At 42.6% G+C, this 67,676-nt stretch overlaps 3 protein-coding genes across 8 annotated transcripts; 1 reads left to right on the top strand and 2 right to left on the bottom strand.

Annotated features, from left to right (window-relative positions):
- Nucleotides 1-2,748: 2,748 nt before the first annotated feature.
- paqr7b (progestin and adipoQ receptor family member VII, b) lies at nt 2,749-9,027 on the bottom strand. Of its 2 annotated transcripts, XM_029738237.1 has the most exons (3): nt 8,788-9,027; nt 6,377-6,406; nt 2,749-4,736 (listed from the first exon to the last, which is right to left on the bottom strand). In XM_029738237.1, exon 3 carries the CDS (start codon nt 4,728-4,730, stop codon nt 3,666-3,668), a length of 1,065 nt encoding a protein of 354 aa, XP_029594097.1. In that variant the 5' UTR covers nt 4,731-4,736; nt 6,377-6,406; nt 8,788-9,027; the 3' UTR covers nt 2,749-3,665. The 2 variants fall into 2 exon arrangements, with proteins under 2 accessions (XP_029594097.1, XP_029594096.1); XM_029738236.1 differs by lacking the exon at nt 6,377-6,406.
- Nucleotides 9,028-12,073: 3,046 nt separating this feature from the next.
- Nucleotides 12,074-15,220, bottom strand: stmn1b (stathmin 1b). 4 transcript variants are annotated; one of them, XM_029738242.1, is made up of 6 exons: nt 14,842-15,220; nt 14,363-14,411; nt 13,426-13,469; nt 13,015-13,181; nt 12,664-12,855; nt 12,074-12,462 (listed from the first exon to the last, which is right to left on the bottom strand). In XM_029738242.1, exons 3-6 carry the CDS (start codon nt 13,439-13,441, stop codon nt 12,403-12,405), a joined length of 435 nt encoding a protein of 144 aa, XP_029594102.1. In that variant the 5' UTR covers nt 13,442-13,469; nt 14,363-14,411; nt 14,842-15,220; the 3' UTR covers nt 12,074-12,402. The 4 variants fall into 4 exon arrangements, with proteins under 4 accessions (XP_029594102.1, XP_029594101.1, XP_029594100.1 ...); XM_029738241.1 differs by having other exon boundaries at nt 14,363-14,416; XM_029738240.1 differs by having other exon boundaries at nt 14,363-14,425.
- Nucleotides 15,221-32,988: 17,768 nt separating this feature from the next.
- On the top strand, nt 32,989-58,745 carry serinc2l (serine incorporator 2, like). 2 transcript variants are annotated; one of them, XM_029738243.1, is made up of 10 exons: nt 32,989-33,084; nt 42,364-42,525; nt 48,196-48,383; nt 50,138-50,217; nt 53,281-53,418; nt 53,817-53,986; nt 54,199-54,289; nt 54,760-54,910; nt 55,221-55,430; nt 55,760-58,745. In XM_029738243.1, the coding sequence occupies exons 1-10, from the start codon at nt 33,046-33,048 to the stop codon at nt 55,896-55,898; spliced, it is 1,368 nt and encodes a 455-aa protein (XP_029594103.1). In that variant the 5' UTR covers nt 32,989-33,045; the 3' UTR covers nt 55,899-58,745. The 2 variants fall into 2 exon arrangements, with proteins under 2 accessions (XP_029594103.1, XP_029594104.1); XM_029738244.1 differs by having other exon boundaries at nt 48,329-48,383.
- Nucleotides 58,746-67,676: the final 8,931 nt, after the last annotated feature.

The following is a 67,676-nucleotide window of genomic DNA, read 5'->3' on the forward strand; positions in this document are numbered from 1 at the left end:
TACATAGTAAATTTCTGCATGAGTGCTTTGTAGATAAACACAAGAAAATGCTGCTCTCTCCTTACATACTGTCATGACTTCTGCCGAAGTTGGTTCTTCTCATTGTTCGGGCGGCGTTCGGCGGTCGACGTCACCGGTCTTCTAGCCATCGCCGATCCACATTTCATTTTCCATTTGTTTTGTCTTGTTTTCCCGCACACCTGGTTTACATTCCCTCATCACTTGACGTGTATATAACCCTCTGTTCCCCCCATGTCTGTGTGTGGAATTGTTTGTTGTAAGTGTTTTGTGTATTTACACTGGTTTGCGACGGGTTATTTCAACCCGTATTTTGCTGTTCTGGGTGCAGTTTGGTTTTTACATCATTAAAGTGCTCCGGCTAACTAATTTCTGCTCTCCTGCGCCTGACTTCCCTGCAGCCAGTTACACACCGCTTACACATACAAAGAGGCCCAACACAGTTCTTGATAAAAAAACAAAATGGTGAGTTCTATAACCATCACCAGTAATAAACCTAAGGGCACAATGGAAAACGGCATCTAGTGGTTTATGTGGAACAACTTACAGAGCTCTCTGAAATGAGATGTTCTGGTCCTCTTGCTCAATTCAGAGTAATGTGTCTGTTTTTCTTAATATGTTTTGTAATTTTGTACATTGGATTTGTTTGATGTATTTATGCAGGGCTTATTAATCAATAAACACAATTGCTGACATAGACTGTGAGTAAATGTTTAATTAGTCCTACAGTTGCATAGGGCAGGACTAAACATTGCAAACCTGCATAAAGCAAGCTCAGTCCTGTGAGTTTTATTGTCCAATAACGTTGCTTTCTTTGTGTATGTATATAGGAAACCCCCCTAGTCCTAGTAATATGAACAACTATAAGGTTGCTGCAGTTTGACATGGTTTTCAACTCTGGTCCCATCATAACCCATATTCAGCCTTTTTACAACAGATTAATCACGTCATACTGTATAAAGTAATGAGTTTTATCTGGTTAGGTTATCAGATCAGGAAAGACTACGGGCCCCAGAATTGTTTTTCCGTCACACCACTCTGGTACCTGTGGTGCCACCTCTGGGGTTAGCAGTGTGGTTAAGGTTAAAATCAAATTGAATGACTTTGTGGCTGTGCCATCTAGTGACCACCCTGCAAAGCTGCCTCCAGAACAAGATTCCTGACAAAAAAAGAGTAACCTGCAATGCTGGGTAGAACTGGATACAGTGGTTAGAATTAGGTTCCGTGCAGGACAGTGAGAGTCAGTAGTATCAAGGTTAACAGTTATATGACTCAGAGTTAGTTTGTGTTAGGAATGGCACGTACAGTGGTAGTTTGGATACTAGGGGTCACAATCATTGTATTGTTGTCATTGCAATCAATCAATCAATCAATCAAATGTATTTATAAAGCCCTTCGTACATCAGCTGATGTCACAAAGTGCTGTACAGAAACCCAGCCTAAAACCCCAAACAGCAAGCAATGCAGGTGTAGAAGGTGTAGAAGCATTGCAACCCCTTTATCAGTGAGGTAACTGCCAAAATAAAGGTCTGCCAACATAAAGTGTCTTAATAGGACGTTGGGCCAGCACAAGCCACCAGAACAGCGTCAATGCTCCTTGGCTTAAATTCTACAAGTATCTGGAACTCTATATGAGGGCTTCTTCTAGCCATGGTAGCCAAAATAATGGGCAACTGGGCATTTTTATACATGACCCTAAGTATGATGGGATGTTAATTGCTTAATTAACTCAGGAACCACATCTGTGTGGAAGCACCTGCTTTCAATATACTATGTATCCCTCATTTCCTTAAGTGTTTCCTTTATTTTGGCAGTTACCTGTAAGTCAGTCATGATTTAACCTTTTCGTCACCTGTTAGATATTAGTCTAAGCTTTGTAGGTGACATTATCAGTGACTGGCTGAACCCAAACCCAGATCTGTAAAGTTCAATGCCAACTCAAACCTCCATCTGATCAGCACATATAAAATGACATGCATTTTAGGAGGCATCTCACAACAGAACACTAGGGCAATATTATCTTATTCATCTAAAATGAACATTTTAAATGGCATTTCATTCAAAATGAGTATTGGAATTATTGTCTCCAGGTCCTGATTTGAATACCTGTGTAATAAATGCATTGTTTACTTTAGCTCTAAATATATTATTGCCACAGTTTCATGGACATCATAAAAATAGTTTTTAAAATAAATTCAGCTCTCTTGTGAGTCATTTTTTCACCTTTCACTGCTGTGTGACAGACTTAAAATGTCACCCTAAGGGACTTGAGAGGACGTTAAAGGACTACAATGTTCTTGAGGAGGGTCTCAAATATAAGAAAACAGTGCAAAGACAGGCTTTCAAACACATTCACATCTGAATCACACACAAACATATATACACGCAAAGAGAAATGCTTCAAGGCACATACATACCCGACCATACATATACAAATATATAAACAGTAAGTCACCATACTCAGTACTCAGACAGCCCTTTTGTGAATAAAGTCAAGTCCATGAAAAGACTGAACAATACACACAAAGGCATTGACATCATCGGGTGTGAAAAAGCAAAAGCTGGAGTTCCAGCCCTTTGAATACAAAAGGAATATTATCACAACGACAAAGAGACATCATTGTAATCTTGGGAACATAATTCCATCCATTTCTTACGCCAACTATCCTAAGAGTGCCAGCTTTGTTCTTTGTCATGATCAATCCGCATGTTAGTAAAATGGCCAATTTATGTATCTTAGAGGAGAAATGTTCAGTTTGGTTTGCAAATTGTGGGCTCTATGCCTTTAGCCAAGTCTAACTGCCAGTCTATTATATCTGACAGCCCGTAAAGGCATCTCAATTACTTAGAAAACATAGCTTTGGAGAAAATAGGCAGAGAAAATGGTAGATAAAACACAGAGAATGAGTAGGGGAGACATCATTTGGCAGTGTTGACTGCAGCTCGCTGGAATATCATGGGATAACCAGTGAATAAAAAAAAATAATACTGATCTTTGTTAAGCACTAACATTTGGCTTGGGAGTCAAATCGCTATGAAACTCACATTGTTTTTTTAAGAAATAAAAGCTGGTGAGAAATTATTATTATTAAATTATTATTTATTTGATTATCCACTTAAGGGCAACGTGGGTATACTTTCCATTCTTTCCTGCATTGAGGTTTGTGTCATGCTTGGAGTTGGTCAGTCAATACTGTATATAGTCAAAAAGTCATTCTGACTATTTAGTAGATAGCTAGGCCATGACATGTGATCTCACAGTAGAGAGTGTAAAATGAAGAGGAAAATCAACACAATAAAAAAGTCTCAATTCCAACCTTCATTTTACCCTCTCTGTGAAGTGAAACTATGTTATGTGAAGTGTTACAGGTACTGCTTGTGCTGTGACAGACAGACAGAAACTACCAGGTTTTTCTGTCTTCCTGGAAGGTCAACATCGCAAGACAAAGTCTATGTTGCCAGTTTAAAATGTAATTTGGCAGGCCACAAAACAATAACAGAAAAAAACAGCAGGTCATTGTTTTTATCATCTTTTTACAAAATTAACAGTCTGATTTGTTTAATCTCTTGTCTTTTTAGCTTTCCAGTGTAAATCAGATTAAAGTCTTTCTCCCTTATCCTAATTTATCCCTCTGTCCTGACAGCTCCTACTCCACTTTCTCAAGCATTTGCGCCTGCACACGTTTCCGCACGTAGAAGGCAGTGAGCGCGCTGCAACATGCTGTAAAGATGAAGAGCGCCACTGTGTCGTGGGCCAGGTTGCCGTGGAGACGCTCGTAGAGGGGCCTCCGCTCAATGTAGTCTATGCGTGTCGCCTCAATCTGCACCAGGGTGCACAGCACCAGGAACACGTGGAAGATCTGGTGGCCCTGGCCAATGAAGTCACATCGCCCGGGCAGCCAGCACTCTGGGTGGGGATAGGCAAAGAAGTAGGCGCTCACCAGGAAAAAGAATACCTGGTAGCGGTGGTAAGCCACGGCCTGGTTGGAGCAGCCCCCCTCCTGCTGGTGGCAGCTGTAGATGCGGTGCAGCACGGGGCTGATGTCCAGGCAGTAGGCCAGGCCCGAGGGAACCACCTGGAACAGCTTGTGGGCAAACTTGGGCAGCCTCGGGCTGGCATACTTGCCGTAGCAGCAGCCGAAGCACGAGAACCAGGCCAGGAACGCTGCGGTGGGCAGGAAGATCCCTCGCACCCGGGCGTGCCAGCCCTCCTCGATGGCATAGTAAAAGTGGGCCAGGGCGCTGCCATACTGGTAGATGGCCACACCCACATAGTCCAGGAAGTAGAAGGTGTAATGGGAAAGCTCGGATTTGGCGTTGAGCAGGTGGGCCAGGGCACTGCACGACAAGTAGGTGAAGGCTGAGAGGAGTACGATAAACAGGGGCTGGGCGTGGGGGTCATGGAGGAAATCCACTGTCTCGGACAGCTCCTGGCACTTGACCAGGATGATGAAGGCGGCCAGCAGGTGGGTCCAAACGTTGAGTGCCTCGTTGTGCCTCTGGAAGAGGGTGAGGAAGTAGTAGCGCCAGCTGTGGTCCGGCTGCCTGTAGCCTCCAATGATGTGAGGCTCACGGAATACCCAGGGCACGTCATGGGCCTTCACGGTGCAGGGCAGAGTAGGGAAGGCCGACTCGAGCAGCTGAGGAATCTGACGCAACTGTTGAGCATTGATGAACAGGCGACCAATCTGCTCCATCACCACAGTCGCCATGGCAAACTAGATACGGGAGATGAGAGCAGAGAATGAGTTCACAGTCAGTCAATAATATCTATCTGGCCATGAGCTGTCATTTCTGATGAGGATTTAGACCCTAATCCATATGCATTAGGTCTATGTGTGCATGATATTACAATGCTTAGATTTTTTGGCTTTGGTTTAGTAATGGGGGTGGGTGGAGGGGGTAGATTAGCTTGTTAGATTATTTCATTTAACAGATATCTTTATAATGTCTACATTGGAAATAAAGCAGTGTACTTTTTTTCACGAATATATGCAATTTAACAGTTTTATATGACGAACTTTCGATCTGAAATATTTTGGACATCAAAGCAATGTTGAGGATATCCTATTTGAGTCAGAAAAGGATACTCGTATGATAGGTAAGATATAGCCTACAAAACCTTGCAGAGAGCCTATCCAACTGACAATCTCTTTGAAAAAATATATAAAATATTGGAACCAAGACATAAAAACAACTGATATTGGCACAAGATGGAAGTGTTGGAACATAAATAACAAAATTACAGCTACCAAAAATGTATGCTTAATCAAGTATAAACTAATGTATAGAATGTATTATACAAGAGACAAAATACACAAATTCTACAGCACAATGGTAGAGTCATGTCTTAAATGTAAAACAAACAATTACTCAATAATTAATGCATTCTGGGAGTGCTATGAAGTCCAAAATTTATGGGCGGAGTTAGAAAGTTGGCTATCATAAGTTTTACAATGTAAGTTTACTTTTAATCCATCTATCTGCATATTTCAAGACACGGCATATGAGGGTGAAGTGAGATATCCGATGGGTTGGATCATTATTTTCTCGTCAATAATTTTGAGGGGGAAAAAATACTTAAAAACTGGAAATCAAATGATCTTCCATCAATAGATGAATCAAATGCATTATTATTAAAATATTGAAAAAATGTGGCCTAATGATAGAATAAAATAGAACGATTTGAAGCCATATGGCATAAAGTATTACAAGCCCTAGAAATATCAAAATTATGAAAAATAAGAAAGTATGTTATTATGAGAACAAACAAGATGGGTATGGATACTGTAGGAACATGAAGGTTTGAGCAAGTATGATGTCATTAATGTTTGTTAAAATCTAAGTACAGTACCAAGCAAAAGTTTGGACATACCTACTCATTCAAGGGTTTTACTTTATTTTTACAATTTTCTAGATTGTAGAACAATAGTGAAGACATCAAAACTATGAAATAACACATATGGAATCATGTAGTAAACAAAAACTGTTTAACAAATCAAAACATATGTATCACGTTTCAGGTAAGACCCAGATGCAGACAGTGTCAAAGTAACACAAGTTTATTACTAGTACAGGGGCAGGCAAAACGACAGGCAGGCAGAGGTCAGTAATCCAGATAGGGTACAAAAGGTCCAGAACGGCAGGCAGTCTCAGGGTCAGAGCAAGCAGGGGTCAATATTCCAGTGTGGTGTGGCAAGGTACAGAACGGCAGGCAGTGTCAGGGTCAGGCCAGGCAGAATGGTCAAAACCGGGGAAAACTAGAAAACTAGAACAGACAGGAGAAAGGGGGAAAAACACTGGTAGGTTTCACAAAACAAACTGGCAACAGACAAACCTAGAACACAGGTATAAATACCCTGGGGATAATGGGGAAGATTGTAGACACCTGGATGGGGGTGGAGACAAGCACAAAGACAGGTGAAACAGATCAGGGTGTGACAATATTTTATATTTGAGATTCTTCAAAGTAGCCACCTTTTGCCTTAATGACAGCTTTGCACACTCTTGGCATTCTCTCAACAAGCTTTATAAGGTAGTCGCCTGGAATGCATTTCAATTAAAAGGTGTGCCTTGTTAATTTCTTGAATTTCTTTCCTTCTTAATGTGTTTGAGCCAATCAGTTGTGTTGTGACAAGGTAGGGTTGGTATACAGAAGATAGACCTATTTGGTAAAAGACCAAGTCCATATTATGGCAGTTCAAATAAGAAAAGAGAAACGACAGTCCATTATTACTTTAAGAAACGAAGGTTAGTCAATACGGAACATTTCAAAAACTTTTTCTTCAAGTGCAGTCGCAAAAACCGATATGATGAAATTGGCTCTCATGAGGACCTCCACAGGAAAGGAAGACCCAGAGTTACCTATGCTGCAGAGGATAAGTTCATTAGAGTTACCAGCCTCAGAAATCGGCAATTACCTGCACCTCAGATTGCAGCCTGTAAAAATGCTTCACAGAGTTCAAGTAACAGACACATCTCAACATCAACTGTTCAGAGGGGACTGCGTGAATCAGGCCTTCATGGTCAAATTGCTGCAAAGAAACCACTGCTAAAATGACACCAATAAGAAAAAGAGAATTGCTTAGGCCAAGAAACACGAGCAATGGACATTAGATAGGTGGAAATCTGTCATTTCGTCTGATGAGTCCAAATTTGAGATTTCTGGTTCCAACCGCCGTATCTTTGTGAGACCCCAGTAGGTGAACGGATGATCTCCGCATGTGTGGTTCCCACCGTGAAGCATGGAGGAGGAGGTGTGATGGTGTGGGGATTCTTTGCTGGTGACACTGTCTGTGATTTATTTAGAATTCAAGGCACACTTAACCAGCATGGCTACCACAGCATTCTGCAGCGATACGCCATCCCATCTGGTTTGCACTTATTGGGACTATCATTTATTTTTCAACAAGACAATGGCCCAAAACACACCTCCAGGCTATGTAAGGGCTATTTTACCAATATGGAGAGTGATGGAGTGCTGTATCAGATAACCTGGCCTCCACAATCACCTGACCCCAACCCAATTGAGATGGTTTGGGATGCGTTGGACTGCAGAGTGAAGGAAAAGCGGCCAACAAGTGCTCAGCATATGTTGGAACTCCTTCAAGGCTGTTGGAAAAGCATTCCAGGTGACTACCTCATGAAGCTGGTTGAGAGAATACCAAGAGTGTGCAAAGCTTTCATCAAGGCAAAGGGTGGCTACTTAGATTTGTTTAACACTTTTTGGTTACTACATGATTCCATATGTGTTATTTCATAGTTTTGATGTCTTCACTATTATTCTACAATGTAGAAAATAGTCAAAATAAAGAAAAACCCTTCAATGAGTAGGTCCAAACTTTTGATTGGTACTGTATGTCTGAGTTGGTGTTTTTTGTATTTTTTCTTTATGTTGAAGGTTGGGCATTACGTCCCAGCCAATGTAATGTCTAGTTTAGTGGATCTATGTCTGAAATGTTAAGTTGTCTATTGTCTATGTCTACTGTCTAAAATCCTAAATAAAATCTTACAAAAAATATAAGAAATAAAGCAGTGTACTTTAGGCTACTTATGTATATTTGCCTTGTCAGCAGCGCAAAGGTGTAAATTCTGTAGTCTAGGCCTACACACGGAGTGCATATAATAATATTAAGTAAGGGGACAAGAAGAGGAGGCCACGTAAATGATTGAGTGCTAAGCAAAAATGGTATCATAGAGCGATCGTTGAATGGGAAGAGAATCATGTAACATATTCCCCATCCTGCCGGTCTCCACCCTCAGATTTTAACATTGGTTGCATGTGTAGCTGTCTTTAAAATATTCATAGGTGAAGAATTGCTCGAGTATAAACGAATCCAGAAGCTTTGAGACTGTGGAACGATATTCTAATGTAAATTATTTAGTCAAGGCATCCAACAGTGAGGCCTATTTTAGCCTACTAGCTAACAATCGATAATTGCATGGAAACGGCTGATCAATATGTTATCCTAATTATCGACATAGCCAAATATGAACACAAATTTGGTATTTCTGTAAAAAGACATTCGAATTAAGCAGACACGTGATCAGGGATGGGTAAACTGCATGCAGAATAGGTTTACATTTCCCATTCTAACAGCTGCTCTATTACATGTTATACGAGATTTACTAAAACAGAGCCTTCTATACAAATGCACATGATTAAAATGGTGTATCGGCATGCACATTGACATTTTATGCGACCATGTTCTGGCGTGGCCATCAGTGCTGAAAACCATTAAAAAATTAAGAAATAAGAAATAAACCTACCTGACGAAGGCAAACGCAGTATCAGTGCAAAACCTTAAATAGTGAAACCTTTGAATTATTCATTAATACATCAAATATGAATAACATTGTTTCATCAATAACATTAGTAAAGTTTGATTATTCTTGTGCGGGTGGAGCGCCTGTCGGCTTTTTATATATATTTTTAACAAGACGCTATCCCGTAGTCAAAGAGCCACGAGCCTTTGACAAGCAGATGTTCTAACCAATCAGCGGTCAGATATGGTGTACGTTCCTGTCTTTTCACTAGATTGTCACCAATAGCGTAGATCTTATTTGACTGCACACTGTCAGGGAATGAAATGCAGTGTCTGCTCTGAAAATGAGGAAACACCCACTCCCCATAAATTATGTACTTGTTTTACTGATTTGAAAGTCTACTGCCTGCCTGCCTGCCTGCCTGCCTGCCTGCCTGCCTGCCTGCCTGCCTGCCTGCCTGCCTGCCTGCCTGCCTGCCTGCCTGCCTGCCTGCCTGCCTGCCTGCCTGCCTGCCTGCCTGCCTGCCTGCCTGCCTGCGGGGCGGCAGGTATCCTAGTGGTTAGAGTCTTGGGCCAGTAACCAAAAGGTTGCTAGATCAAATCCCCGAGCTGGTAAGGTAAAAATCTGTAATTCTGCCCCTGAACAAGGCAGTTAACCCACTGTTCCTTGGCCGTCATTGTAAATAGGAATTTGTTCTTAACTGACTTGCCTAGTTAAATAAAGGTATAAAGGCTCACATTCTCCCTCCTCCCATGCTGGGGGTAGCATTGACAATGTGTCTTTGTATGAAACACTGTGGATGTGTCTGTGAAAGGCTTGCATTGTATATACTCAGTCAGACCCAGCCCAGACTTTCAAAACAATTCACAGAGGTGTCTCAGCTATCTCCCCCTGACAGTACCACCTGCTGAGACCTCTTTATGTGGATGGTATTGTACACTACAAAAACGTTATTGTACAATTACATAAAGTGCACATAAAACAATATAGGCAAGAGCCCAACCAGAAATGTCACACAAGATTAACACATTCTGTTTGCAATTTCAACATGTTCCATGCCTGGTATGTGACTTGGTAACCTGTTTCCAATACATGTATTTAGCACTCCAAAACTAGCTCCAAAATGCACTCCAAACTAGCTTTTCAGGTGTTTGTTTAAGCAAAGACAGGGTAGAATGCATATTTAGCATATTAAAAATCTATGTGTTACAATTATGTAATTATTGTATTTCCACACATTTGTATCATGTACATTTCCCGTGGGAGGGGGCCCTTGTTGATGAATGGTTCAGTACCTCGTTGCTTTTTATATTACTCTAGAAATGTATGGCTTATTTTAGAACTTGCTCAAAGTGCAGGTCGTTTCATATTTGTCGAAGCACAGATGACATGGGAGAAATATTAAAATATGTTTTGTTGCTTGGAAGGACTTATACCGTAATATCTGTTGTTTATCACATTTGCCGATACCTCCTTAGTATAACATTAATGATTAACATGGCATGAATGATTGTAAACATAGCTTATATAGAGGTGCTATAGAGGTGAGGTAGGTGAACTATAAAGGGACCAGAACATGATGTCCAAGAATGGAGGCTGACCACAGAGACTTCTCTAAATAAAATGTATTCAGCCTCCTGAGGTTGAAGAGGAGCTGTTCGTCACCATGCTGGCATTGTGGAGGAACCATCTGTGGCCACATCAGCAGTAGGCTACATACCAGCACTCGGTCTTTAACCGTTAGCACTAATTCAACCAAATTTTAGGCCTGATCGGCAAGCCTCCCAGTTCTAATAGAATATGGCATTTGTAGGTCCACTTGATCAGTGAAACAATTCAACAAAACACATTATGTTCATTTAATTGTTTATAATGATAAAACAATATTACTCATATGCCCAAAAGACACTGTCTATACACTGCCAAAATGTGTGAAAGAGAAATCTTAATTTCATTTTCCAGGTACTGTTGCTCTACATTATAGCTTTGCGCTATTACCACTAGGTGTCAGTAGAGTCAAAGGAATGACTTGCCTTTTTTTAATGTAGCAATTCATTATATTTACCAGTACCACTATCAAGGCCTTATATCACAAAATATATGCATTGAATAAAAGGAACATCTAGATAAAAACTACGATAACAAGTTAACAAACATGGCAATTAGCTCTATCCAATCTTTAGGTAAAAGATGAAGATAACATCATTGAAATACTGAGGGTGATACAATTACACTATTCATTCACAATGCTACATCTACTGTTGTGGGATCCATTTGAAAATGACTATCAAATTTGCATGACGAAATGTGAATTACCAAAATGGAAATGCTAGAGTGTAGTCTAGGTGTGCACCAATACAGAAGGTGTGTAGGTAACTGAGTCTGCAACCCAAAAGCCACAAATAAATTAACACCATTAATAATCCTTACGGAGTCTGTTGACGCACCCGTGGGTCAATCTAAGTAACATAATACAAAAATCCCCATCAAAATCCGTCAATTTAAGATAGAGATCAGTTGGTTTTTTTGCATCCTCCTGTGGGCCTTCCGCATCTGCGGTGGAAGGTGGCGGAGCTAGTTGTGTTCGTCAGACCATGAGACATCCCGAAAATCTTCTCACAAAAACGTATGTAGCGTCCAAACGTATGTAGCGCCTGCAAACTATTATGACCACTCTATGGAAATGGTAGACTCTCACGTACACGATAGTGTTCTCCATTTTGCTCTACGCCTCCCACGGGACTCGTCTGTCACAGGAATCTTCTGAATGTAACCCATACAAACGAAGTATGGAGGCCGTTTTATGCCAACAGAAATAATGGATTAAATGTGTTCAAATATATATATATTTCCTGAGCTTTCATATATCTCCTAGATATAGGACACTTCAAAACCTTATTCCTTATGATTCATTTGTTTTGCCATTTATGAATGTTATTGGCCTTCCCTGTAGCTCAGTTGGTAGAGCATGGTGTTTGCAACGCCAGGGTTGTGGGTTCGATTCCCACGGGGGGCCAGTACGGAAAAAATATATATAAAAAATATAAAAAATGTATGCATTCACTACTGTAAGTCGCTCTGGATAAGAGTGTCTGCTAAATGACTAAAATGTAAAATGTTATTCAAAGTGTTTCTATAGGCTATAGTAGTAAAGGACAAATTAAATATTATAGCAAATAATTATAACATATTTTTTCAAAATCAAATAGCTAAATGAACCATGGTACGACCATCTTTAAAACAATTTAATATGTTAGCTTAGTACCCTACACCCCACAACGGCTAAGACTTTTAGAGGTTTTGAAGAACAATTGCAACTTTATTAAGCTCAGATAACCGCAGTTTTACAAGGTACAAGGATTTACTTACATATGCAATTCACAATGTTAAGGACCAATGTGTAACAGTGGCATGCTTCCTTATAGGTAAAAACACTGCTTATTTCAAAGGTCATAAGCTACAATACACAAATCTACTGGAGGTGGGGGAAGAAATACTTACACATCCACAACGAAAGCAACAATGGACAGCCTAACTAATCCTAACAAAGTGAACAAAACTATAATAATGAACAGAACAAAAAGATATAGGTTTTTTAAAAAGTATTACAAAAGGAAATCAGTTCTCCCCCTCTGGTTTTGTTTCCTTGGCCTTTCGTACCTCCTCAAGCTTCTTATCCTAGAATGAATTAAAAACATGAAAATCACATCAGTTAAACTGATTAGTTAAGTATAACTTTGAACAGTGTGCATGGCATTTCAACCAACATCCCATTTCCATAACCTGGGCCTTTCAATTTGAAATTCTCTCAAGTTCAGAATTGCAGAAAATTACGTCAAGATGTCTGAGAAAAATGGCAGGCTGAGCAGTGAGACCAACCTTCTCTTTGAATTTCTCATTGAGAGCTGCCATTCGTGCTGTGCGATTCTCTTTGTTGGCTTCCATCTTCTGATTGAGCTTCTCCTCTGCTGTCTTGCTGAAGTTGTTGTTCTCCTCCATGGCTTTCTTCAGAACTTCCTTCTCGTGCTCTCTCTTCTCAGCTAAGTGCTTCAGCACCTCTGCTTCATGACTCTGATCAAATTAGAAAATCAAAGTCACACAGGAAGTTAGTGGTAGGCTAGTGGGACCAAACCTGAGCTAGAAAATAATAAAATATAAATTAACTAAACCTGTAAGGTGGATGCAGCTCCATTTCCTGATACTTATTTGTGTATATCTGACTGTAGGTACCTTTCGTCTCTCCTCTGCAGCCTCCAGTTTCTTCTGGATTTCCTCCAGGGACATCTCCTTCTTCTCCTTTGGGGGAGGTAGGGGGATTTCACCCTTGGCATCGGGGGCCAAGATTACCTCAAATGCTTGACCTGAAGCACGCTTGTCCAACTCCTTGACCAGGATCTCTGTGAAAATAGGGAATCCATCAATGTTGATACAAGTAGGTATCAAACTGATAATAGCATAGAGTTATAACACCTAAACAATACGATAGTGAAGCTAATTGCATAAAAGTGACTCCAAAATGACACAATACATTATTTACCATTCATTTCTATTGGGCACTAAACAACAAAAAATGTGTAACTGTCCCAATATGTTTGGGCTCATTGTAATAGTGTAATAAAGGCCTGTCATGTTAACACTTACCTCCAGAGGACGCCATTTCAGCAGAGTACTGAGGGTTGCTTTGCCTGGGAGGAAAAATACAGACAAAGCCATAGGTTGTGCATCCATGCACTAATCAGGAATGAACAGAAACACAGATTGATACAAGCAATGACAACTATTGATTCTGAAGGTGGCAAGCCATGATATGTGCCTAGTAAGAATTCAATTGGGGGTATTGCTGTCTATAAGATGACCGTTGGAGATGGATCACTTGTATTCATGTTAGACATGTAGCATGAATATTAGCGATACAGCAAATGATTGAGAATAGATTTCACAGTACCCCTACTGCACCTGTTCAAAACAACAGCTGACAAATGTTAAAAAAAATAGTTTATTTCAATGGAGACAAAATGGGTGTGGACATGAAGTCCTTCCCATCCTTGTTTATCAGGAACAAATACCAGAGCATAAATTAAGTTACTAAAATATAATTTATTCTACCTTGCCATTGTCATGGTAATATTATGTCAGCAGAGAACGTTTTCTTTCCCGGAGTTGGATTTGATTATTACACGAAGACAATAAAGGGAGCACCATTGTAAATACAGGTCAGAGAACAATATGAACTTAGTTGGCTGGCTAGGTGTGGTCTGATTTGACAGTCAGATTGGAGAGCATTCAAATTCAATCATTACAATTATTGAGTTAAAGCCAATTCCTAGCTAAAGGCAGAGGCGTTCCTACGCTAAGACCAGCTTCAAAACAAGACACCAACACTAACAAAGACTGAATACAAACGACCAACAGTAATCTATTCATGTCGATGACAGCATGACAGATTTCAATCTCATAAAACTAAAAACAAATAATACACGATTATGAATCAGTACATTATTTAAGATTATACAATATCACACATTAACTTGACATAGCTAGACAAATACCACCGACACTGATATCCATCTCAACCCACCTGCAAATGCACGACTAGCAAACTGGTGCTGAGGAGACAATGGACTCGGCTACACTGTCAGCTCAGCAGGGGCAGAGACACAGGCAGACAACATGAATATATTAGCTAGCTAGCTACTGCAGACTGAAACCCCTCTTCACATGTAAGTTAAAGCACAGCAATTTGTCCATAGTGGTGTCGAAATTCAATGTTTAATCGTCGATTGACGACATAAGAATTGAGAAAAAGCGCAGACCGAGGCACAGTGTGATCACTCCCACCTAGTCTCCATCCCCAGAGTAATGCGCTGCGTAGCTGGCTAACGTTAACTATCTGAACAGCTATTAACTATGTACAAGGCATTATAGGATGCTCAAGTGCTATACATTTGTAATGACAACTAAGTTACTTACCCCAAAAAGGACAAACATCACTGAAAGCGTAATGACTGCCATCAATATATCTCCAATGATTACCGTTAAAAGCATTTTTAAACCTACCTTTAAATGGTGAAAAAGCGGTGTGGTCGCGCCTTCACTGCCTGCCTCAGCACCGTTCGCGCAACAACAAAAAGGATCGAAGCACTAAAGTCAACTCGTCACATCTCGTTCTCTACTCCCATTGGTCCTAATCGTCCAATCAATAATGTCGATTTAGCGTGCATTCGTATATTACCTTTGTCTATACTCCGATTTCCAAAACGCTCTCTTTTGAGTGTGCCAGAGCACAGAATAACTGATGAATTTACGAACGTGCAACACCGTTGAATATGACAGGTGTCAGTAAAGGTTGGCAGAAAATGGAATGTAATTGTTGCTAGCAGCACAGTTAGTCACCAACGCTCTAGATAGCATGAAAACAGCCTAACTAGCTCTGCTAGGGTGAGTAAAATGGTCAGAGTGAGGTGTTATCTAATTTGTGTCTGGAGGTAGCTAGCAAGCTAGTCAACTTTAGCCAGTTAGCTTGGGGGGGGGTTGGCTCGTAGTGGTGACATCAGACCGTCTAGTTAAGTAGGCAACAGAAAAAAGTATGTCTATCGTGTTCATTGATTGGGTTAAGACGAACCGTCACTCCAAAACTAGAGGACCAATGGAGACTCATTGTCTGCGCCTCCCCCTAAACCCCGCCCTTCTCGGAAAAATAATGCCAAAACTCGCAATTGAAAAGACTGGCAGTGAAAGCAAAGCAAAGAAAAGAACCAAATGGTAGTACATGCAGGCACGAGCGTAGGCAAAATGTATTCAATAGGATTGGTTGCTGGGAAAGTTTAACCGAAAAGGATTTTTGCATTCGTTTTCAAGTATGTTTTTTAATCATTTAATCAGAGTTTTGCTCTCGCTTTAAAATTATTTGCTTACAACTTTTTGGGTTTTTCTTTTGATGTCTTATTTTTGTTTACAATTGTATACATTTTGCTTTCAGTTGTTTGGTTTTTGATTTCAACATCCATTATTTCACCCTTCCTCGTAAATATAATCTTTACATTCTCCACTTTATATTTCATGTTCACAATTTATTTTATTTTGAATTCAATACATATGGCGTGAAATTGACCCCATAGAAATGCATTTAGGAACGGACCATAATGAATCGATGTTCTCAGCTGGAATGAAAACAAAAGCATGAGACAGGGTTCCCAGGATGGATACAGTAGCCTACCATCATCAACATAAATAGTTACTCTAGTTGCCTTTCTAAACCTATCCCTCAGTCTTCTAACGTTAACTAGAACCCACTGGCGCAAACATTGCTAGACTTCCTGGAAAGCTTGTGAGACAGACCAGGCAGACACAAGGGGCTAGGGTTCCGGTCAAGAAGCACAGTTTTGACTGCTCCTGCAATTTTGCTTCGGTACTGCAGTATAACGGACGCCTGGCCCAGAAAGACAATTTCCATACATAGCCACATAGACATAGAAGATGTTGTGTAAAGTACTTAAGTATACATTCTTTAAAGTACTACTTAAGTAGTTTTTTTGTGTATCTGTACTTTACTTTACTATTTACATGTTTGACAACTTTTACTTTTACTCCACTACATTCCTAAAGGAGTGAATGTAATTTCTGGTCCATACATTTTCTCTGACACCCAAAAGTAAAAGCATCATTGAATGGGTGAGTTAATCCAATCCTAACATGTGTTTGTTGTACTTCTCTACATGCATGCAATGAAGGATGTCACAGACTTGTATCTTTGAACTTCCTATGCTATTTAGACATCAGTTAGCATCCACCCAAGTAAGGATTCCTGCGCAAATGTATTTGTGCAAAAACAGCTGTAACTTGGTAATAGTGTATATTTTTATATTATATTTTGGATATAATATTTTATATTATTTTGAGTATATATTTTTATCCAGGTTGTGTCTCATTGAGATAAAATCTCTCTTCTAAGATACCTGGTTCGAGACCAAGATGGCGCACAGGGGAGGGGGGTGTCATGAATGTCCTGTGAGGATTGGAATGGGTCAGATCAGCTTGGCAATCGATGACAGTAACCAGACCTTCTCTCACCCTCAGAAGAGGGGAGAAGGGAACTGGTCCGGTTGGACGGTTCACACCCTGTTGTAAATTACAGGAGAAGAGGACTCTCTTGTCCACTCTAGTATGAACCAACGGAATGTCTTTGTTACAGGATTTTCCTGCAGAAACTCTAACAACATTCACAAAAGTGAATACTGGAACAATATTTCTAACATAAGAATGTGGGGAATGGTAGCAGGTGATCTAAAGAATAATAATTTCATATGGGTTTTATTTTGTGATGTCATTCAAAATGGTATAAAGTAAATACTATAACTTGGAAAGTATATCCCCTTTATCTGTCAAGTTTCCATCCAATACGTTGTGCATATAATATAAAAAATTATGAAAGTATTTTTGTTACAATAATAACGTGATTTTAGGAACCATAAGAGAATCTATCTCCTATAAACTGTGCATAGTAAGTAGCCACACCCCGAGTGAGGTCAGAGAACGTGTCGGACTGATGGAACTGTCCCCTTCAGCCAAAGTGCATAAAAGGATTGGTAGAGAGATTAACATTAGACCAGAAAAGCGTGGAGCGGTCTCTACATGTTGGAAATGGTTGGAACTTTGAACCTCAACATGAGGTGGTGAAAATAAACTCACCTCCCAGACTAGACCAGAACATCACCGTGCTGCAGCTGCGCGTGTAAAGTGGTTCAAACTCTGGCTATCAACACGTGGAGGAGAGAGCAGAAAACTAGTGATGCACCGACATTACATTTTTGGCCGATACCAATATCCAATATTGTCCTTGCCAAAAAAAAGTATATCGATAACCGTTATTTAAAATTTTAGCTGCTTTTTAGGCATTCTAGTAGAGTTAAATAGTTAACACACACGCACATGGACGCAGCCGTCTAAGGCACTGCATCTCAGTGCAAGAGGCATCACTACAGTCCCTGGTTTGAATCCAGGCTGTATCACATCCGGCCGTGATTGGGAGTCCCATAGGACAGTGCACAATTGGCCCAGCATCGTTCGGGTTTGGCCGGGGTAGGCCGTCATTGTAAATAAGAATTTGTTCTTAACTGACTTGCTTAGTTAAATAAAAGTTACACACACACACACCACACTTACCCAAAAATTATTTGGTTGGCATTTACGTATGTCCCCATTACCAGTAAAACATAATCAAAAACTATTTCACATACTTACTGTGCTGTTTCGTTGTTAATTTCTTCAGTCGTTTCATTCTCAACCAGGATTTTTATGGCAAAAGCCTTTGAGTGTCAAAAAAGATACGTGTCAAAAAAACACTATTGGATGTGTCAAATAAGCTTGTTGACCAATCCGGATCTGAATATGACTGCATGTCACATAATAATTTAACGGTTAGTTAATTATTTACAGAGTTAATTACACACACTATCACTCGTATTTCATATGTCACAACGATTCATCGATACGTATGCTATGATGCGAAATCTCTCAATTTTAACAAAACTAGCACCATTGTAAATCCTAGCACTAGCGGTAGCTCTATAGGTTCAGTGTTATCAATTTTTTTCCTGTTTTCAACACCTGGAATAATGGGTGCAGTAGCTAGCGGTGGCACAAAAAGGGCCGGGTTTGATGAATTAAGAAGTTGTAGGTGCAATCAAACAACAAAGGCTCTTGTTATTTTTTATTTGCAGGAGTGAGGGTGACACACTACATGACCAAAAGTATGTGGACACCTACTTGTCAAACACCTCATTCCAAAATCATGGGTATTAATATGGAGTTGCCCCCCCCTTCCTGCTATAACAGCTTCCACTCTTCTGGGAAGGCTTTCCACTATATGTTTCTAACATTGCTGCGGGGACTTGCTTCCATTCAGCCACGAGCATTCGTGAGGTCAGGCACTGATGTTGGCCAATTAGGCCTAGCTCACAGTCGGCGTTTCAATTCATCCCAAAGGTGTTCGATGGGGTTGAGGTCAGGTCTCTGTGCAGGCCAGTCAAGTTCTTCCACACTGATCTCGACAAACCATTTCTGTATGAACCTCCCTTTGTGCACGGGGGTATTGTCATGCTGAAACAGGAAAGGGCTTCCCCAAACTGTTACCACAAAGTTGGAAGCACAGAACCATCTAGAATGTCATTGTATGCTGTAGCGTTAAGATTTCCTTTCACTAGCCTAGCCTGAAACCATTATTCCTCCTCCACCAAAGTTTACAGTTGGCACTGTGCACTGGGGCAGGTAGCGTTTGCCTTTCACAGTAACTTATTGGCAGGTTAGTTGCCTGGAAGTTGCAGTGAATTTTGCATTACCTAACTGGCAACCAGCTGTCAGACTTATTGTAAAATTCACAGTAACTAACGTGCTACTAGGTGCCTTTGACTGTACTTTCACTGAACTTTTCTGATTACAAGGTAGCTTAACATTAGTTGACACCTAAGCATTCATTGTGGTGAGCACACTTGGGACTCAGCCTCACCTGGCCTCAACCTCTTGGTTGACAGCAAAATGACATTTCTCCCACACCTTCAGGCCAGTGAGCGTGACAGAGATCAGCCACAGTAAATTACTGGGAATTTTACAGTAACTACTTCCGGTAAATTATTGAAAAAATAAACATGAACTGGTGACCAACTGCCATTAAGTTACTGGAAAATGCACAGTAACCTCTTCACAGTGCCGCTCTTGATTGTCACAAGCTCTTACAAAGATTCTAGAACTGGGAGTGGACAAATGAGGTGCTCAATCTTCATTAACGTTTGTATTTTATTTATTATGGATCCCCATTAGCTGCTGCCAAGACAGCAGCTACTCTTCCTGGAGTCCAGCAAAATTAAGGCAGTTATACAATTTTTAAAACATTACAAAATATTCACAACACATTAAGTGTATGCCCTCAGGCCCCTACTCTACTACTACATAATCCATGTGTGTGTATAGTGCGTATGTTATTATTATTTAATTTAACCTTTATTTAACTAGGCAAGTCAGTTAAAAACAAATTCTTATTTACAATGGCAGCCTACACCAGCCAAACCCAGGCCAATTGTGCACCGCCCTATGGGACTCCCAATCACAGCCAGTTGTGATATAGCCTGGAATCAAACCAGGGTGCCTGTAGTGACGCCTCTAGCACTGAGATGCAGTGCCTTAGACCACTGCACCACTCGGGAGGAGTGAAGAGACTCTACCTGAATATGTGAAGCTTGGATATGTGAGGTTAGGTTAGGTTAGGTTTGTGTCCAAACCACTACAATGTGGAAATTGTAAAGGATATGGTCACGCGTCAAATGTTTGCTGATGAGAGAAGTATGATATTGAAGAATCTGTGAATGTAAAATGTTGCAACTATGGTGGGAATTATACTCCGAACTTCCTTGCGTGCCCTATTAGGGTGAAGGAGGTTGAGGTGTCAAGGATCAGGGCTGCACAGCGGATCTCGTATGTGGAGGCAGGGAAGACAGTTGAAGGGGCAAGAAGCAACTGTGTTGAAGATATGGCGGTGGATGCATTGCAACCAGTTGCTAGTTTTTTAAGTCAATCGGGTGATCTGGATACACTCTTTGCGAAGAAGGTAGATTTTGTGGCATTTATAGCCACAGTGATTAATTGTACAGCACAAGTGTCCAAGAAGTCCAAGAAGCTGGATATCATTGTATCTGCAGCCGAGAAGTTTTTGCGGCTCCAAGACTTCACGGTACGAACACTACAAGGATTTTAGTGAACCTCCTCTTGATGAAATTAACGTTTTAAAGTACCTCTCCTGCAATTCTACACATTTTGCCATGGGCGTAGAGAAAATGTTGCAGTTTTAAAGACAGGTTTTCTGCAATTCTACTCATTTTGCCACGATGCGAAGAGACAACATTGCAATTTTATAACAAATTTCATGCAATTCTACTCATTTTGCCATGGGGCAGAGTGAAAACATTTGCAGTTTTACAGTTAATTTCCTGCAATTCTACACATTTTGTAATGACTTATGCCATGTTAATATGATATCTGAGTGAGAATAACTAACAACATCAATGGAGGCCCTCTGGAGGTCAGGGCCCCTGGCTCGACCAATTATAAAATTGTTAGCTGGCATGGCTAATTGAGTGACTTTCAGAGACTGACAGAACAACAGAAAAACTGCTGATGCACAATCAAATGTTGCACCTTGTGTATTCTACTATTCTTACTCTCAATAGTAATTTGAAACCCCGACTAAGGCCATGCATCAACAGCCAGACTAGCTACCGCGACTCATGTGCCGTGCATACTGAATGTGGGAGCGGACTTGTTGTCCAGAGGGAATCCCTGTTACGTAGACTGGAGACTCCTTCCCCAAGTGGTTTTACAGAGCGCGCAACAGGACACTGTACTGTCTACACTCAGTTTGTTGTTTACATTAAAACATTTTCACTAAATCGATTTTAATCCAAACTAAAGTTTTGTTACTAAAGATTCCACAAAGCGGTTAGCCTTTACGGCTGGGACTGCAACTTTGGTTCCTTTTTTTGCCGTGGATTCCGCGAGTGCTAGCTGGCTGTACTACAGACACCTGTCGTCGTCGTGGGAAAGACTCATTGTTATCTTTTCGTAAAACAACTGGTTGCAGTATAGAGCCAATCTGGATACCAAGGAGATCCTGAGGGAAATCAACAAGTACCAACAGCTTTACGCTATGGAGGAACAACATACTCCTTCGTTGAAAGATCCGACCACCTCACAAAATAACTTTAACCCGACAAAAAAAAAGAAAAACAGATTAATCTACAGACACGGACGATTTACTTACCATTGAGGTAGAGGCTAGTGCTCTGGCTGAAATCCATGCAACAATGGAAAAGTTGTGTGAGGAGGTAGCAGGGCTGAGGGGGAGTTTGGAGTTCAGCCAGAGTGAAATTCTCATGCTCCAAAGAGAAAACAAGACACTCACAGCCAAGGTAAATATCCACGATTCCAACATGGATTGTCTACTCAGGGAAAACAGGGTGATGAAGGAGACACTACTAGACATACAAAGTCGTAGCATGCTGAAAATCTATTTTTTTCTGGTATTCCTGAGGACGCATCCAATAATCCAGAGGGCGCGATCAGAGAATTCATGCAATCCGCCTTGAAACTTCCTATAGAGATTGTAAACAAGGTGGCTTTCCACCGAGTACACAGACTTGGAGTTCGGAGCGACAAGACCAAGGGTCCCCGACCGATCATCGCAAAATTTGAACACTACCAACAAAAGCAGAGGAAGGGAAATTTAAAGGGACCAAATTCGGTCTCGATGACCAATTTCCAAAGGAGATAAACGAACGTTGTAAGAGACTGTATCCGGTACAAAGACAACAAAGGAAGGATGGTAGGCTTGCCTTTATCATTGTGGACAAACTCTTTATATCTGAACATTATGAAGTGGATATGAACACACACATACTCAACTACATGCTTGCTTACACATATGGACTTATACATACACACACACACACACACACACCTGATCTCGCTCTCTTCTCTCACTCTGTCACGACTTCCGCCGAAGTCGGGTCCTCTCCTTGTTTGGGCGGCGCTTGGCGGTCGGCGTAGCCGGTCTTCTAGCCATCATCGATCCACTTTTCATTTTCCATTTGTTTTGTCTTGTTTTCCTCACACTTGGTTTCAATCCCCTCAATTACTTGTTGTGTATTTAACCCTCTGTTCCCCCCCATGTCTTTGTGTGGGATTGTTTATTGTTTCATGTATGCGCACGTTAGACTGGTTGTGCATGTTTATGTCAACTACTTTTTGTATTTAATGTTCGTTGTGCCGTGTGTTTTTGGTTCGCCTAAATAAAAGGCTCCGTTTGCTACCCAAAATCTGCTCTCCTGCGTCTGACTCCCTTCCAGCCATTTACGAATACCTAACAGAATCCCACACCACCAAATGTAGTCAGCAGGAGCAGGTACCTATGGTAGCGGAGTTGAGGAGCGCGTCCAGGAGCACACGGCGTTGATTCACCATCTCGGCGCCGCCATGGACCGCTGGGAAAGACAGGGAGTTCCTCCAGCACCTCCACCAGCATAACAGGGTTTCCCACTACTCGTCCCTCCTGTACCCGGTCCCAGTGGGATGCGTCTCGCCCTTCCCGGGTAGTATGATGGGACGGTGGCACGGTGCCAGGGTTTCCTGCTACAGCTGGACCTATACCTGGGCACCATTTACCCGGCTCCCTCGGGAAGCAAGAGGGTGTCCGCCCTCGTCTCGTGACTCTCAGGGAGAGCTCTGGATGACTTCACGGAGTTCACCTGCCGCTTCCGGGCAGTCTTCGACCACCCACCCGAGGGTAGAGTGGCGGGTGAACGTCTTTTCCACCTGAGGCAGGGGACGAGGAGCGCCCAGGAGTTCACCCTGGAATTTTGGACCCTGGCCACCAGAGCGGGATGGAACGACAGGGCCCTTATCGACCACTACCGTTGCAGCCTGAGCGAGGATGTCCGTCGGGAGTTGGCTTACAGGGATACCACCCTCAACTTCGACCAGCTGGTGGACCTGTCCATTCGGTTGGATAACCTGCTGGTCACCCGCGGACGTCCAGAGAGGGCTCTATCGATTCCCTCTCCCAGCACAACCGCTCCGGTGCCTACGGAGCTGGGAGGTGCTGCGCTCAGGGAGGCCGAAGGAGGGGCTTACACGTGTACCATCTGCGGCCGCAGAGGTCACACTGCTGGTTGGTGCCGTGTTGGTTCCTCTAGGGGTCGAGGCAGCAGGCAGGGCACTCTGGCGTCACCCCAGGTGAGCATGCACCACTCTCATCCAGAGCCCTCTGTTGTACACCTGTTTTTGCATGTTTATTTTCCTGAGTTTTCCCCGCATTCCCAGCATAAGGCGCTCATCGTTTCAGGCGCGGCTGGGAATTTTATCGACAGAGCATTCGCCCATAGATTAGGGATCCCTATTGTTCCAGTGGTTAGGCCTTTCCCAGTTCACGCTCTGGACAGTCAACCATTAGGGTTCGAGTTAATTAGGGAAGCTACCATTCCCCACGAGTCACGAGGAGAGAATCAGTCTCTTCCTCATTGACACTCCTGCGTTTCCCGTGGTACTAGGCCTTCCCTGGTTAGCTCGTCATGACCCCACCATTTCATGGCAACAGAGGGCTCTCACGGGGTGGTCGCAAGAGTGCTCAGGGAGGTGTTTAGGGGTTTCCGTTGGTGCTACTATGGTGGAAAGTCCAGACCAGGTCTCCACCATGCGCATTCCCCCCCGAATATGCCGATTTTGGCTCTCGCCTTCTCCAAAAAGAAGGCGACTCAATTACCACTCCGTCGACGGGGGATTGTGCGATAAATCTCCTGGTAGACGCTGCACTTCCCAGGAGTCACATGTATCCCCTGTCACAGGCGGAGACGGTGGCTATGGAAACATATGTCTCCGAATCCCTGCGGAGGGAGGTCTGCGCCCGTGTATTAACTATCGAGGTCTAAACCAGATCACAGTGAGGTACAGTTACCCGCTACCGCTCATCGCCACAGCGATTGAATCAATGCACGGGGCGCGCTTCTTCACCAAATTAGATCTCAGGAGCGCTTATAACCTGGTGCGTATCGGGGAGGGAGACGAGTGGAAGACGGCGTTCAGTACCACCTCAGGGCATTATGAGTACCTCGTCATGCCGTACGGGTTGATGAGTGCTCCATCGGTCTTCCAGGCCTTTGTAGACAAGATTTTCAGGGACCTGCACGGCCAGGGTGTAGTGGTGTATATTGATGACATTCTGATATACTCTACATTGGCCGAGCATGTGTCCCTGGTGCGCAGGGTGCTTGGTCAACTGTTGGAGCATGACCTGTACGTCAAGGCTGAGAAATGTCTGTTTTTCCAGCAGTCTGTCTCCTTCCTTGGGTACCGCATTTTCACCCTGGGGGGTGGAGATGGAGAGTGACCGCATTTCAGCCGTGCGTAATTGGCCGACTCCCACCACGGTAAAGGAACACTCACCACGCTTGCCCTTTGGTCCCCTCCTTTCGTTATTTACAAAAATACAACCCGCCACCCCTTGTCTTAACAGACGCCGCTGTTCTATCCTACCGGTACAGCGTATAACCAGCCAGCTGTATGTTGATAGTGTTGCCGTTTAGCCACGACTCCGTGAAGCATAAGATATTACAGTTTTGAATGTCCCTTTGTTAGTTTAATCTTCTGTGTAGGTCATCGATTTTATCCAAAGATTGCACGTTTGCTAGCAGAATGGAAGGAAGTGGGGGTTTATTTTATCGCCTACGAATTCTCAGAAGGCCTTCTGGCCCCTTTTTCTCCGCCTCCTCTTCACGCAAATCACAGGGATCTGGGCCTGTTCCCGAGAAAACAGTATATTATACGTGTCAGGCTCATCAGACTCGTTAAAGAAAAAATAGTATTCTGCCAGTCCGTGGTGAGTAATCGCAGTCCTGATGTCCAGAAGTTATTTTAGGTCATAAGAGACGGTAGCGGCAACATTATGTACAAAAAAGTTACTAACAACGCAAATAAAGATTAAAAAAAACACAATCAGTTGGGGACACGTAGAACGTCAGCCTTCTTTTCCGGCGCCATTTTACATTACCTACCTCTTCTGATATGTTGGAGTCCGTTTCCCTGTGCTTGACATAGCAGTTCAGCCAAGATAGCATGACATAAAAAGCATCTCCATCCTGAATCTCCCCATTGCCCCCCAACAAAATGTGCCTACATTTAGGCTATTGTTATTATGTGTATTTCACCCTATGTGGAGGTAAACATCGGAGTCAACTCCAATACATGTTCAAGTCATCGTCATTAATCATCATCAACATTACAGCTAAAAACATACTTTGAGAACAACCATCAATTTCTGTATGCTAGCTATGCTACCAGGTTATACATTTACATTTAAGTCATTTAGCAGACGCTCTTATCCAGAGCGACTTACAAATTGGTGCATTCACCTATAATATCCAGTAGAACAAACACTTTACAATAGTGCATCTAAATCCTTTAAAGGGGGGGGGGGGGGTTAGAAGGATTACTTTATCCTATCCCAGGTATTCCTTAAAGAGGTGGGGTTTCAGGTGTCTCCGGAAGGTGGTGATTGACTCCGCTGTCCTGGCATCGTGAGGGAGATTGTTCCACCATTGGGGTGCCAGAGCGGCGAACAGTTTTGACTGGGCTGAGCGGGAACTGTGCTTCCTCAGAGGTAGGGAGGCGAGCAGGCCAGAGGTGGATGAACGCAGTGCCCTTGTTTGGGTGTAGAGCCTGATCAGAGCCTGAAGGTACGGAGGTGCCGTTCCCCTCACAGCCCCGTAGGCAAGCACCATGGTCTTGTAGCGGATGCGAGCTTCAACTGGAAGCCAGTGGAGAGAGCGGAGGAGCGGGGTGACGTGAGAGAACTTGGGAAGGTTGAACACCAGACTGGCTGCGGCGTTCTGGATGAGTTGTAGGGGTTTGATGGCACAGGCAGGGAGCCCAGCCAACAGCGAGTTGCAGTAATCCAGACGGGAGATGACAAGTGCCTGGATTAGGACCTGCGCCGCTTCCTGTGTGAGGCAGGGTCGTACTCTGCGAATGTTGTAGAGCATGAACCTACAGGATCGGGTCACCGCCTTGATGTTAGTGGAGAACGACAGGGTGTTGTCCAGGATCACGCCAAGGTTCTTAGCACTCTGGGAGGAGGACACAAGGGAGTTGTCAACCGTGATGGCGAGATCATGGAACGGGCAGTCCTTCCCCGGGAGGAAGAGCAGCTCCGTCTTGCCGAGGTTCAGCTTGAGGTGGTGATCCGTCATACACTGATATGTCTGCCAGACATGCAGAGATGCGATTCGCCACCTGGTTGTCAGAAGGGGGAAAGGAGAAGATGAATTGTGTGTCGTCTGCATAGCAATGATAGGAGAGACCGTGTGAGGATATGACAGAGCCAAGTGACTTGGTGTATAGCGAGAATAGGAGAGGGCCTAGAACAGAGCCCTGGGGGACACCAGTGGTGAGAGCACGTGGTGCGGAGACAGCTTCTCGCCACGCCACCTGGTAGGAGCGACCTGTCAGGTAGGACGCAATCCAAGCGTGGGCCGCGCCGGAGATGCCCAGCTCGGAGAGGGTGGAGAGGAGGATCTGATGGTTCACAGTATCAAAGGCAGCAGATAGGTCTAGAAGGATGAGAGCAGAGGAGAGAGAGTTAGCTTTAGCAGTGCGGAGAGCCTCCGTGACACAGAGAAGAGCAGTCTCAGTTGAATGCCCAGTCTTGAAACCTGACTGATTAGGATCAAGAAGGTCGTTCTGAGAGAGATAGCAGGAGAGCTGGCCAAGGACGGCACGTTCAAGATTTTTGGAGAGAAAAGAAAGAAGGGATACAGGTCTGTAGTTGTTGACATCGGAGGGATCGAGTGTAGGTTTTTTCAGAAGGGGTGCAACTCTCGCTCTCTTGAAGACGGAAGGGACGTAGCCAGCGGTCAAGGATGAGTTGATGAGCGAGGTGAGGTAGGGGAGAAGGTCTCCAGAAATGGTCTGGAGAAGAGAGGAGGGGATAGGGTCAAGTGGGCAGGTTGTTGGGCGGCCGGCCGTCACAAGACGCGAGATTTCATCTGGAGAGAGAGGGGAGAAAGAGGTCAAAGCACAGGGTAGGGCAGTGTGAGCAGGACCAGCGGTGTCGCTTGACTTAGCAAACGAGGATCGGATGTCGTCAACCTTCTTTTCAAAATGGTTGACGAAGTCATCCGCAGTGAGGGAGGAGGGGGGGGAGGGGGAGGAGGATTCAGGAGGGAGGAGAAGGTAGCAAAAAGCTTCCTAGGGTTAGAGGCAGATGCTTGGAATTTAGAGTGGTAGAAAGTGGCTTTAGCAGCAGAGACAGAAGAGGAAAATGTAGAGAGGAGGGAGTGAAAGGATGCGAGGTCCGCAGGGAGGCGAGTTTTCCTCCATTTCCGCTCGGCTGCCCGGAGCCCTGTTCTGTGAGCTCGCAGTGAGTCGTCGAGCCACGGAGCAGGAGGGGAGGACCGAGCCGGCCTGGAGGATAGGGGACAGAGAAAATCAAAGGATGCAGAGAGGGAGGAGAGGAGGGTTGAGGAGGCAGAATCAGGAGATACGTTGGAGAAGGTTTGAGCAGAGGGAAGAGATGATAGGATGGAAGAGGAGAGAGTAGCAGGAGAGAGAGAGCGAAGGTTGGGACGGCGCAATACCATCCGAGTAGGGGCAGAGTGAGAAGTTTTTGATGAGAGCGAGAGGGAAAAGGATACAAGGTAGTGGTTGGAGACTTGGAGAGGAGTTGCAATGAGATTAGTGGAAGAACAGCATCTAGTAAAGATGAGGTCAAGCGTATTGCCTGCCTTGTGAGTAGGGGGGGAAGGTGAGAGGGTGAGGTCAAAAGAGGAGAGGAGTGGAAAGAAGGAGGCAGAGAGGAATGAGTCGAAGGTAGACGTGGGGAGGTTAAAGTCACCCAGAACTGTGAGAGGTGAGCCATCCTCAGGGAAGGAACTTATCAAGGCGTCAAGCTCATTGATGAACTCTCCAAGGGAACCTGGAGGGCGATAAATGATGAGGATGTTAAGCTTGAAAGGGCTGGTAACTGTGACAGCATGGAATTCAAATGAGGAGATAGACAGATGGGTCAGGGGAGAAAGAGAGAATGTCCACTTGGGAGAGATGAGGATTCCAGTGCCACCACCCCGCTGGCTCGATGCTCTAGGGGTATGCGAGAACACGTGGCCAGACGAGGAGAGAGCAGTAGGAGTAGCAGTGTTATCTGTGGTGATCCATGTTTCCGTCAGCGCCAGGAAGTCTAGGGACTGGAGGGTAGCATAGGCTGAGATGAACTCAGCCTTGTCGGCCGCAGACCGGCAGTTCCAGAGGCTGCCGGAGACCTGGAACTCCACGTGGGTCGTGCGCGCTGGGACCACCAGGTTAGAGTGGCAGCGGCCACGCGGTGTGAAGCGTTTGTATGGCCTGTGCAGAGTGGAGAGAACCGGGATCGACAGACACATAGTTGACAAGCTACAGAAGAGGCTACGCTAATGCAAAGGAGATTGGAATGACAAGTGGACTACACGTCTCGAATGTTCAGAAAGTTAAGCTTACGTTGCAGAAAATCTATTGACTAAAATGACGAAAATGATACAGTACTGCTGGCTGGTGGAGTAGGCTAGCTAGCAGTGGCTGCGTTGTTGACTTTGTTTGACCGTGTAGCTGGCTAGGTGTAGCTGGCTAGGTGACCTCGATAGTTTCAGTACTACACCTTGTCATGATACAAAAGCAACTTTGTAGCTAGCTAACATAACACTAATCAAGACGTTCCTTTGTAATGTATTTTAGTTTCTACAGTGTTACTAGTTGGCTGGGTTAGGAAAAATGGCGTCGCGGGGGACGGCAATAGCTGGCTAGCTAACCTCGGTAATTACTAAACTACACAATTATCAAGCTATGACAAAGACAACTATGTAGCTAGCTAGCCAACACTGCACTAGTCAAATCGTTCCGTTGTAAAGTATTGGTATCTACAGCGCTGCTAGTCGGTAACGGTTGGCTAGCTGTTGGCTAGCTAGCTAGCAGTGGATTAATGATGACTAGGTGTGTTGACTACGTCTGGCGTCGCGGCTGGCTACTTACTAATAATTACTCTAAACTACACAATTATCTTAGATGCAAAGACAACTAAGTAGCTGGCTCACTAACACTACACTAGTCAAGTCGTTCCGTTGTAATGTAATAGATAGTGCAGCTAGTCGGTGGAAGTTGGCTGGTTGGCTAGCTAGCAGTGTTGACTAGCTAGCTAGCAGTGATGACTACGTTAGGAGGACGAAGATAGCTAACTTCGATAATTACTCTAAGCTACACGATTATCTTTGATACAAAGACGGCTATGTAGCTAGCTAAGAAAAGAAAAGAATTGCTCGGATCAAACAAATCAAACCGTTGTAATGTAGTGAAGTGTAATATTACCTGTGGAGTGAAGCGTAGTTCGACTGCTCGCTCCAAACCGGAAGTCCCCAAAAAAATGGGAGTTAGCATTTATGTACCTCGTGTAGAGATTTCAAAGACGCAAAATGTGTTTGAACTCCTGGAAAGAGATCTGGGTGGTAATGGTGATAGATGCGGTAGAGGTCAATAGAATGCAGACCGTGGGTGATAGAAGGACGATGGATTGGCACACATTCTGTCACGTCTGCTCCCGCTCTCCCCCCCCCCCCCCTGGTGCTTGAGGGCGCCAGGTTGCCCTGCATCACGCTCTCCTGCCATCCATCACGCACACCTGCCTTCCATTGTCACACGCATCAGCGTTATTGGACTCACCTGGACTCACTTATCACCTGTTCATTTCCGCCCCTATATTTGTCAGTTCCCCAGCTCTGTTCCCCGCAGCTGCATTATGTTGTTTTTGTCTTTAGTATTAGTTTGCTGACACTGTTCCTGTCTCGTTCCATGTCTGTCTTTATTAAATGTTTTATTTCCCCATTCCTCTCCAGCGTCCTCTCATGTGACACATTCAACAAATCTGATCTAACAAAGTGGATATTTGTCAAATCCTTAATGATTGATGTAACAGGTCCACAATGTGGTTACTAAAATCCAATTTAGATACACCACCGGTCAAAAGTTTTAGAACACCTACTCATTCAAGGGTTTTTCTATTTTTTTTTACTATTTTCTACATTGTAGAATAATAATGAAGACATCAAAACTTTGAAATAACATATATGGAATCATGTAGTAACCAAAAAAGTGTTAAACAAGTCAAAATATATTCTATATTTGAGATTATTCAAATAGCCACCCTTTGCCTTGATGGCTTGGGATGAGTCGGATCGCAGAGTGAAGGAAAAGAAGCCTCAGCATATGTGGGAACTCCTTCAAGACTGTTGGAAAAGCATTCCAGGTGAAGCTGGTTGAGAGAATGCCAAGAGTGTGCAAAGCTGTCATCAAGGCAAAGAGTGGCTATTTGAAGAATCTCAAATATTAAATATATTTTGATTTGTTTTAACACTTTTTTGGTTACTACATGATTCCATATGTGTTATTTCATAGTTATGTCTTCATTATTATTATTATTATTATTCTACAATGTAGAAAATAGTACAAATAAAGAAAATGTCTTGAATGAGTAGGTGTTCTAAAACATTTGACCGGTAAAACTAGTTCGCTGCATAAAATGCCCCCTTTCAGGTTAAGAAAAAATGCCTGCTAAATGCTAACTCCTGTTCGTATAAGCTGGTAGCATAGCTAGCATACAAAAATCAGTGGTGGTAGTCAAAGTAGTTTTTAACTATAACACACACATGCACGGACATACACACATGTAAATAAGTGCCATACTTGCACACACATACATGGCCTTGCTGTTATGAATTTTGTTTTCCTTGGTGCCTTTTGTTTATTGCATTGTTGTTTTCGGGGGGGGGGGGGGGGGTTGATTCAGGTCCCAGTTTTTGACCTCGTGGGTGATCTGTCAACGTGCCCTTGAGCAGGGCGTTGACCCTGGTTTCTTCTGTGGGTCGCTCTGGATGGGAGTCTGTTAGATGACTGAATAATGTACATGTTGAGTGGCTTCACTGCAAGTAGATTGAATGTTTTAATATTCAATTAAAACATACATTATATTTTTTTACTGTAATGCAGGTGATTGATGATGACATGAACATCAATCAATCAATCTAATGTATTTATAAAGCCCTTTTTACATCAGCCGATGTCACAAAGTGCTGTACAGAAACCCAGCCTAAAACCCCAAACAGCAAGCAATGCAGAGGTAGAAGCACGTGCATGTATTGGGGTTTACATCCAGACAAGCATTATGCTCAGATTTTTACCTCAACATAGTGTGAAATACACATATAAACAATAGGCTAAATGTAGGCACATTTTGTTGGGGGGCAATGGGGAGATTTGGGATGGAGATTTTTTACTTCATGCTATCTTGGCTGAGCTCCTATGTCAAGCACTGGGAAACGGACTCCAACATCTCAGAAGAGGTAGGTGTTGTCTTTTCATTTAGCCAGCTGCTTGTAATTAGCTGGATGGCTATAGGGATTAGCCCTGAATCACTTTGAGTGGTGCAGTGCAGACCAATTTAATTGGATGCATATGACAGCTCCCAGAAGCGCAAGAAGTATGAATGATCTCACTTCTGCAAGGCCGCATCACAGTAAATGCTGTACGCCAACTGCAGATGTCGGATTTACCATGTAGAGCCCTTTACAAAATTTTGGAGGCGCTGCGGTATAGAACTTGATTTGGCCTCTGCAAGCCTCCAGAGGCTCCGCAATTTTGTCACACCCTCCTTACGGAGGAGGGTGTGAAGAAGGGAGTAACGTTAAAGAAATCATGGTAGTTGGATTAGAGACACCGGTAAATGTTACTCGCCAACAGGGTCCTGACTACGCCATTCATAGACGCTAATTACTATAGCACCTATTGTCATAGGATCTTCTGACTGGGGGAGTTTCGTTAAGAGCCCCAAAACTTGCTCTAAACAGTAGCATGCATTGCTTGCGGTACTGTTTTGGAAACACAAGGAAAGTATCTTTCATATCAGCGAGAAGTAATTTAAAAAAAACTAAAGGTAAATTACTACACACCTTTATTGGTTTAGGGTTAGTGTTACCACACTGCCATTATCTCCATGTTGCAGCGCTGGTTTATGGAAGACATAGGCCACCACCTATGCTAATTAGCTATCTAGTGTGCTCCGAACACCTGTGTGTAAATCAATTGGGGATGAACTGTAGTTCGTCAACTGGGGTCACCTAGAACACCCAGTGTATGGATCTGTGCAAAACTCCTACAGTAAGTGTATTTTTCTATTTATTTAAGCTTATTTCTCGCTGACATGAAAGATAAGGCCCTTACACACAAAACAAATGCAGTCAGAGGGCAGTATAACTGTAGTTAGAGTGCAGTATGCTGCAATTACTGCATCTAAAATACCACAGTGGACTGCAGTTACTGCACTTTTACTGCAGTTTCAAAACTGCAATGTTTTTTAAGGGGAGCATATTAGCATGTTTAGAAAACCGTTTAGAAAGCAATGATTGACGTTTCTAAACGTTAATACAGCGTCGGAATTGTAGTTTACATGGAGCCAAATGTGGTGAATGTAATGGCTGAAACCCCTGCTGATGTATTACATCTTTGTATTGAATTATGAATATTTTTTCCCCTTTCCCAGCAATGGATTTTCTTTCGTTCACTACCCGTACAGTAGGTGGCGGCATGCACCTTTAACGTTTGTTTGTGGACCGCCATAATACCAGAGAAGAAGAGGACATCGCTTAGAAAATGGGGGCTTGCATGGCCTTGTGCTCCCTTGCTAGCTGTGTAAGTAGCACAACAAAATCCTTTCATGCTGCCGTTTCTGTGTTTGAGACATCGGGGTTAGCTAGCTAGCAATTGGTCAATGGTGTTAGCAAGCTAGAACGTCGTATCGCTAGCGAAAGCAGAATCTGGATTTACAGAAGACGTTGAATATGGCGCTTCTCCTTTATCGCCATATTCAACGTCTCCTGTAAACCCATATTCTGGTCCTATAGCTAGCTAGACATGTTTGCTTGCTGGCATAAATACGAAGATAACTAGTATTTTGCTTCAGTTACCATTACCCAGTAATGTTTTGATTATTCGCCTTCAGTTTGATCCATAGGCTCCATAGTTTCTCTGTCTCATAATGTGTTAATTTATTTATTTTATTTCACCTTTATTTAACCAGGTAGACCAGTTGAGAACAACTTCTCATTTACAGCTGCGACCTGGCCAAGATAACGCAAAGCAGTGCGACAAAAAAATAGAGTTGTTTTTGGGATAGACAAACGTGCAGTCAATAACACAATAACAAAATCTATATACAGTGTGCAAATGTAGTAAGATTAGGGAGGTAAGGCAATAAATAGGCCATAGTAGCGAAATAATTACAATTTAGCATTAACACTGGAGTGATAGATGTACAGATGATGATGTGCAAGTAGAGATACTGGGGTGTGAAAGAGCAAAAATACTACGGGGATGAGGTAGTTGGGTTGGCTGTTTATAGATGGGCTGTGTACAGGTGCAGTGATCGGTAAGCTGCTCTGACAGCTGACGCTTATAGTTAGTGAGGGAGATCTAAGTCTCCAGCTTCAGTGACTTGCAATTCGTTCCAGTCATTGGCAGCAGAGAACTGGAAGGAAAGGTGGCCAAATGAGGTGTTGGCTTTGGGGATGACCAGTGAAATATACCTGCTGGAGCGCTTGCTATGGGTGGGTGTTGCTATGGTGACCAGTGAGCTAAGGCGGGGCTTTACCTAGCAAAGACTTATAGATGACCTGGAGCTAGTAGATTTGGCGACGGATATGCAGTGAGGGCCAGCCAGCGAGAGCATACAGGTTGCAGTGGTGAGTAGTATATGAGGCTTTAGTAACAAAACAGATGGCACTGTGGTAGACTTCATCCAATTTGCTGAGTGGAGTGTAGAGGTCGACCGATTATTGTAGGCCCCCCCCCCCAAAAAAAAGCCACTACCGATTTATTTATTTATATATATATATATATATATATAATAATGACAATTACAACAATACTGAATGAACAATGAACACTTATTTTAACTTAATATAATACATCAATAAAATCTATTTAGTCCCAAATAAGTAATGAAACATGTTAAATTTGGTTTAAATAATGCAAAAACAATGTGTTGGAGAAGAAAGTAAAAGTGCAATATGTGCCATGTAAAAAAGCTAACGTTTAAGTTCCTTGCTGAGAACATGAAAGCTGGTGGTTCCTTTCAACATGAGTCTTCAATATTCCCAGGTAAGAAGTTTTAGGTTGTAGTTATTATAGGACTATTTCTCACTATACCATTTGTATTTCATAGACCTTTGACTATTGGATGTTCTAATCGGTACTTTAGTATTGCCAGCCTAATCTCGGGAGTTGATAGGCTTGAAGTCATAAACAGCGCAATGCTTGAAGCATTGCGAAGAGCTGCTGGCAAACGCAGTAAAGTGCTGTTTGAATGAATGCTTGCGAGCCTGCTGCTGCCTACCACCGCTCAGTCAGACTGCTCTATCAAATCATAGACTTAATTATAATATAATAACACATAAATACGAGCCTTAGGTTATTAATACGGTCAAATCCGGAAACTATCATTTTGAAAACAAAACGTTTATTCTTTAAGTGAAATACGGAACCGTTCCATATTTTATCTAACGGGTGGCATCCATAAGTCTAAACATTGCTGTTATATTGCACAACCTTCAATGTTATCTCATAATTACGTAAAATTCTGGCAAATTAGTTCGCAACGAGCCAGGTGGCCCAAACTGTTATATATATATATATATATACACAATGAGGGGAAAAAGTATTTGATCCCCTGCTGATTTTGTACATTTGCCCACTGACAAAGAAATGATCAGTCTATAATTTTAATGGTAGGTTTATTTGAACAGTGAGAGACAGAATATAACAAAAAAATCCAGAAAAATGCATGTCAAAAATGTTATACATTTAGTTGCATTTTAATGAGGGAAATAAGTATTTGACCCCCTCTCAATCAGAAAGATTTCTGGCTCCCAGGTGTCTTTTATACAGGTAACGAGCTGAGATTAGGAGCACACTCTTAAAAGGAGTGCTCCTAATCTCAGCTTGTTACCTGTATAAAAGACACCTGTCCACAGAAGCAATCAATCAATCAGATTCCAAACTCTCCACCATGGCCAAGACCAAAGAGCTCTCCAAGGATGTCAGGGACAAGATTGTAGACCTACACAACCTGGAATGGGCTACAAGACCATCGCCAAGCAGCTTGGTGAGAAGGTGACAACAGTTGGTGCGATTATTCGCAAATGGAAGAAACTCAAAAGAACTGTCCATCTCCCTCGGCCTGGGGCTCCATGCAAGATCTCACCTCGTGGAGTTGCAATGATCATGAGAACGGTGAGGAATCAGCCCAGAAGTACACGGGAGGATCTTGTCAATGATCTCAAGGCAGCTGGGACCATAGTCACCAAGAAAACAACTGGTAACACACTACGCCGTGAAGGACTGAAATCCTGCAGCGCCCGCAAGGTCACCCTGCTCAAGAAAGCACATATACATGCCCGTCTGAAGTTTGCCAATGAACATCTGAATGATCCAAGTGTTGTGGTCAGATGAGATGAGACCAAAATTGAGCTCTTTGGCATTAACTCAACTCGCCGTGTTTGGAGGAGGAGGAATGATGCCCATGACCTCAAGAACACCATACCCACCGTCAAACATGGAGGTGGAAACATTATGCTTTGGGGGTGTTTTTCTGTTAAGGGGACAGGACAACTTCACCGCATCAAAGGGACGATGGACGGGGCCATGTACCGTCAAATCTTGGGTGAGAACCTCCTTCCCTCAGCCAGGGCATTGAAAATGGGTCGTGGATGGGTATTCCAGCATGACAATGACCCAAAACACACGGCCAAGGCAACAAAGGAGTGGCTCAAGAAGAATCACATTAAGGTCCTGGAGTGGCCTAGCCAGTCTCCAGACCTTAATCCCATAGAAAATCTGTGGAGGGAGCTGAAGATTCGAGTTGCCAAACGTCAGCCTCGAAACCTTAATGACTTGGAGAAGATCTGCAAAAAGGAGTAGGACAAAATCCCTCCTGAGATGTGTGCAAACCTGGTGGCCAACTACAAGAAACGTCTGACCTCTGTGATTGCCAACAAAGGTTTTGCCACCAAGTACAAAGTCATGTTTTGCAGAGGGGTCAAATACTTATTTCCCTCATTAAAAGGCAAATCAATTTATAACATTTTTGACATGCGTTTTTCTGGATTTTTTTGTTATTCTGTCTCTCACTGTTCAAATAAACCTACCATTAAAATTATAGACTGATCATTTCTTTGTCAGTGGGCAAACGTACAAAATCAGCAGGGCATCAAATACTTTTTTCCCTCACTGTACTCTGACTCTGCGTGTAATGAACGCAAGAGAAGTGACACAATTTCCCTAGTTTATTATTGCCTGCTAACATGAATTTCTTTAAATTAAATATGCAGGTTTAAAAAAATATACTTCTGTGTATTGATTTTAAGAAAGGCATTTTTGTTTTTGGTTAGGTACATTCGTGCAACGATTGTGTTTTTTTTCGCAAATGTGCTTTAGTTAAATCATCCCCCGTTTGGCGAAGTTGGCTGTCTTTGTTAGGAAGAAATAGTCTTCACACAGTTCGCAACGAGCCAGGCGACCCAAACTGCTGCATATATCCTGACTCTGTTGCACAGAACGCAAGAGAAGTGACAAAATTACCCTAGTTAAAAGAAATGCATGTTAGCAGGCAATATTAATTAAATATGCAGGTTTAAAAATATATACTTGTGTATTGATTTTAAGAAGGACGTTGATGTTTATGGTTATGTACACATTGGTGCAACGACAGTGCTTTTTTCGCGAATGTGCTTGTTATAGCACCCGTTTGGCGAAGTAGGCTGTTATTCAATGATAAATTAACAGGCACCGCATCGATTATATGCAACGCAGGACAAGCAAGATAAACTAGTAATATCATCAACCATGTGTAGTTAACTAGTGATTATGTTAAAGATTGATTGTTTTTTATAAGATACGTTTAATGCTAGCTAGCACCTTACCGTGGCTCCTTGCTGCACTCGCATAACAGGTGGTCAGCCTGCCACGCAGTCTCCTCATGGAGTGCAATGTAATCGGCCATGATCGGTTTCCAAAAATGCAGATTACTGATTGTTATGAAAACGTGAAATCTGCCCTAATTAATCGGCCATTCCGATAAATCGGTCGACCTCTAGTAGAGTGTTGGAGGCTATTTTATAAATTACATCGCCGAAGTCAAGGACCGGTAGGATAGTCAGTTTTACAAGAGTATGTTTGGCAGCATGAGTGAAGGAGGATTTGTTACGAAATAGGGAGCCGATTCTAGATTTAAATTTGGATTGGAGATGCTTAATGTGAGTCTGGAAGGAGAGTTTACAGTCTAACCAGACACCTAGGTATTTGTAGTTGTCCACATATTCTTAGTCAGAACCGTCTAGAGTAGTGATGCTAGTCGGGCGGGTGGGTGTGGGCAGCGATCGGTTGAAGAGCATGCATTTAGTTTTACTAGCATTTAAGAGCAGTTGGAGGCCACGGAAGGAGTGCTGCATGGCATTGAAACTCGTTTGGAGGTTAACACAGTGTCCAAAGAAGGGCCAGATGTATACAGAGACTGCCAGAGGTCCGGACAACAGGACCTCCGATTTGACACACTGAACTCTATCTGAGAAGTAGTTGGTGAACTAGGCGAGGCAGTCATTTGAGAAACCAAGGCTTTGAGTCTGCCGATAAGAATGCATTGATTGTTGCTGCAGGGGGTGCTGAGCTGTTGGCTGGGGTAGGGGTAGCCATGTGGAAAGCATGGCAGGCCTTAGAAAAATGCTTATTGAAATTCTCGATTATCGTAGATTTATCGGTGGTGACAGTGTTTCCTAGCCTCAGTGCAGTGGGCAGCTTGGAGGAGGTGCTCTTATTCTCCATGGACTTTACAGTGTCCCAAAACCTTTTGGAATTAGTGCTGCAGGATGCAAATTTCTGTTTGAAAAAGCTAGCCTTTGCTTTCCTGACTGACTGTGTATATTGGTTCCTGACTTCCCTGAAAAGTTGCATTTCGCGGGGGCTATTCAATGCTAATGCAGTACGCCACAGGATGTTTTAGTGCTTGTCAAGGGCAGTCAAGTCAGGAGTGAACCAGGGGCTATATCTGTTCTTAGTTCTACATTTTTTGAATGGGGCATGCTTATTTAAGATGGTGAGGAAGGCACATTTAAAGAACAACCAGGCATCCTCTACTGACGGGATAAGGTCAATATCATTCCAGGATACCCGGGCCAGGTCGATTATAATTTAGGGAGCGTTTGACAGTGATGAGGGGTGGTCGTTTGAACGCGGACCCATTACGGACGCAGCCAATGAGGCAGTGATTGCTGAGATCCTGGTTGAAGACAGCAGAGTTGTATTTGGAGAGCAAATTGGTCAGGATGATATCTGAGGGTGCCCATGTTTACGGATTTAGGGTTGTACCTGGTAGGTTCCTTGATAATTTGTGTGAGATTGAGGGCATCTAGCTTAGATTGTAGGACGGCCGGGGTGTTAAGCATATCCCATTTTAGGTCAGCTAACAGTACGACCTCTGAAGATAGATGGGTGGCAATCAATTCACATATGGTGTCCAGGGCACCGCTGGGGGCTGAGGGGGGTCTATAACAAGCGGCAACAGTGAGAGATTTATTTCTGCAAAAGTGGATTTTTAAAAGTAGAAGCTCGAACTGTTTGGGCATTGACCTGGATAGTAAGACAGAACTCTGCAGGCTATCTCTGCAGTGGATTATAACACCGCCCCCTTTGGCAGTTCTATCTTGATGGAAAATGTTGGCGTTGGGGATGGAGTTTTCAGAATTTTTGGTGGCCTTCCTAAGCCAGGATTCAGACAAGGCTAGGACATCAGGGTTGGTGGAGTGTGCTCAAGCAGTGAATAAATCAACCTTAGGGAGGAGGCTTCTGATGCAAGCGTCCCACCTACTCAACAGCCAGTTGAATCCCGTGGCGCGTTATTCAAATACCTTAGAAATGCTATTACTTCAATTTCTCAAACATATAACTATTTTACACCATTTTAAAGACAAGACTCTCGTTAATCTAACCACACTGTCCGATTTCAAAAAGGCTTTACAACGAAAGCAAAACATTAGATTATGTCAGCAGAGTACCCAGCCATAAATAATCAGACACCCATTTTTCAAGCTAGCATATAATGTCACATAAACCCAAACCACAGCTAAATGCAGCACTAACCTTTGATGATCTTCATCAGATGACAATCTTAGGACATTATGTTATACAATACATGCATGTCTGTTCAATCAAGTTCATATTTATATCAAAAAACAGCTTTTTACATTAGCAGGTGACTAGCATTCCCACCGAACACTTCCGGTGAATTTACTAAATTACTCACGATAAACATTCACAAAAAGCATAACAATTATTTTAAGAATTATAGATACAGAACTCCTCTATGCACTCGATATGTCCGATTTTAAAATAGCTTTTCAGTTAAAGCACATTTTGCAATATTCTAAGTAGATAGCCCGGCATCACAGGGCTAGCTATTTAGACACCCAGCAAGTTTAGCACTCACCAAAGTCAGATTTACTATAAGAAAAATGTTATTACCTTTGCTGTCTTCGTCAGAATGCACTCCCAGGACTTCTACTTCAATAACAAATGTTGGTTTGGTCCCAAATAATCCATTGTTATATCCAAATAGCGGCGTTTTGTTAGTGCGTTCAAGACACTATCTGAAAGGGTAAATAAGGGTTACGAGCACGACGCATTTCGTGACAAAAAAATCCTAAATATTCCATTACCGTACTTCGAAGCATGTCAACCGCTGTTTAAAATCAATTTTTATGCCATTTTTCTCGTAAAAAAGCAATAATATTCCGACCGGGAAATCATTTTTTATTACAAAGAGAGTGAAAGTAAAAGCATGCTACCCCCTCATGCACGAGCCTCAGTCTGATGGCCCTCTGATAGAGCACTTGCCAAACGCGCTAGTGTGTTTCAGCCTGGGCCTGGAATTACGTCATTCAGCCTTTTCCCGGGTTCTGAGGGTTCTCCTATGGGAGCCGTAGGAAGTGTCAATTCATGCCAGAGATCCCCTGTTTTTGTTAGAGATAATCAAGGAGGGCAAGAAATGGTCAGACAGGCCACTTCCTGTAAGGAATCTTCTCAGGTTTTGGCCTGCCAAATGAGTTCTGTTATACTCACAGACACCATTCAAACAGTTTTAGAAACTTTAGGGTGTTTTCTATCCAAAGCCAATAATTATATGCATATTCTAGTTACTGGGCAGGAGTAGTAACCAGATTAAATCGGGTACGTTTTTTATCCGGCCGTGCAAATACTGCCCCCTAGCCCCAACAGGTTAACATGCATGAAACCAAGGCTTTTACGGTTACAGAAGTCAACAAATGAGTGCGCCTGGGGAATAGGTGTAGAACTGGGGGCTACAGGGCCTGGGTTAACCTCTACATCACCAGAGGAGGAGTAGGATAATGGTACGGCTAAAGGCTATAAGAACTGGTCGTCTAGTGCGTTGGGAACAGAGAATAAAAGGAGCAGATTTCTGGGCGTGTTAGAATAGATTCAGGGCATAATGTACAGACAAGGGTATGGTAGGATGTGAGTACAGTTGAGGTAAACCTAGGCATTGAGTGACGATGAGAGAAGTTGTGTCTCTGGAGGTACCAGTTAAGCCAGGTGAGGCCTTCGCATGCGTGGGGGGTGGGACAAAAGAGCTATCTAAGGCATGTTGAGCAGGACTGCGGGCTCTACAGTGAAATTAAACAATAATAACTAACTGAAACGGCAGTAGACAAGGCATATTGACATTAGAGATAGGCATAAAGCAATCACGGGTGTTGGTCGGGTGAGCTAAGACAACAATGAGTAAGTGGCGATGAATGGTAGAGAGGGTCAGTTAGGTACACACAGGACCTGAGTTTGAGGCTGGGGCCGACAGATAAACATAATGATTTACAGTGTTAATGAACAGACCAGCAGGCATCAGCTGTGTAGCCGAGTGATCATAGGGACCAATGAGCAGCAATAGGTGAGTCAAGGAGCCGTTCGGTAGTCACTTATACGCTAGGCGAGCGGGAGACACGGCGTTCAGAAAGCTAGCGGGCCGGGGCTAGCAGATGGGTCTTCAGCGACATAGCAACAGAAAAGCCTGTTGAAACCACATCGGGCGGTTACATCGGCAGACCAGTCGTGATGGATCGGCGGGGCTCCGTGTTGACAATAAAGGGTCCAGGCCAATTGGCAAAAGAGGTATTGTAGCCCAAGAATTAGCTGGTGTACTCCGTCAACTGGCCGGGAGATGGGCCTAGCTCGAGGCTAATGCTGCTTGCTTCAGGACAGAGGCGTTAGCCAATAGTAGCCACTCGGTTGCAACTGTAGCCGCTAGCTAGCTGCGATAATCCGGTGTAATGGTCCAGAGCGTACGGCAGGAATCCTGTGATGTGGTGGAGAAAAGCAGTCTGATATGCTCTGGGTTGATATCGCGCTGTGCAGACTGGCAGGTAATTGTCTGAGCTAAAGCTGGGTGGTGTCCGAGCTGAAGGTGAAGACCGCTAGCAGTGGCAAGCAATGACTAGTAGCTAGTTTGCTGGCTAGCTTCTAATGGAGGTTCCAGTTATAAGGTATAAAAAAAATACCAGATCCGTTCCACATTGGGTGAGGCGGGCAGGAAAGTATGTTTAGTCCGTAGATGGAAAGTGAGATTAAAATGTATACGAAAAACAGACTATTTAGACTAATTAACACGGGACAAGACAAACACACGCCTGACTGCTATGCCATCTTGGATTGGAATGACTTCCTCCTTCAATCCTTCAATATGATCCCATGTATAATTTTGTCTTGTTGCTGAGATTCCACCAAGACATTAGCATACAATCTGTTCATAAAACAAGTGACTAACAACATTGTACAGATGTATTCATTCTGGAACCTCCACCAGGCTACTGTTCAATGTGTGCTCTCCTTTCTCACTTCTTTCTCCACTAGGCCTCCTGTCTGTGTGGCTCCGCTCCGTGTTTGCTATGTGGCTGCTGTCCCTCCTCCAGAAACTCCACCGTCACCCGGCTGGTGTTCTCCTTCTTTCTACTCCTAGGGACCCTGGTGTCTGTCATCATGATCCTCCCTGGCATGGAGGCACAGCTCCAAAAAGTAAGATACTCCTGTCAGTGTGTTAGTGGTGCTGTTTGTTCAGCTGTTTGTTCAACCGCACCTGCCTGCAATTACACAGTTAAATTTTTTTATTTAACCTTCATTTAACTAGGCAAGTCAGTTAAGAACAAATTCTTATTTACAATGACGGCCTACCCCGGCCAAACCCGGACGACGCTGGGCCAATTGTACTTCGCCCTATGGGACTCCCAATCACGGTCGGATGTGATTCAGCCTGGATTCGAACCAGGGACTGTAGTGATAATCCATCCGCAATTGCTAATAAACCATCCGCAACCACCCGACTATATGTGATTAAGTGAATGTCTGGGGCCCGCACCCGACCCTATCCTGCAAATATCGAAAATGTGCTTTGGCTAAAGTCCAAGATGGTGTAACGATCTTATTGACAGGGGGTGCAGGATTTTTTTTGTTGCCTAATTTAGATATGTTTCTGCTTATAATTTCCAACAATTTGGTAGGCTATTTGTAAGTGAACTTATCTAATTAGACCAGAATAATGTCATAAATTATAGAATGGACACTTCAATCTAGTTGACATCGGTAAAGTGTTCTGTCATCTCTACTTCTTTCACGGAGCAGATACATTTAGGGACCGGGGAGAAAGTGCATTAACAAAAGAAAATGGGAGCAATTTTCTCTGCAAAATTGCATAAGTTTGATCGGTGTAAGGAATCGAAGCTGTGAAAACAACCCAGAATGTTTCTGATAAGATTTCAATTCAGCTTGTATACATATTTTATGTGGTTGAAATGCTATCAGCTTTTATAATGCTGATAAAGATAGCACCTCTACAGATGGTCCCTGACTACGCATTTGTATTTTCTCAAGATGCTGAAAGAAAGAAATCCTATTCTCCACTCCCCATTCAAAATGTACATTTGGTGTATAATTTTACTGCAATAAATTCTTAATTCTACAGGAGTTAATATTAAGACTATATGAGAGGTTATAGCCCTTCAGTCAGGGTCCAGATTTCAGTTTCCATTAAACCCATCTGAACAGTAGGCTATGGTTCCCTAGGCCTATTTTATTGAAGTCCCTGTCTTGTGACTGTGAAATTTGTATAGGACATTCATCACACACAACATAGGCACTGCTATCATCCTCTTTTAACAATCTTTCCCAAACATTAGCCTACTTTTCTGGCCTACCCTTCTTAATTTTCAACTCCATTTCACAGGTTTTCTCTTATTGAATTAAACTCTAACTTTGTCCTTTTGCCTCAGTGGATCCACATAAATTTTTTCTGCCCGTTCTCAAAAGCGGTTAGGCTATTTATTTTTGATACTTACAATCTACGTTAGCTCAACCGTCCCGCGGGGGGGACCGATCCCGTAGTGGTTTTAATCAAGCCTTCCCTGTAGCTCAGTTGGTAGAGCATGGTGTTTACAACACCAGGGTTGTGGGTTCGATTCCCACGGGGGGCCAGCACAGAAAAAAAAATGTATGATATGTATGAAATGTATGCATTCACTACTGTATGTCGCTCTGGATAAGAGCGTCTGCTAAATGACTAAAATGTAAATGTAATCATTTTCTTGATATGCCACACCTGTCAGGTGGATGGATTATCTTGGCAAAGGAGAAATGCTCACTAACAGGGCTGTAAAGAAATTTGGTCAAAACATTAGAGAGAAATAAGCTCATTGTGTGTATAGAGCATTTCTGGGATCTTTTATTTCAGCTCATGAAACATGGGACTAACACCTTACATGTTTCGTTTTATATTTTTGTTTAGTATACATTGTTTTGTTCACAAGCTAGGTTGTTTTTCTATGTTTGAGTTTCAACTGCTAGGGAAGAGAATACAACGCTTCTTCTACTAGTCAGACTCAATCTCACAGACACAAACATGATTAGAGTCGGCTACCACGGTAATCTGGCACTGATTTTAATTCAAGTACTTTTCAAATACCAATTTGAGGAAAATGTCTGATTTTCAAGGTATTCCCGTACTTGAATTTCAGCGTTCCAAATTCAAGTACTTTAAAACCTCTTGGCGTTCCCCTAGGATAGGGGGCGCTACAGCGATTTTTGAAAGAAATTCGTGCCCATTTTAAACGGCCTACTACTCAAACTCAGAAGCTAGGATATGCATATAATTAATACTTGTGGATAGAAAACACCCTAAAGTTTCTAAACTGTTTGAATGGTGTCTGTGAGTATAACAGAACTCATATGGCAGTCAAAACCCCGAGACAGATGGAAACAGGAAGCGGAATTCTGAATTGCGAACTCAACTTCATCACGTTGCCTATTAATCACACCGTGAGCTATGGTTCATTGAGCACTTCCTATTGCTTCCACTAGATGTCCCCAGTCTTTACAAAGTGGTTTGAGACTCCTACTGTGAAAACTGAATGAATGAGACACAGTGGAACGTGGTCACACGGAGAGGGCCATCACCATTATGACGCCGGCGCCCCTGGTTACCCTCCCCTTTCGAAACGTTTTGAAACACAATGCAATCATCCTCCTTGAATCTTATTGGCTCTCTTGTTGAAAAACGCCCTGAAGATTTATGTTATACAACGTTTGACATGTTTGAACGAACCTAAATGGGGGGGAAAATGCATTTTCTCGAAATGGCTGTCCCGTGGCCGACGGAGCATTTGGATTAGCTTTCAGACGCGCTAACAACAACAAGCTAATGGAACATAAAGGATGAACTTTTTCGAACGAAAATACATTTGTTGTGGACCTGGGATTCCTGGAAGTGCTTTCTGATGAAGACAACCAAAGGTAAGGGATTATTGACAATAGTATACAAGACTAGATGTGATATGCGATTGTTCCAAGATGGCGCAGACCTGTATTTACTAGGTCATTTTCTGAGTATCGCATCCCCTTTTATCGCAAAGTGTGATTACCCAGTAAAGTTATTTTTAAATCTGGTATTACAGGTGCTTTCAAGAGATATTCATCTATAAATCTTAGAATTACAATATTACATTTTAAAAATGTTTTCGAATAGTAATTTAGTAAATTGTAGCACTGTTTCACTGGATGCATTTGAGGGAAAATAGTTAGTCAACGTCACGTGCCGATGTAAAATGCTGTTTTTATATATAAATATGAACTTTATCGATCATAAGAATGCATGCATTGTGTAACATGATGTCCTAGGTGTGTCATCTGATGAAGATTGTCAAAGGTTAGTGCTGCATTTAGCTGTTTTTTGGTTATTTGTGATGCATGTGGTTGGTCGGAAAATGGCTATGTGGCTACTTTTACGATATACTCTAACATAATCTAATGTTTTGCTTTTACTGTAAAGCCTTTTTGAAATCGGACAACGTGGTTCGATTCAGGAGAGGTGTATCTATAAAACGATATAATTTGAAAAAAAAATTGAAAAAAAAGAATTATTAAATTTTGTTATGCCAATGGCGATAGGATTTTTCGCTGGATGTCCGTCCCGCATACGGGACAGAGGCCGCACAGGGGTTAAGCACCTTGTGCGAACCCTGACATTTTTTTGTCTCATCTGTGATATTTTGGTTAAAGGACACAAAAAATGTCAGGGTTCGCACAAGGTGCTTAATGAATTTGGCACGCTGAAATTCAAGTACTGGAATACCTTGAAAGTCTGACATTGTCTCAAATTTGTACTTGAGAAGTAACTGAATTAAAATGTGAGGAGAACAGAAAACGATCAAATACGTTAATATGAGAAATATTAGAAAAATGTATTGGTCTTGCAAGCTTGCTCATTCCACTCACACTGGCACTCAGCCAGGCAGGTACAGAACTGACTGAAGTGCTGCCAAATGTAACATCGATAGCTAAAATTCCGGGCAAATGTAATCCTGCCTGGCATTGATGTTTATGAATGGGTTTTACCAGACCCAACCAGGGATGTAGTGGAGGGTAAATGTCGTTTACGCATCTTTTTATTTGTGAAATTGGGTTTACTCATCTTTTTATTTTGTTAATTATCATTTACCCATTTATTATTGCATTGATCAATGCTCAAAGGCTTTTTGATCTGAGTTCTAATCATGCCTACCTTTGCGAACGAGTGGAATCATGAATGATTCATGTCTGTTCGTAATGTTCGCCTGCTACCCCGGATTTGCCTTGTTTAGCAGTGCATTCATTCACCACTGTCCAACGGGAAACTCCGCCCACGACATAGGCCGAGAGGTGAAACGAACTACCTCAGTCCAGGCCTACAGTGGCAAGTGGCAGAGAGACGCCGCTGACAGTGGGAATTTTTTAACATCCATCGACTCATGCCGTGTCAACAGACATCCCCCAAACAAAAACCCCCTAACTCTCGGAGAATGAGTGTACAATTGGTAAATAGTCGCTGATATTTCAGTCAGATGTTAAATAAAGGTTCAATTGAAAAAATGAAAATTGTTTTTCTAGGTAGCTCAAGGGCTCTGGCTATTAGCCAGGTAGCTAGCTATAACTAGCTGGCCAGAAGGATGAAGTTAGAAGCTAACGTAGAATGGAGCCTGACCTCAGCAGGAGAAGTTGACTGAAATTAAGCTAGCTATAATCAAAAGATGGGCTACTATAATTTCTCATAACAAAATACCTTTTATTTACAGAGAGTAGTGAGACAGACAGTGGTGAGTCAGGCTGCAATGAAGGAGGCAAAGGAAGAGGAAGCATTGAAGCAAGCAGGGAGAGGTTAGTAGGACAATGGTTCCCAAACTTGGGATCCGAGACCCATGTGGGGTCCCTTAAAATATAAATAGGGTTCCCTGAAAGAATCTTTAATCTTATTAAACACATTAATAAACTGCTTCTCTTCAAATGGGTATAGTTGACTCTAAAATGTTATATTCTAAGTGCCTTTTACACTGTCAGATTTCACTTTCATGTCGTTATGTGTTGGGCAGTCTGTGGGACATAACATTTTTCCAAATATTAAGGCAATTTAAATATAAAAACAAATTAATGTTATCATGTACACTGAACAGAAATATAAATGCGTGATGAATACTAACTTAATTTGTTTTTTTTTCATGAGGTTGTGGCGATATACTGCAATCTTGTGGCGACTAGAAACAATTGCATAATAGGAACTATTACAAATTGATGGTCCTTGAAAATAAATACTAGTGCTTGAAAAAGTACTTAAAAGTCCTTGAATTTGACTTGCCATTGTCTGTACGAGCACTGAAGTTAAATTAAACAATATACCACATTACTTCTTACAAGTTATACATTTGTTTTAGAAACATTACAAAGCATGCTCATCATTTTTTGTGTGTTTTGTTGATGTCATTTTAGTGCAATTTGTTTTTTTGGGGGGGGCTGGTGAAAAATCTGAGTGGCCGGTAGATTTTTTTAATCTACCTGCCGCAGTGGCTGGTGGACCAAAAAATGTGTATGCCCTGACCTCCACCCACCTGCCCTTTATCTACACAACATTTCATGACCCTAAACCCGCCTGCCCCGTGTATATAACCGTGGGGACTGCGGGTTATGAGTCAACCCGTGCATCACTAGTGTGTGTGGCGTAAGTATTTGTCGGACAATGTCAACATGTGTGACTTAAGAGCGTAACACCTGAATGCATTTCCTATGAGTAAAACTAAAAATTGTTCTAGCACTTTCTGTGACGATGTCTTTTTAGAAACGCTACTCAAAATGACATTGAAATGCCCTTTTTGTCCTTTCCCCTTCTAGATCCCAGGCTTCTGTCAGGGTGCGAGCACCATACCAGGCATGGAGAACCAGTTTAACTGTGATGTCATTGTGGGCTACAAGTCGGTGTACCGCATGTGCTTCGCCATGACCTGCTTCTTCTTCCTCTTCTCAGCCATCATGGTCCGCGTCCAGAGCAGCAAAGATCCGCGTGCAGCCATTCAGAATGGGTGAGCTCCAATTAAGATTTAGATCACTTTATTCATCAATTGTACACAAGGTCCAACCAAAATTTGACTTCGGCTTTTTCCCAGCCTCTCTGAAAGACACATATATACAGGTTGGAGCGGGGGGCTGCAACACTGGGCGCCTGCAGAATAGGTGTTGTGGTGGCTTAAGCGCCTTGCTTAACCTGTCTGGGAACGTGGGACGCTTGCCTAGTCAACAGCTAGTGGAATCGCGTCGCGCGAAATACCTCTATATGCTATAACTTCAATTTCTCAAACATATGACTATTTGACACCATTTTATAGATACACCTCTCCTGAATCGAACCACGTTGTCCGATTTCAAAAAGGCTTTACAGCAAAAGCAAAACATTAGATTATGTCAGCAGAGTACCCTGCCAAAAAAAATCACACTGCCATTTTCAAAGCAACTAGTATGCATCACAAATACTCAAAACACAGCTAAATGCAGCACTAACCTTTGACAATCTTCATCAGATGACACTCCTAGGACATCATGTTACACAATACATGCATTTTTTGTTCGATAAAGTTCATATTTATATATAAAAACAGCATTTTACATCGGCGCATGATGTTAAGAAAATATTTTCCCTCAAATGCTTCCGGTGAATCAGCGCTACAATTTACAAAATTACTATTCGAAAACATTGTTAAAATGTAATATTGTCATTCAAAGAATTATAGATTAACATCTCGTGAATGCGACCGTATTGCCAGATAAATAACTTTACTGGGAAATCACACTTTGCAATAAACAACGTGGTATGCTCAGAAAAATAGGCTAGGCGATACATGTTAGCGCCATCTTGGAACCATCTAAAATCAAATATACTATTGTAAATATTCCCTTACCTTTGATTATCTTCATCAGAAGGCACTTCCAGGAATCCCAGGTCCACAACAAATGTAGTTTTGTTCGAAATAGTTAATAATTTATGTCCCAATAGTTCCTTCTTGTTAGCGCGTTCCGAAGGCTACTCATAATGTACTGAAGCGCGCAAGACTTGTCGTCACGAATGTGCAAAAAATATATATTTACGTTCGTTCAAACATGTCAAACATTGTATAACATAAATCTTTAGGGCCTTTTTCAACCAGAGCTTCAATAATATTCAAGGCGGACGATTGCATTGTCTTACTAAACGTTTCGGAACAAAAGGGTTCCCATGGGCGCCCGCGTCATAGTAGTAATGGCCCTCCCCCTGTGACCAACTTCCCAAGCCTCTCTTTGGGTCAGTTTCTACCATAGAAGACTCAAACCACTTTGTAAAGACTGTTGACATCTAGTGGAAGCCTTAGGAAGTGCTCAATGAATCCTAACTCACGATGTGTTTTATAGGCAAAGTGCTGAAGGTGATTCCACAAATCAGATTTCCACTTCCTGTTAGGATCTGTCTCGGGGTTTTGACTGCCATATGAGTTCTGTTATACTCACAGACACCATTCAAACAGTTTTAGAAACGTGAGAGTGTTTTCTGTCCAAATCTACTAATTATATGCATATTCTAGTTACTGGGCAGGAGTAGTTACCAGATTAAATCGGGTACGTTTTTTATCCGGCCGTGCAAATACTGCCCCCATAAAAAACGTACCCGATTTAAATCATATATAAGACCTTTTAATAACTTTCAGGATCAAGTTCACTGGCTTCTCTTAGAGACGACTCATGAAAATACTCCGTTTTGTTTTTACGTACTATGCTTTTTTTGGTGAAACCTGTGTTTTATCCCCAGTTTCTGGTTCTTTAAGTTTCTGATCCTGGTCGGCATCACTGTGGGAGCCTTCTTCATCCCGGATGGAACCTTCCATACTGGTACTTTGATGATTAAACTTTAAATGACTGTCAAGTGACGTCTGACAGTACTGGCATAATCATTGGCAAATGACTAGCAAAACAGGAACATTATCATGTTCAAGGTACAGTGCATCGGTGAAAAACATTTTCCCTCTGAAAGATCCTCAAGCTATAGTGATTGAGTTATTATATGTAAAGTATGCTGTTTATGCTCTTGTGAACAAACACAATGAGACAAATCAAAAAAATTGCCTTTGAAGGCTCACCAAACCTGATATTTATCTTTAGCCAATTACTGGGAAGTAATCAAAGAATGTAGAAGCCAATTGAATTCTGTTGAACTAGCACATTGTTTACTGCAAGAAAGAAAGCAATTACTTTTTTATATAGTCTGCACTGTGTTTATATAAACTAAAATAGGACATCCCTCACTTATTTATCCTATTTATTACCAAGCTAAAAATTATAATGGATTCGAAAATAGCCACATGATATTTGATAAAGTAGGAGAGGGAAAGTCATTTTACTCTGAATATGCCAGAAGTGAACCTATAGGCCAAGCACAATAATCACAATGTTATACACTGTATATACAATTGTATGTGGGCACTCCTTCAAATTAGTGGATTAGGCTATTTCAGCCACACTCATTGCTGAAAGGTGTATAAAATCAAGTTCACCGCCATGCAATCTCCATAGACAAACATTTGCGGTAGAATGGCCTTACTGAAGAGCTCAGTGACTTTCAACATGGCACCGTTATAGGATGCCACCATTCCAGCAAGTCAGTTTGTCAAATTTCTGCACTGCTTAGAGCTGCCCCGGTCAACTGTAAGTGTTGTTATTGTGAAGTGGAAACGTCTAGGTGCAACAACGGCTCAGCTGCGAAATGGTCTGGAGTGGTGTAAAGCTTGCCGCCATTGGACTCTGGAACAGTGGGGTGATGAATCACGCTTCACCATCTGGCAGAACGCTACCTTCCCCAATGCGTAGTGCCAACTGTAAAGTTTGGTGGAGGAGAAATAATGGTCTGGGACTGTTTTTCATGGTTCGGGCTGGGACCCTTAGTTCCAGTGAAGGAAAATCTTAACGCTACAGCATACAATGACATTCTAGATGATTCTGTGCCTCCAACTTTGTGGCAATAGTTTGGGGAAGGCCCTTTCCTGTTTTAACATGTCAATGCCCCAGTGCACAAAGCAAGGTCCATACAGAAACACCTTTGGGATGAATTGGAACGCCGACTGCGAGCCAGTCCTAATTGTCTAACATCAGTGCCCGACCTCACTAAAGCTCTTGTGTCTGAATGGAAGCAAGTCCCCGAAACAATGTTTCAACATCTAAACTCAGCAAAAAAAGAAACGTCTCTTTTTCAGGACCCTGTCTTTCAAAGATAATTCGTAAAATTCCTTCACAGATCTTCATTGTAAAGGGTTTAAACACTGTTTCCCATGCTTGTTCAATGAACCATAAACAATTCATGAACATGCACCTGTGGAACAGTCGTTAAGACACCAACAGCACTGCTGATCGTTAGGCAATTAAGGTCACAGTTATGAAAACTTAGGACACTAAAGAGGCCTTTCTACTGACTCTGAAAAACACCAAAAGAAAGATGCCCAGAGTCCCGTCCATCTGCGTGAACGTGACTTAGGCATGCTGCAAGGAGGCATGAGGACTGCAGATGTGGCCAGGGCAATAAATTGCAATGTCCGTACTGTGAGATGCCTAAGACAGCGCTACAGGGAGACAGGACGGACTGATGATCATCCTCGCAGTGGCAGATCACGTGTAACAACACCTGCACAGGATCGGTACATCCGAACATCACAGCTGTGGGACAGGTACAGGATGGCAACAACAGCTGCCCGAGTTACACCAGGAACGCACAATCCCTCCATCAGTGCTCAGACTGTCCTCAATAGGTTGAGAGAGGCTGGACTGAGGGCGTGTAGGCCTGTTGTAAGGCAGATCCTCACCAGACATCACCGGCAACAACGTCGCCTATGGGCATAAACCCACCATCGCTGGACTGGACAGGACTGGCAAAAAGTGCTCTTCACTGACAAGTCACGGTTTTGTCTCACCAGGGGTGATGGTCGGATTTACTCTGGAGTGTGATCGATTTGGAGGTGGAGGGTCCGTCATGGTCTGTGGCGATGTGTCACAGCATCATCGGACTGAGCTTGTTGTCATTGCAGGCAATCTCAACGTTGTGCGTTACAGGGAAGACATCCACCTCCCTCATGTGGTACCCTTCCTGAAGGCTCATCCTGACATGGCCCTCCAGCATGACAATGCCACCAGCCATACTGCTCGTTCTGTGCGGGATTTCCTGCAAGACGGGAATGTCAGTGTTCTGCCATGGCCACCGAATAGCCCAGATCCCAATCCCATTGAGCACATCTGGGACCTATTTGATTGGAGGGTGAGGGCTAGGGCCATTGCCCCCAGAAATGTCCGGGAACTTGCACGTGCCTTGGTGGAAGAGTGGGGTAACATCTCACAGCAAGAACTGGCAAATCTGGTGCAGTCCATGAGGAGGAGATGCACTGCAGTACTTAAGGCAGCTGGTGGCCACACCAGATACTAACTGTTACTTTTGATTTTGACACCCCCCCCAACCTTGTTCAGGGACACATTTTTCCATTTCTGTTAGGCACATGTCTGTGGAACTTGTTCAGTTTGTCTCAGTTGTTGAATCTTGTGTTCATACAAATATTTACACATGTTAAGTTTGCTGAAAATTAACACAGTTTACAGTGAGAGGACGTTTCTATTTTTGCTGAGTTTAGTAGAAAGCCTTCCCAGAAGAGTGGAGGCTGTTATAGCAGCAAAGGGGGGACCATCTCCTTATCAATGCCTATAATTTTGGAATGAGATGTTTGACGACCAGGTGTCCATATACTTTTGGTCATGTGGTGTATACTTTTATAAACAATGGAAAACTCACATTTCATCCCCTCACATTTCATCCCCTCACAATACCGTAGTGTTAGTTAAACTTGATGTCAATCAACATGCTATGGGTTCCAGGAAGTTGGTTGTATTTGTTTATTGATCTCTTTTCTCCCCCGGCAGTGTGGTTTTACTTTGGCGTGGTTGGCTCATTCATCTTCATCGTCATCCAGCTTATCCTTCTCATCGACTTTGCCCACTCTTGGAACAAGATATGGGTGGGGAACGCCGAAGAGGGCAACTCAAAGTGCTGGTTTGCAGGTACAATTACAGTAATTTCTCCAGAGGACACAGTACCTTAATGCTGCTCAATAAGTTATACTACCATGACTGTGTTTATTCTTCTAGAGCAGCAGGGTTCTTCAACCCTGCTCCTGGAGACCCACAGGGTGTGCATACATTTGTTCCAGCCATATACTAATACCTGATTTAACTAGCCAATCAACCAATCATCAAACCTTGTTACGTTGATTGTGGTGTTAGTAGTAATGGACTGGAACAGAAGCCTGCACACCTTGTGGCTCTCCAGAACCATGATTGAAGAACCCTGCTGCTCTAGAAGAACATAGAATGAGTATATGCATCTGAAGAGTATGGGGGTGTTTGTCATACATGACTGTTTTTACCGACCCTCTCCATGTTGCCCCTCTCTCCCTCAGGCTTGTTGTCATTCACCTTCCTCCACTACGCACTGGCCTTCACCTCAGGGGTGCTGTTCTACATCTACTACACCCAGCCTAACGACTGCACCGAGCACAAGGTCTTCATTAGCCTCAACCTCATCTTCAGCGTCATCATCTCCATCGTCTCCATCCTGCCCAAAGTACAGGTATTGTGGAGGTTTCATTGTTCCTTCATTTGAGGAGGAGGGCAGTTTTAGCAATTATATCAGTAATTATTGATTCAATGTTTGGTAAGGCAATGCTTTTATTAGTCCGTTTTTGTTGATAATGGTGTTGACAATTGTATGCATTGCATGATGATGAATTTGTTTCACTGCATACATGTGTTTACCAGTGCCTATGTTTTTGTGTGTCACAGGAAGCCCAGCCCCAGTCTGGTTTGCTCCAGGCCTCTCTCATCTCCCTCTACACCATGTATGTCACCTGGTCCGCCATGACCAACAACCCAAGTGAGTCTCAGCCTCTTTCCCATTCCAGTTTCAACAGAGTTTCTGCCATTGTCATTTTGACTTTCTCCCTCCAGTTGTTTATCTTTGCTTTCCAAACCACTGCAGCACTATGAGTGATTCCTACTGGTGAGTTTGGCAGACTTTGGTAGTTCACTCACCTTCCCCAACTCGTTACATTTACTAGGGCCTGGAGTTGTTTTCTTAAGTCACATTGTCAGGAAAAACTCCTGGTCCTACTTATGGCCCGTGCTTGTAGTGGGTCCGTGGATAAGCTCAGACAGGTGTTGGGGTATCTCTGCAAGAGCCTGCACTCAAGTGTTGTAATTAAGAGACACTTGGCATATCTGTTGTGATAGTTGGTTTAGAGCCCTGGCTGTTGCATTCCTCAAGACTGCAGGTCACTTTGTTTTTTTTTTGTTCCCCATAACTATCCTGCATTCTATGGCTGATTTGCTGTGTCTGTCTCTCAGACCGTAAGTGTAACCCCAGCCTGCTGAGTCTGGTGTCAAATGTCAGCTCCAGCGAGCCCACACCCACCAGTGCCCCAGGACAGGTGCAGTGGTGGGACGCCCAGAGCATTGTGGGTTTGGTCATCTTCCTCTTCTGCACTCTCTATGCCAGGTAGCTAGCTACTCCAATTTGAATCCATGCTCTCTCCCCTTCTCTCTTCTTTCTCCCTTTCTCTGTCTGTCTCGTTCACTTTTTCCATTCTCTTTCCTTTCCGACAACACCTTTTTAGCTTTGCTTTACCTTAGGGTGCTTTTTAGTCAGTTTTTATTGCTATGCTTTTGTTTTTTTATCCTCTTATGTTTGTTGTGTAGTAAATATTCTGTTATTATTTTCTTATTCTTTTCCTGTGAAGCACATAGTGTTGCATTCCATGTCTGAAATGTGCTGTATAAATAAAGCTTGATTTGACTCCCTCCCCCAGTATCCGTTCGTCCAGCAACACCCAGGTGAACAAGCTGATGCAGACCGAGGAGGGCGGGGGTTATGGAGGAGAGGGCAAGGTTGGGGAGGACGGTGTGCGACGGGCCGTGGATAATGAGGAGGAGGGGGTCACCTACAGCTACTCCTTCTTCCACTTCCACCTCTGCCTGGCCTCCCTCTACATCATGATGACACTCACCAACTGGTACCAGTAAGTACAGCAACAGCTGACCATCAGAGCCACTCCTCTATAGAAATGTTAGAACATTTTACAATATTTCTAGGTGTGATATTGGGTATGTATTCCTTGTCAGTTTGAAAGCCATGGGATCAGGAGGGATATTTCTTTGGGTGAATCTCAATAGCCTTTGTGTGAAAGCTATGCGAAAGCAAATCCCTGATAGGCAGCATTAATCCACCATGTTGCAATGACCTGTTCTGTGTTTTCAGATCAGTCTAAATTAAGGGGGTGAGACAAGGATAGAAATCTATTATAAAGATCCACTCTTTAAACTGACACCTTCTCCCTTCATTCCTCAGGCCTGACACCACCACCCAGGCCATGCAGAGCAGTATGCCAGCTGTGTGGGTGAAGATCAGCTCCAGTTGGCTGGGCCTGGGCCTCTACCTCTGGACCCTGCTCGCCCCTCTCATGTTTCCCGACCGAGACTTCAGCTGAACAGCCCCCCATGGGGTCACCATGGGCTTGTAAGATGTTGTGTGGAAGTTTATCATTTTTTTAAATACGAGTCAGCATTTTTGCATTGGTCTCTGTTGGTGTGTTTAATCTTGTTTTGATTTATTTTATTTTACATGTTAGGTCTTTTATCTACCATGGCTGCATGGGGTATGGTTATCACTACATTGTTTGGTATTATTGGACGCTTTTAAGGGGCTTTTAATATCCATACTGAGAATGTTTTATTGATTTAGCCATTCAATTATTTTATTTGCTTATATGCAAAACTGCACTTAACTCTGTCTACCTTAACACAATCTTCTGAGATGAGCATCGGTTTGTCCCAGAATGCACATTAGTGAACTATAGCAAACACTTGATAACAGGCACTTATTACCGCACAATTACAATAATATATTAGTTGGGATTCCCATGTTGTTAAAGTAGGCCTGGTTCCAGTTGATTGTATTTGTATTTATTATGGATCCCAATTGCTACTCTTCCTGGGGTCCAGCAGAATTAAGGCAGTTATAATTTTTTTTTAAACATTACATTCACAACGTATTAAGTGTGTGCCCGAGGTTGGGGATTCCCCCTCATTGGCTGAGCTCCCGCAGTTCTGGAGCTTTAAGAGTGACCCTCTCCAGAGCCCTAGAGAAACGGTGTGTGAGGGAGATAAACCAGGGGGGCACACCCTCGAGGGGGTTCTCCGAGTCTGAGCCCTCTTACTGAAATAATGTAATATGTCCACATCCTGATTAAAGCTCACTGGACTGTGAAGAATCAACCTAGCCCCTGCGCTAACTACATATTTCGGAACCCTGGAGGTCAGTTGTAATACCTCCTACCTACCCCACCCTAAGGCTTAGCTCTCTACCCCAACTATGCCTGATTCACGTAGGGCCGACCTGAACCGTACTGTGCTGGCTCAGATATTTTCTTTTCACATGATCCTTTCCAGCACGGTTCCAGAAACTATGGTGGAGGCATATTCAGGTCAGCACAGCTCAGGCTTGGTTTGGCTCAGGAGTGTGAAAATGGTACAACAGTGCTCTCAACCCCAACCTTAGCCCATTTAACTCTGGTGCTACACCATGCCCTGACCCTAAAGACATCTCTGTTTCTGCTCCATCTCTAGCCCTGTTTCTGGGTCTTCTATTGCCATAGTCATGGGTCAGTGCTAGTACATGCTTGTATCTGCAGCGAGGCGACGTATTCTGATCTGAAACAGTCAATCGCTTGGGAGCAGTTTCTCGGACACAGATTAAGCGTAGTCCTGGACTAAGAAGATATTTAAATTGAGATTTTCCATTGACCATGGTTTTTAGTCCCAGGCTTAATCTGTGGCTGGAAAACTGTCCTTTGAAGTCTACAGGGGTTTAGGTGAGGAAGTGGGATTCTGAACCTCTCACTTCTGCTCTGAGAAATGCCATATGTTGCCACGATGTTGCTGAGTCAGTTAATTAATCAGTCATTAGTGTACAGCTCTACAACAATGCATTTCAAGAACGATATATTGGTGTTTGATGATATTTTAAATGGTTATATTTCAATGGCTATTTCAAGAACGATATATTGGTGTTTGATGATATTTTAAATGGTTATATTTCAATGGCTATTGCTTACTAATTTGATAATTATGAGTTGTTGCACATTTCATAATTTCATGTCAGATTATTTACCTCTTAATGGTTATGAAGTTTCCCAATGTGACTGAAATAAGATCAATATGTTTCACTCGTGGTGAAAAGATTGGTGTACTTAAGAGATGTGAAATGTTTCAATTGGTGGTCTATTGAAGAATCTTGACTGAACTATAGTAATTATAAAAATGAAATATTTCACCTTAATTTAACTAGGCAAGTCAGTTAAGAACAAATTCTTATTTACATTGACTGCCTAGGAACAATGGGTTAACTGCCTTGTTCAGGGGCAGAACGACAGATTTTTACCTTGTTAGTTCGGGGATTCGATCTAGCAATCTTTCAGTTACTGGCCCAACGCTCTAACCACTAGGCTACCTGCTGACCCAGTGGAAACATTTGAGTATTGTGAATTCGATTGTTTAAAAGTGAAATTGAAGACAATAATTAAATTCTGATAAACATTGAAGTGGATTTAACAGGTGACATTAATAAGGGATCATAGCTTTCAGCTAGATTCACCTGGTCAGTCTGTCATGGAAACTCAGTGTATTGTACAGTATATGTTGCATGTGAGCATAATGTATTATGGTTCATTGCCCATACAGATGAATTAACCCAAGCATGATTTCAAGTGATGATCCTTCAGTATTGAATGAAGAATTATCAAGGGTGTTTTTGAGAACAACAACATTGAGTGCCTTTTTATATTAATGCATTTCAAAAAGAGCTACTGGTAGATACAAATTCAAACCTGCACTAAAGTGGCTTCCATATTTTGTTTTAAATGATGGCGAGACTAGCATGTCACAAGGAGTGTCTCAGCTAATTTCATAGTTTGGTTATATAGGTACAGTATCTGCAAATTCTCTTTTTCAATAAAATCCTCAACATAATCGCATGAAGGTATTGAAAAAAAAAAACTTTATAGTATAATATCTATAATGCTTTCTTCACAATTGCAGTAAGATTAGTGCTCATGTTGCCCACTAGGTGGAACTGAAGCTCCTTAAATATGATTGGTATCTGATAACAGTAAAGAAAACACTACACAGGAGACACTACAGAAATGTTATAAGGATATTTTCTAATCAACGGACTGAGGTTGCTCAGAGCTTTACCCTGTGCTCTGAGAAACTTGAACTGCGAAGAGTGAACGTGATGTAACCAATAAACCTGTCCTCTGTGGATGTTGTTGATTGTACAGTATGCTGTTGATCCTTATTGACACCAAAGGTCTCTTATTTTGGGAAGTTCACCAGAGAGAGAGAAAGCTTATCTATTTGCTGGGTTTATGATAGCATTTCCATCAGATTGCTACTGTAAGGGGACCCCACAGTCCTCACAGCACAATCAGAGATTAGACTGAGGAGGCACTGGGGATGGATGGGGACAGAAGAGGGCCAAAAGGGGGCACTGCAACTTTTTGTTTTTCACTGTAGCCTATCCATGGGTCTATTTATCGTGTACAAAATCAAACCTGCACTTGTTTGATGTTCATTGATCATGTTATTTAAAACAGAACCTGAAGTCACTGAAGGTTTCTGAGGAACATGGGACTAAGTTACACTGCCATAGATATAATATTTCATTTTTAGGTACCAGTTGTGTAAAAGTAGTCCCAATTTTTGATCCCTTTCCCTTGATGTAAAGACTTCTTTTGGCATTACTCAAATTAAAACACCTTTGAATTGATAGTTTCAGTTAAACCTATGCCTTAAATATGACAATTGTCTGACCGGTGATGCTTCATACATTAACTATTGTGGTATGGCCTCTGTGGAAATGTTGATTATGTCCATGACAGAATGCCAAGCACATGACTTGAATGCTTGGTTAACCCTAATTCTAGTTTTAAAGGGTGTTTGCTTTTCAGGTGTATGGGGTGACACTAGGCAAGTTTCCATAGACCCCTTTCTGTGTTTACAAACATTGCAGCACAAGGGTGACGCGCGCAAGTTGGTAGCAGAACAAGGAGTTCGTTTAGAATGCCAGCAAAAAGACTGTTTGTATGTTGCTTATGAGTGCATTTCACACTACTTTTGGATTATAATTGGATTTTAAGGCTTGTATGAATGTCCTGCTTAATATAATGTATGTGTCATCGTCGCAAATCAACTGCATTATTCTTTAAAAAGACTTCAAACAGTAAAATGGCTCTTAGGCTGTAGCAAAAGCTAGCCAATGTCAACGAGCGTTAACATTCTAGCATTCTAAGGTGTGATGTCATTACGTCCAGCTGTTTTCATCGACACGACAGTTCAATGGAAACGCACTATGACAAGCATTTGTTGCATTTCATTTCTACGTGAAAGTTCTAAATGTAGAGACCAAAAATAACGTTTATGGGAAAAAAATATATTGACAAACTAAACTGGAAAATGTAAAGAACATAAAGGTCCAATACAGATTTTTTTTTTTTTTTAATCTCAATATCAAATCGTTTCTGGGTAACAATTAAGTACCTTGCTATGATTATTTTCAATTAAAGATGCACTATGTTTGTTGCAAAAATGTGAATAGTTTGCCGCATTTCCGTGACAAAACAAGCAAGTATATTGTAGAGAATCATTGTAATATCTAAACCACTGTGCAATATATTTTCCAAAACCAAAAATATTGTATTTTCAACTGTTTGAAGCTGGTATACAAAACCGAAAGTAAAAGACGCAAAAACAAAACTTATGAAGAGGAAGCTAGAAAAAGCTCACATAGAACAGATCTACTGCTTCTTAGACTTGCTTTCAATGAGAATGACAGATCTATAACACACATTTCTGTGTGAAATTGGTCAAGTCGCCCAAAAAGTTACATATTGCAGCTTTAAAATGGTCTAAAAGAAACAAAAATAGCTTCTTAGCAATTTCTCAAGCAAGAATTTTTCTTGGACTGAGTGAGTGAGTGGGGAGGGTAAAACTGAAAGTTAGCTGTTATTGGCAGAGAGGTTTGGAACTCTCTTTCTTATTTGTCTGTTAACTAATTCACCAGGAAGGCCAAAACTCCATCCCACCAAAACAGGATGAAATTTTAGGCGGTCTCTTCAAACAGCTCTTACACTAAAATGCCATTATTAAAGTTTTCACAATTTCACAGTATTATTCCAACCTGACTGCACTGGGCCTTTTAAATTGACATTCCCTTCTCATTGCCTTTTCATTGCCACCAAAGCATCTGAGAATGAAATCTATCCCGTACTGTAAGATTTTAATTGCCAACAAAGCATTATTAATATTCCCATAAAACACAGTAGTGTTGTATGTTTTAGATTTTAAGTGGGTCTATCTAGAGTACTGTAGATCTAACCCATTTGGCTCACTAGATGATGGATATAGAGATTTGTCTGGTCTGTGCTGGTCTTGGTGCTCTATTTTCCAACCAGAGACTGAGACAGGGCTCCATGCAGCTGCCTGCCTCTGTGTTATTTCCTTCTGGTCTCACTGGCAGACGGGGCATGTTGACTTTGGCTGCTCCTATCACAGACTCCAGTTGGCACAGCCTATGAGTCCTTAGGACATTCTGCCTCTCGTCACTGCCCCTCTCCCTGGCTGGCTTCCCTCAGCTTTCAACTGGTCACAAGGTTTATGCATTGTGTCACTGGCTGACATTGGGAAAAGAGTTCCCAAACAAGTAAAGAGTGGGGCCAGATAATCAAGGCTAGACGACTATAGACAGACACACAAGGTATGAAAAGAGCGTTTTGCTTGGATAAAGCTGAACTGTAGATTGGATAAGCTGTGGTATGTGTAAGGTTACTTATGTGAGGGTTGTTAGGCAGAAGCTCATCCTACCCTCTGTTGAACTTACAGTACTGCTGGAAAACAGTGAACACAGTGTTTGGCAGAGTAGAAGTTCTGTGTCGTCACTCAGTGTAAGTGCACACTGACCTTGACACATGGCTCTGTTCAGCGGGTCAACTGTGCAGGGGGTCTGTCAGGTCCTATGTTGTCACACACACGTATACACAAACTTGTACAAAAACACAAATTCCTGTTGACTGTCACTACACTACATTTCACCCTCTCAGAGCACACAGAGTCATTGCAGACAGTCTCTGATGTGAATAGCAGCGGGATAGTCTATCTGAACCATATAACCTATTCCTCTACAAACCTGTTATGGCCTTTTTGTTCCTAAATGCTTCAGTCTCGTAAGACACACAAATGTTTTTAAAAATAAATGTCCTCAAGTTCTGGAACCTCCTGCAAACCTCCACAATGTTTCTCCTTTCTGTCTCCCTCATTCTCCCTAATGAAAAATGTACAATGTACTCGTCTCGTAGCTTGCACAGAATAAAACTCCCACTCAGTTCAGCTTCAGATGGCTCATCCTGGTTCTCTAGCTCGCTTGCTTTCGCTCACAGAAAAACTAAACTAAACCAAAGAATAGATATCAGACACACACAAACACCTTGACATATTAATCATCACCTCATAAACGCCATCTATCTAAAATGTCAACTCTAGTAGAGCTGTAGTGTACAGGCGAACCATCTTCTCAATGACAATGCATCTCGGATGGGCTGAGAGCTTCTCCATATTCCCTTCCCTCTGTAGCCATTAGTTTCACCAGCATAAATCCCACCTTAATTTCCTCGTGGGATAATTGGTGTAATTTGTAGGCGAACGATAGATAGCATAACGAACCATTCCGTGGTAGTCCCCCACCGTGCTTGGTTGAGCGTCATGGCATTGTTCATTACAGACTGTGTTTCCTAGTTACTGCGCCCCCAGAGAGTGACTCTGTCTGTCCTTTTCTACTGTAGTTAGAGAGACTCTCCCAGCAAAACTTAACCCATGGAGCTCTCCTCCCATTTTTGCCATTTAGATCAAGTATGGACAGGGGTTTATTCAGAAGGGTGCAACAATAAACTGTTCAGAAGGAAATACACTGAGTATACCAAACATTTGTCCTCAGAACAGCCTCAGTTCGTCAGGGCATGGACTCTACAAGGTGTCTAAAGTGTTCCACAGGGATGTTGACTCCAATGCTTCCCACAGTTGTCAAGTTGGCTGGATGTCCTTTGGGTGGTAGACCATTTCTTGATACACACAGAACTGGTGAGCGCGAAAAACCCAGCAGTGTTGTAATTCTTGACACAAACCGGTGCGCCTGGCACCTACTACCATACCCCGTTCAAAGGCACTTGAATCTTTTGTCTTGCCCATTCACCCTCTGAATGGTACACACACAATCCATGACTCAATTGTCTCAAGGCTTAAAAATCATTATTTAACCTGTCTCCTCCCCTTTATCTACACTGATTGAAGTGGATTTAACAAGTGACATCAATAAGAGATCATAGCTTTCACCTGGATTCACCTGTTTAATCTATGTTATGGAAAGAGCAGGTGTTCTTGATCCCCTGCTGATTTTGTACGTTTGCCCACTTACAGAGAAATGATCAGTCTATAATTTTAATAGTAGCTTTATTTGAACAGTGAGAGACAGAACAACAAAAAAATCCAGAAAAAAACGCATGTCAAAAATGTTATAAAATGATTTGCATTTTAATGAGGGAAATAAGTATTTGACCCCTCTGCAAAACATGACTTAGTACTTGGTCGCAAAACCCTTGTTGGCAATCACAGATGTCAGACGTTTCTTGTAGTTGGCCACCAGGTTTGCACGCATCTCAGGTGGGATTTTGTCCCACTCCTCTTTGCAGATCTTCTCCAAGTCATTAAGGTTTCGAGGCTGACGTTTGGCAACTCGAACCTTCAGTTCCCTCCACAGATTTTCTATGGGATTAAGGTCTGAAGACTGGCTAGGCCACTCCAGGACCTTAATGTGCTTCTTCTTGAGCCACACCTTTGTTGCCTTGGCCGTGTGTTTGGGGTCATTGTCATGCTGGAATACCCATCCATGACCCATTTTCAATGCCCTGGCTGAGGGAAGGAGGTTTTCACCCAAGATTTGTCCATCGTCCCTTTGATGCGGTGAAGTTGTCCTGTCCCCTTAGCAGAAAAACACCCCCAAAGCATAATGTTTCCACCTCCATGTTTGACGGTGGAGATGGTGTTCTTGGGGTCATAGGCAGCATTCCTCCTCCTCCGAACACGGCGAGTTGAGTTGATGTCAAAGAGCTCCATTTTGGTCTCATCTGACCACAACACTTTCACCAGTTGTCCTCTGAGTCATTCAGATGTTCATTGGCAGACTTCAGACGGGCCTGTATATGTATTCTTGAGCACGGGGACCTTGCGGGCGCTGCAGGATTTCAGTCCTTCACGGCGTAGTGTGTTACCAATTGTTTTCTTGGTGACTATGGTCCCAGCTGCCTTGAGATCATTGACAAGATCCTCCCGTGTTGTTCTGGGCTGTTTCATCACCGTTCTCATGATCATTGCAACTCCACGAGGTGAGATCTTGCTTGGAGCCCCAGGCCGAGGGATAATGACAGTTCTTTTGTGTTTCTTCCATTTGCGAATAATCTCACCAAATGTTGTCACCTTACCAAGCTGATTGGCGATGGTCTTGTAGCCCATTCCAGCCTGTGTAGGTCTACAATCTTGTCCCTGACATCCTTGGAGAGCTCCTTGGTCTTGACCATGGTGGAGAGTTTGGAATCTGATTGATTGATTGCTTCTGTGGACAGGTGTCTTTTATACAGGTAACAAACTGAGATTAGGAGCACTCCCTTTAAGAGTGTGCTCCTAATCTCAGCTCGTTACCTGTATAAAAGATACCTGGGAGACAGAAATCTTTCTGATTGAGAGGGGGTCAAATACTTATTTTCCTCATTAAAATGCAAATCAATTTATAACATTTTTGACATGCGTTTTTCTGGATTTTTTTGTTGTTATTCTGTCTCTCACTGTCCAAATAAACCTACCATTAAAATTATAGACTGATCCTTTCTTTGTCAGTGGGCAAACATACAAAATCAGCAGGGGATCACTGTATACTCCAGTATATTTTAAAGAACAAATACGTTTTTCTGTAAGGTAGCATAGGGATTTGTTTGCTCTATTCATTACATTTCTATCTTAAACATTCATAATGTTTCACCTCCTTAGATCCCGGATCTTCGTCAGAGTTTTCTCCTCTGCGGTCTTTTTGAAATGTCAACCCTTTCCTGTTGGATTCATTGTCACGACTTCTGCCAGTCTTCTAGCCATCATCGATCTACTTTTGATTTTCCATTTGTTTTGTCTTTCTTCCCACACGCCTGGTTTCAATTCCATCATTACATGTTGTGTATTTAACCCTCTGTTCCCCCCATGTCCTTGTCCGGAATTGTTTATTGTAAGTGCTTGTGCACATATGCTGGTGTGTGATGGGTTTTGTTACCCATTGTTTGGTTGTTCTAGTTTTACGGTGGTTTTTATTATTAAACTGCTTCGTTGGAACACAGTTTTTGCTCTCCTGCGCCTGACTTCTCTGCCGCCAGTACACACCCTTTACATTAATTCATTGTGCAAGATAGTCAGTTGGAATTTTTCACATCGTGAACTCCATTTCGATGTTACAGAAAAACAGGTCCATTAACAATAATCTCCTAAGGATAATTCATAGTCTCCAGCCATATCATATTAATTTGGATAAGACCCCTGACCACCACTAATTTCAGAATGACTGGGAAAGCCTGTCTGATGAGTAATTTCATTTTAAGTGTGGGATCCAGGCACATTGAATTACACTGCAAAGGGGGGGAGCTAATTCAGTTTAGGCCCTGCTGGCATATCTATGCTGGAAACATTTAGATCCCAATTAGGCCTCTCTAGTGCTAGGTTAGGTGGGAGGGGGCTGCCTGGTAGATAGGGTCTGTGTCAGGCCCACTCATCTAGATTCACTCTGACAGGGAGGCGCAGTAGGACTGGTCCAAAACTGTAACTCATCCACCATGGGCTCTGCTAAAGGCATACTGATTGAGTATCAAGTGGAGTTGTACCAAGTCATACATTTTAATTTCATTCTTATGGTTATACTATATTTCCATTGGTTCTGTATTTCCATCCTTCACACTCCTATCCCCTGTAGATCCCGTTTGTGTGTGCGCCTGTGTGTGTGTTGGCTGCAGTACAGATCGCTCTCTCGTGCTGGCAGGCAGTGAGTGCTGTGCGCATGCTCTGGCCAGCTCAGAGGAGCGGCTAATGTAGTTATATAACAGGCAGTGCAGCTGGCATCTGCTGTGAGCTGAGTGCCAGGCCAGCCTGGTTACGTAAGCCTGTCAGAGTCCTATTGTAGCAGCACGGAGAGCTCACACCACAGTGTGTTCCTGCACCAGCTTCTGCTCCTCCCACCGTCTCTTGCTCTGTCTATCGCTCCCTCCTACTCTGTTTCTCTTCCTCCCTATTGCCCTCCCTCAATTTTTTTCTCTCCCTTCCTCTCTCTGTCCTTCCCTCCCATCTCTTTCTGTTGAGGTTCTGGAGTCAACTGAGGGAATGAAGGCGGAACACGCTAGATGATGCAGATGCATAGACTTAACATGGCTCAGGGGTGTATAGTATTTTTTATATAAATATCATGACTGCACGCTACTGCGAGAGAAAAAAACAAGCAAGCGTCCCCTCACCCCCATGGCTTGTCTGCGTCACCATGGCACCATTTGACATGAAGTGACAGGGGCAAGCGTGCCGTGACTCACCACCTAAGAGCTCTGATGTCCACTGACCTTTAAACGTCTGGTTGGCCCCCTGAGGGGCCGTCCCTCTACCTTTACTGACCATGTTCCTCACAGCACGGCATGGGTCACACTTCCTGAAGTCCCCTAGTATGGAGTATTAGTGTGTGGCCACTGCCCAGTGCCCAACTACTACGGGGAGCATGGGTTACACTTTAAGGTCCCATTGATATGAAGGGAAGAGAGGCAAGCTGCCTGACAGGAAATTAAAGTGATGTACATTTGCAATTGTGATACACACAGAGGTCCTTTCTTATCATTTACATAGTTATTTTGACGACTATCTCTGTGTCACACAGGCTATAAATGTGCAATCACTGTTTGGGCATACAACGTGCATGCACGCATGCATGCACACACACTTCTTGAGTCTCAGTTAGAGTCTGAGTTAGAGAGAAAGAAGAGAGGAGAGTTTTACTTCCAAAGAATGGCCCAAAGAACAGTGGGCAATGTACACTGCAGTTTGACTATGGACGCAGGGGAGAACTGGCCATTACAAATTTTGGGCAAATGCCAGTTGGGCTGGTCCATTTTTATCACAGCGGGCCTGTCTAACTTGGGGTTTTTTTCATCAAAATTATAATTATATGGCTTATAATGGAGGCCTCAAATTAAAAGAAATTGGCAGATTTAGAAATGCCAGGGTATATTTCTTGTCCCAGTCTGCCCCTTTATGGAAGATAACATAAATCAAAATGTTAAATGATTTACTAGACCTGACTAGTTTGCTGCTCTTTAACAGTTTTAATAGTGTCATTAATCCTGCCCCACAGTTTACTATGGTGAAAATAATATGCCTTAATGTATTCCTCTGTATGTTTTCAACCACTGAGTATAAATGCGCAAAATAGGCATTAAGCTTAACTCTACGTTGTAGCGACCTTAGTGGCGCAACGGTCTAAGGCACTGCACCTCAGTGCTAGAGGTGTCAGTACAGACACCCTGGTTCGAATCCAGGCTGTATCACAACCGGCCGTGATTGGAAGTCCCATAGTGCGGCGCACAATTGACTGAGCGTCAATTCAGTGAACTATCCCAAAATGGAAATATCTGACATGAATAACAAATCAACAAGTAACAATCAATCTCTTGAGTACCTGTTGACACCAACCAGAATTGACACCGACCAGAATAATTATCCTACGGTATAGAGTCCTCCTCTGGCATATTGCCTGGTCTGCTGCTCCATCGTTATGGACATGACAGGTAAACTTGCATGCATATCATACAGGCCATGATTTTTTTAAATATCTAAATAAACCTTTACTGACTGTTTAAGAATGATTCAAATCCAGAATAGTTGTGTATAAATGTGAAGCTAATATTGCATTAGAGCTGCTGATGTTTTTTTCTAATGAGTAGGCATGGATTGTGATTAATTCATACAACTATCACACCCGTGCATATTATTAAATGACACTGATGTTCAAGATAACATGCTTTTATATTAGTTGATAACTAATATTGAAAGGTGATATGATGCAATCTTAGACTGGAAGGCTACTTCATCCT

This window comes from Salmo trutta, chromosome 37 (genome assembly GCF_901001165.1).
Source record: "Salmo trutta chromosome 37, fSalTru1.1, whole genome shotgun sequence".
Lineage (NCBI taxonomy): Eukaryota > Metazoa > Chordata > Actinopteri > Salmoniformes > Salmonidae > Salmo > Salmo trutta.

Bases quoted from the DNA above. Each gene is read 5' to 3' on its own strand.
- paqr7b (XM_029738236.1), bottom strand. From the start codon at position 4,730: ATGGCGACTGTGGTGATGGAGCAGATTGGTCGCCTGTTCATCAATGCT.
- stmn1b (XM_029738238.1), bottom strand. The intron at 12,856-13,014 runs GTACCTACAGTC...TAATTTGATCAG, and splicing joins CTGCAGAGGAGAGACGAAAG to AGTCATGAAGCAGAGGTGCT. The intron at 12,463-12,663 runs GTTGGTCTCACT...AATTCATTCTAG, and splicing joins ATGAGAAATTCAAAGAGAAG to GATAAGAAGCTTGAGGAGGT.
- serinc2l (XM_029738243.1), top strand. From the start codon at position 33,046: ATGGGGGCTTGCATGGCCTTGTGCTCCCTTGCTAGCTGT. The intron at 53,987-54,198 runs GTATTGTGGAGG...TGTGTGTCACAG, and splicing joins CCATCCTGCCCAAAGTACAG to GAAGCCCAGCCCCAGTCTGG. The intron at 55,431-55,759 runs GTAAGTACAGCA...TTCATTCCTCAG, and splicing joins ACACTCACCAACTGGTACCA to GCCTGACACCACCACCCAGG.